The sequence below is a fragment of the Eucalyptus grandis genome, chromosome 4, assembly GCF_016545825.1.
Source record: "Eucalyptus grandis isolate ANBG69807.140 chromosome 4, ASM1654582v1, whole genome shotgun sequence".
In the NCBI taxonomy this organism is placed as follows: domain Eukaryota; kingdom Viridiplantae; phylum Streptophyta; class Magnoliopsida; order Myrtales; family Myrtaceae; genus Eucalyptus; species Eucalyptus grandis.
Window position 1 is genome coordinate 36,460,710 of NC_052615.1, and position 72,089 is coordinate 36,532,798.

At 38.6% G+C, this 72,089-nt stretch overlaps 4 protein-coding genes across 4 annotated transcripts in view; 1 reads left to right on the top strand and 3 right to left on the bottom strand.

Annotated features, from left to right (window-relative positions):
- The first annotated feature begins 3,335 nt into the window (after positions 1-3,335).
- On the top strand, positions 3,336-15,238 carry LOC104442234 (kinesin-like protein KIN-UB). The gene is given in 20 exon segments (XM_010055587.3): positions 3,336-3,818; positions 4,369-4,469; positions 4,569-4,691; positions 6,277-6,462; positions 6,598-6,819; positions 6,992-7,145; positions 7,828-7,977; positions 8,343-8,360; positions 8,363-8,430; positions 8,704-8,907; positions 9,154-9,276; positions 10,034-10,165; positions 10,274-10,405; positions 10,656-10,791; positions 10,887-10,979; positions 11,881-12,006; positions 12,144-12,269; positions 14,091-14,234; positions 14,550-14,678; positions 14,751-15,238. Coding segments are annotated over 20 exon segments (2,727 nt in total). The 5' UTR covers positions 3,336-3,619; the 3' UTR covers positions 14,912-15,238.
- A 3,714-nt stretch (positions 15,239-18,952) lies between these two features.
- Positions 18,953-20,543, bottom strand: LOC104442235 (AT-hook motif nuclear-localized protein 22). The gene has a single exon (XM_010055588.3). The coding sequence runs from the start codon at positions 20,071-20,073 to the stop codon at positions 19,156-19,158; it is 918 nt and encodes a 305-aa protein (XP_010053890.2). The 5' UTR covers positions 20,074-20,543; the 3' UTR covers positions 18,953-19,155.
- Positions 20,544-39,756: 19,213 nt separating this feature from the next.
- LOC104442236 (calmodulin-like protein 3) lies at positions 39,757-40,711 on the bottom strand. Its single transcript, XM_010055589.3, has one exon. The coding sequence runs from the start codon at positions 40,596-40,598 to the stop codon at positions 39,990-39,992; it is 609 nt and encodes a 202-aa protein (XP_010053891.1). The 5' UTR covers positions 40,599-40,711; the 3' UTR covers positions 39,757-39,989.
- Positions 40,712-71,038: 30,327 nt separating this feature from the next.
- The window catches only part of LOC104442237 (LOB domain-containing protein 30-like), a 2,731-nt gene continuing 1,680 nt past the window's right edge, over positions 71,039-72,089 (bottom strand). Inside the window, exon 2 of the mRNA XM_010055590.3 lies at positions 71,039-71,660. Coding sequence (XP_010053892.1) covers positions 71,250-71,660 — 411 coding nt within the window. The 3' untranslated portion in view covers positions 71,039-71,249. The remainder of the gene's footprint in view (positions 71,661-72,089) is intronic.

Consider the following 72,089-nt stretch of genomic DNA (forward strand, 5'->3'; position numbering starts at 1 on the left):
AGGATACACGGACAAGAGTAAGGGAAATTCTGAAACCTAATAATGATCCAGAGATTAAGGCGGAGTTGAATTTGCTAGGCATTATAAAAATGATTTCAAATGGGAAGAGTTCTTATTTGCTGCTCTGCACCAAGTAGGATTTACCTTGAGTGAACAGACTGATTTTTGTCATTTTTATGTATTGAGCGCTCTATTTTGAATAAGTCATCTATGAAGTAAGTGTCATCAAAATTGAAAACCTGAAGGGCATATCGGTTTTGATATGATTTTTCTCTATTTTTATTTCCTTTCCACTTTTGATATGATATTAACAAATGTAGGATTATTGTTTTTAGTATAGATTAATTCTAGGCTCTTTTTAATATTATTATTTAGTTATTTATGCCTTTTTATATAAAAATATTTATTTAATATTTAACGTGTTGGAACGTGTCGGAATTCTATATTTTTGAGAAACGACGTGTCGCGTGTCGTGTCGTGTCGTGTCGTGTCGCGTGTCGCGTGTCGCGTGTCGGTCTTACTACAGGGGAGGCCCTTGCTGCCGCCCACCCTGTCACTAAAAAGAGTCAATGAGGGCTCAACGAGGGCCGGGGATCTGGGTGAGGGTCCCCCTAGATTTGGGCTAGGGTCACAGGGCCCTCACCTATGGTCAATCAAAGTTGTTGGCTTTAACTGAGGCCTCAGTGGCCCCATTGGCCCTTCGATGATGGTGGCAACCGTAGCAAGGGCCTATCGCCATTGCCTTTAGCTTAATTTTTTTTTAATTATGTTTTTTGAAATATTTTTTTTATTTTTTTAATTAATATTTTGGTTAAATAAATTAGAATTTAAACCCCATCATCGCCATGTTGGGAGAAAAATATATTTAAAAAAGTCATGTTAGCATTTTCCATTAGCTTAAATGGACGGAATTAATGAGATGACTCGATTGTATCAATTTGATGATTTTTAGGATTCAATTACACTCTCGTAATAAGTTTTAAGATTTCTAATACATATCTTTATTTATTAGTACTAATTGCTTGATCAATTTTAAGGCACGTCAATTCTTGAACCAAACTAAGTAGAGTCTGTTCCCATTTCATGGAATTGAGAGTCAATTCACTCAGCATAGGAATAAGTTCGAGTTGATTTTGGGGTCAATTTGAGAATTGGCAGCGTGCTTTTATTTCTTTTTTTGGTTTCTTTTGTACCTTGCAAGATATGAGAAAAATCTTAAAATGATTTCGTATGAGAATAAAGTATCTCTACATTGCCAGATATTATGAAAAAAAATGAAATACTCAGCCAGGTTTCATCAGTTTCGATTCAATCCCGCCCTTGAAATCAGGAATCTGACCGATTCATGTGGAGACCACTCAAAATCGATTGGTTAAATCTCGTTCTCGGTTCAACACCAAGACCGATGGTCCACCCGAGTAACACTAGATCGGGTAGAGCCTTCTAGAGCTAGTGTTAAGAACTCGAAAAATCGAAGCAAAGACACATGACTCTTCATAGTCTTCACCCTCCATTGCTGCCGTTCACTCCCGCCTCACTTCTAGCTAACCAGAGGCCCCAGAAGTGGGGCAACTCAGATGCTCAAACCATTGTCGATTTCATTAAAAGAAACGTCGGCAGTACATGCCGCTGTCCGTGCATATGATGTTCCTAGGAGCAGAACCCGGCTCGAAGTACGTTGGGAAGAATTGATGAATGGGCTGACTCGTGCACAAGCAAACAAACGAAACAGCAGGAACGTCAGAAATAATTGAGAGCATCCATCACGCAAGACCTGCTTTGCCTTTTTCAATCGCTGCTCGACAGGCGAGATGGCGAGATGCCCTCGAACTATAGCGACTTGATGCCGTTAGTACATGCAAAGGCCATAGAGGCGTACAGCTTTTGATTTTTTTGGGTTGCCAACAACCAACTTTGATTTGGTGAACATGAATTTTCGACACCGACATCTTATCTTTCTTCTTTTCATCTCTCCCAACATCCAAACCTTGTACCAATGACCCGAAAGGACCTCTTGTTATTTTTTTTTCCATCTCATCAACACCGTCAAATTTATAGACTCAGATTCCCTTTGGTCACGGTTTCCTTGGTGATGGGCTTTTCATGTCTGATGCCCACGGCATGGGGCCAAAATTAAAGTTTTTTTTGGCGAAAATAACCTTAAATGACAAAAAGCTCACGAATCAAATGCGGTGTAAATAGAAATAACTCGATGGAGTAAGAATTGATAAACAAAGATTATTTCCGATTTCCACTGCATTTTGTAGTTTTGTAGGATTTGGTAAGATTGAATCTTATTTAAAGGCAACAAGTGGCTAAGAAAGAATTTTATCCGAGGTTGCCAAACTAAGAAGTAGAATCCAAATTGATGTGTTTCTTTTTGAGGCACTGGATTTTAGGAAATGAAACTAGTGTTACGACGAACCAATTTTTGGATCACACAAGGTCATTTATAATCTTCTTTTTTTTTTACTATACCAAGGTTGTTTCTATGCAGAAAGGCAAGATTTGCATGTACTTGGATTTAGATGGCAAGAAATATCCTGTCAAAAGTGGCATGATTTATGTACAACTGACTAATTGAGTTCACTTTGGTACCTTAAAACATTTTTATTCCACCGTTGCCCTTTTCCTTTACAACGCAAACTAGATAAACTCCCAAAAATTCTAGACTCTACCGCACGACTTGGCATGTTTCCTTTCATCCTGGAATGGCAATACGCGACTTCCATCTAAATTAAAGAACTTTGTACTTTGCAAATGTATGGTTCTTTTCGAAGGTGTTTTGTAATTCTTCGAAATTGGAAAACCCGTATTTTTCCCTTTTGCTTTATTTATAAGGTTCGAAACAAAACGGAAATGCATTTATTAGGAAAACGACCGGACAAGCAATTCCCACGCACACGTCGGAGAGCACCCGCAAATAATTTCCTCTTTTTCCCGCAGTAAATTCATCACGCGGAAAAGAAAATTCCACTATTTTTAAATAAAATCTTTGAAGTCTCCACCCGTGATAAAAATCGAGAGAGTCTCCTTTTCCTTTTTTTTTTTTTTAAATATTTTTATCGCGCGGAGCTCCCGCTCTCCCCACGCGCAGCACGCGCGCAGCCAGCGCGCGCGTTCGGCTTCCCCAAAGGGAAAGGGTCACGGACCGAGCGGTAATTTCGTCATTTCGTCGTTCGTACCGCTCCATGCAAAACCAGCTCCCGTCACTTCCGAAATCTACTCGTCCTAGCTTGAAGCGCCGTCCTCGGGTCGGTTCGGGTCGGGTCGGGTCGGGTCCATGCTCTCTCTATCTCTCTCTCCCCTTTTATTTGAAATCTCTCCCGCACGACCCCCAAATCTCTCTCTCTCTTCCGTTCCCAGCTCAGTGCAGACGGCAGTGCACGCAGCCAGCCGAATCGGAGCTCCAATCGGGCCTCCGCACTCCGCATTTCGCCGCCGGCGAACCTCCTCCGCCGCCGCGGCCGGCCGTCCGTCGCCGAAGTGGCCCCCGGCCTGACCGGAGCTCCTCCCCGGCCGCCCCGCTCCGACGCGTCCTCCGTCGAGCTCTATGTGAGCGCTCTCGAGGATATTGCCCTCCACGACGACCGGCGCGTTCCGTTCCGGCCGAGAGGCGATGGCATCGAGCGCGTACCGGAACGGCGGCGTCCCCCGGGGCGCGCTGAGGGCGCAGCCCTCGGGATCGAACGGGAGGCAGTCCTCCTCTTTCAAATCCAGGCTCGCTCCGTCTTCGTCTCCCGGATCCGCCGTCCGCCGCAGTAGCCCGGCCTCGCTCGGCGGCGGCGGGGGAGGCTCTTTTAAGAATCAGGACGGAGGTCGGTTTGCGTTCGATTTGTTGTTTATGCGGGCGATGTTCTGTTCTCGTTATCTTGATTTGTACATTGGTGAAGTGAATTGGGTTCCTTTTAATTGGATGTTGTTGAGAGTTTGGTGTGCATCCTCAGTGTGGAGCAGAGTTCTTTTTTGCCCGCACTGAGGATGCTACTAAAGTTTTTCCTCCCTACGAGTATGCTACTAAAGTTTAATTTCTTGGACGAAGATAAAGGCAATGCGATCAATTTACTAACTCGTATCATGTTCTGCTTGGATCGTAGAAGTGTTAGCCTTGAGTCTATCGATAATTGGTTATAATTTTGCATCTTTAGTGGTGTAGCGACCTGAACTAAGTTTCCAGATATGGTTGGAAATTAGCACGTTGGTCTCTTCAGTTGTGCTGTACCTTGTAGAGATGAATCCTGTTGTTGTGCTATTCTCTTTGACAAGGACTTAAATTCGCATTTAGGGGGTTCGGCCCGGATGAATAATACTCTGGACCAACAAAATTCTTGAATGTGAATTGAAATTCTGTACCATTGTCATGGCCAGTTCCAGGAAGAGTTCGAGTAGCTATAAGGTTGAGGCCGCGGAATGCTGAAGAGATGTCAGCAGATGCGGACTTTGCTGATTGCGTGGAGTTGCAGCCAGAGGTGATCCTAGTTTCAATCTTTAATTTAGCATTTCGGTTCCCCTTATTCATTTTTCATCTTTGCTGATTGTGCAACTGACACGTGTTTGCTTCAATTCAGCTTAAGAGGTTGAAGCTGAGGAAAAACAACTGGGATTCCGACACTTACGAATTTGATGAGGTTCTTACTGAATATGCCTCGCAGAAGCGTGTCTATGAAGTAGTTGCCAAGCCTGTTGTTGAGGTATGTGGTGCTTGGCATGATATATGTTTTGCTTAAATTGTTCCATAATCTCCGTTTGAGAAATTTGCCATAATATTAAGTCTACTAAATTGCCTGTTCAAGGGGGTTTTTGGTCTTGTTGCTTCTACTTTCTCTTCATAATTAAAATCCTGTTGGGGTTGTGGGAGGATTGCCTTGTTGAATTTGCCCTAGCTCTTGGTTTTTTCCCTGTAAAAGTTATTGATGTGAAAAATATTTATGTTTTCTTGTAAATGGAGGTGGAGTCTAAATTTTTTTTTCTTTTATATAGGATAGAATGATTTTGACTCTATGATGGAGTTGATGAGGATAGCAGAGATGGTATAATACGTTGCAACCATAATCTATATGCTGAGAAAATGTTCATCACTATTTATTCTAGATTTAAATATTGCTGCATTATTTTGTGTGCTTTTGATGTTATCTATTTGTTAGTCTAATTGTTTTTTCTTTGAAGCTAACCCACTCTTTATTTGAAAGTTTGAACTATGGAATTGTTGAGTTGTTGGTATTCGGTTTATACTGCATTTTTATTAGTAGAACTGCTCTATATATTCATGAATGATAATTTTCTGCTGTTTTTAATGCTTAATGTTATTATCTAATGCATTTTTCATTTACAACCATAGGGATGACATATTTCCAGCATTTCCTTGATGTTTGTAAAATCTTACAATCTCAGGATTGTCTCTTGCACTTGATTTTATAGACCACAGTGATCTTACTGAAAAAAGTGATTTTAACAACCTTGTTGTTCACATTTTTTAATGTTTACCTGAAATAACTATAAAGTCCCTCTATGAAGGTTTCAAGAAATTTTAAGGCTAAAAATTGGTGGGGTAAATAAAATCATTTATTTTTGAGAGTTTGGCTCTTTAATATTGGATGAATACTGCGTTTCTAGTTATTTTTGGAAGATGTGGTTTCTGAATCTTCCAATATCAAAGCGTCGAAAGAACTGCTCTGATCCTCCATCTATTTTAATTAAGAGATTCTTCTCAGCCCATTTGGATCTTCTCTTTTTACACTGTAAGCAAAACTGCGCAATTTGAGAGAGAGGAAAAAGGGGGGGGTGCTGAGGGCATATCAGGGACAAAGAAACAGGAGATGGGTTTGGCTTTCAAGTCAAAATAAATGTGAAGAATGTTTCCAAGTGTTAGAATGACATATTCTCTCTAAATCTTTGAAAAGCATACGTATCACACTTTCGAAAGTTAAGATTTTGAAACATGACTAGAGATTGTAATTTCCAAAACCAATGAGTCAAGTATCAAAATATATGGCCAATAGTGCTTAACAAAATTATGTTTTGATCTGTGGTACTAGTTGTGGTGATGTCCAAATAAACAAAACGACCTGCTAAAGGATTTACTGGATGTAGATTCTGCGAGGGAGATTTGTTTGTCCACCTGTCATTCTGATATTGTGTTTAAGCAGACTATTGGCACTGTTTACTTTGTATAACCATAGCCATGGGTTTATTTTACTGATTTTTCACTGATCAAAGAGAAAAGGTTATAGATTTTCTTTCCCTGCTCTTTATTTTCTAATGTTTGCAATTATGCAGAGTGTTTTAGATGGATACAATGGGACTGTGATGGCTTATGGTCAAACTGGAACAGGCAAGACTTTTACTCTGGGACGATTAGGGGAGGAAGATACCGCTGATCGTGGAATTATGGTCCGCTCAATGGAGGATATTCTTGTGAATGTTTCTCCAGATACTGATTCTATCTCTGTATCATATTTACAGGTTGCTATAATCTTGATTGTGTCATTGTGTGATCTGTTTAATTTCCTTCTAGATTTCAAAGTGTTTTTTGTTCATCATTCTATGTGAAATTATAATCTTGAGCGACCTGTCTAACAGTCATCAAATCATGTTTAGCTCTACATGGAGTACATACAAGATCTTCTTGATCCTTCCAATGATAATATTCACATTGTGGAAGATCCAAAAACTGGGGATGTGTCACTGCCTGGGGCCACCCATGTGGAAATCAATGACCAGCAAAGCTTTCTCGAGTTACTAAGAATAGGAGAAGCGCATCGCATTGCTGCTAATACGAAGTTGAATACTGAATCTTCACGTAGCCATGCTCTTCTGATGGTAATTATTTTAGCTTAGTGTTTGCTTCTACTAATTGAATTACGATGTCATATTTACCAGCTGTATTAATTTTCTAAGATACTTTATCTAGCAATCTTCATGATGATGCATTGATAGTTGTTTCATTTAGCTAGTTGTTATGATTAAGTGATGTCTGGTCTGATTGGTCTAGGTACATGTCAAGAGGTTGGTTACGGGAGGAGAAGATGCTCCTTCAATTGAGAATGGAAACTCTTCTCACTTTATTAAACCTTCCAAGCCACTTGTGCGGAAAAGTAAGCTGGTTATAGTAGATTTGGCAGGTTCAGAGCGTATTCACAAGTCAGGTATGTAAGCATTTTGATCTAGCCTTTTCATTGCTATATATCTGCAGAAAGGTTATTACTGCTCTCTCTCTCTCTCACCCACTGGGAATCTTCACTCTCAAAAAAACCTGTGTCACTCCCCAGGATCATGACACATCAAACAAAAGAAGTTAAGTGATTTATATTTTTGTGTGTGTGTGTGTGTGCCGGCGCATGAGTTTGACACAGTAGCAGAACTCTATGATCACTTTGATTGTAATGATTGACAATCAGATGACATCTTGAAGCTTATAATTTCAAATGAGATTAATATCAGTTCATGAAGCCTAAAGAGCTTATGAGAGAAAATAAACTGAAAAAAGATGGTGATTGCAATGCTTGTTTCCTCTCTAAGTAATTGTAAATCGTCTCTTCTATATTAGGTGATGTATTTTGTCTGATAAATTAGTTTCTAGAGTAAATCTTTTTCTCTTGACGTCTCAACACCAGTTGAAGGCTCACTCTTGAACTTTATTTCTGTACAATGGGTGAATCATGATGATCAAGTGATCTCTAGGCTGCTATTGCTTCTTTTAAGGTTGTCTTGTCTGTGTGTAGTCATGCCTATTCATCATTGCAGTATGTAGTGTATGCTTTTATCTATTAAATAGTTTATATAGATATTTCCAAATTTTTACTTGGTTTGAATAAAAATGAATTGCAGGAAGTGAGGGTCACATGTTAGAGGAAGCCAAGTCCATTAATCTATCACTGAGTGCACTAGGAAAGTGCATTAATGCCCTTGCAGAGAATAGTTCCCATGTTCCAGTTCGTGATTCCAAGCTAACGAGGTTGCTCAGAGACTCTTTTGGAGGTAAGCTGTTTTCCTGCTTTATGTTCTGGATGAATATAAGCATCTGCTGGACTTCAAGCAGATCTTGAAGGAGAGGAAGAGACTAGGCAGAATATAAAAGTGTACTTGGTGAAGTATTCATGTCCATCTGCTTAAAGCACAATTAGGCCAAATGATTGAATCTATAATTCCCAGTCTGATGGAAATTTTCATCTTGCTATGTATTCTGCTAACGGTTTTAATCTCCTTCTGTGGTTCATCTAAAGAAAGAAAGAAAGAACTGCTGTGACATAGAAGCGAAGAGATGGAAGTCCTGACATATACATATGCATTCTGTTGTCTGAGTTAAGTTATTAAAATGTTGATATGCATTATGTTGGTTTCAGGTACAGCAAGGACATCACTTGTGTGACTATTGGTCCATCTCCACGCCATAGAGGAGAGACTACAAGTACCATTTTGTTTGGCCAACGGGTGAGGTCTTACGTAACAGTTGGGCTTAATTAATAACTGATCTTTTCAGCTAGTTGTAACGCAGTTATCAATGCACTGTCTTCGGTATCAAAATCACTTGGTCATTATAACCTCACTTTGTGAGATTGGATTTGTTTTATATGAATATTTTTAGTTGACTGTTTTGTTGTGCCCCTTTTAGGGTAACTTAATATATAGACATCTATACCTTGACTAGTTGACCTGTGGGCATTTCAGTTTTCACTGTTTTTCCCCCCATTTATTCTTTCATAGGCTATGAAGGTGGAGAACATGTTGAGAATAAAGGAAGAGTTTGATTACAAAAGTCTTTCAAGAAAGCTTGAGATTCAGGTGGACAAGCTTGTCGCTGAAAATGAGCGACTTCAGAAAGATTTTGAAGATGAGGTTGAAAGAATAAATCTAGAAGCTCAGAACAGAATATCTGAAGTCGAGAGGAATTTTGCAGATGCATTAGAGGTTTGTCCAGTTATCTATATGCCATTGTGACTGTATGTCACGTTTTTTTTATTGGTGTATAAATAAACAACTAAAATGCTTAACTGCCGGTAGTATCTCCATGGACAGTTAAAGTTTTGGCATCTTATTTCAAATTTCACCAAAAATTATCAACAGATGGTTCTGCTCTTGCAAATATGAGCCTTTGCTTTGGGTTTCCTAGACTGTTTTAGGCTTATTCTCTGATTTGATGATTAACCCATGTAGAAGGAGAAGTTGAAATGTCAGATGGAATACATGGAGTCTATTAAGGAGCTGGAGGAGAAGATGGTGTCAAATCAGCGCAAACATAACCGAGATGGCTTCTTCGATGATAAACATATTGAAGAGGTATTTCTCCTGCCCCATATCTTGGCACTCGGGTTGTTAGGGTGCGCATGACAAAATTTCTGGAACAGAAATTGACAGAAATTGATTTTTCAATTTCTGAAATAGTTAAAAATTTTAGCTTTTGATTTCTTCTTCAAATCAATTTCTGAAATAAAAATCTGTTCTAGAAATTGAAAAATCAAATTGTGTGGATTTCTGTTCCAAACCTGTTCCGGGGAACAGAGAAACAGAGAAATAGAGAAGTAGAAATCTTATCATGCGCAGCCTTAGTAGTTGGAAACCCATGTCTAGTGATCTAAGCAAGCACTTCCCGACCACTACAGTTCATGCTCATTTTCTCTGCATAGACACTGGTATCTGTGAGTGCATATTACACACTGCTGCGTCACTCAATGATTATGCAATTTTTAAATTTTGAAATATTACTTTTCTCAGTCAGTGGTATCAAATGGTTTTGTTGTCTGAAACATTTTGAACTCTTGATTTCCACTATTAACTACTATCCCTTGCTTCTGTTTTAAGATCTATACTAGTCTCCTATTCAGGAAAGTTAATTGTTTTAATGAAAATTCATCCATCAACATCAATTACCTCCTAAAGGGAAGTTTCAAGTAGAAATGAGTTCTAATGTACCCTTTCTTGTTATTGCCATATGAAAATAAACTTATTCTGAACTGTGTTTCATGCTTGTGTATATGTGAGTGCATATAATCTTCATGGTGGACCATGCAATTTTTAGACAAACTCTCTTGAGCAGGGCCTGGCTTCGTCGGTTGAGGAAGCTTCTGATATCAAAAGGCAACTTAACGATGAAATTTCTCGAAGAAAGGCACTTGAGGAAGAGGTTAATAATCTCAAGAGTCGATTAGCACGGTGTTTACAACCTAAGGTATCTTCTACACATTAATTGTTATTGGGGATTGGATTTTTAGATAGCTGTCAGTTTTTGACATTTTGTAACTCATAATTGCTTTGTATTTGGATGTGATGTATCTAGGAAAATGGGGGTGGTGAAGTTTTAAGGCTTCACAAGGATCTAGAGGATGAGGTTTGCGAAAAAAAGAGACTCGAGGAAGAAGTTATAATGCTTCGAAGTCAATTACTGCAAATGACTCTTGACACCGATCAGGTACTCTTTGGTGAAAACTAAGGCATATCTTGCTATTCTTTATCTTTTGAAATTTACGATTTCAAAGGTTTTAACTTGGAGGATATATACAAGATCCCTGTTACTACAGAAGTAGAAAATAATGAGAAAATAATGACATTTCGCAGTATGTTTAGTCATTTTAAAAAGACTATATTCGCTAGCATGAAATCACTATCACAAATTAATATTCATCAGTGGGACCTTTGATCACATGTTTTTCCTTCTGCAGCCAAGATATCTTGACAGAGGTGCATATAGAGATTCTTTTAATGGTTTAAATCCTCTAACATCGCAAGATCAGAATCCCCATTATAGAAGCAACGGAAATAGGCAGAAGGCATCAGCTGCCACACTATCTGAGCAAGGTAAGGGACAAACTTTGAGAAGCTGAACATTTAGTCTATGAAAGTAAAATTGTATATTTATTTCTAACTCATCAACTCAACAACCAAATCTACAGTGGGGTTGCAGAAGATATTGTCTCTCCTAGAGTCAGATGATGCCAATGTACGGATTCATGCTGTGAAGGTGGTGGCCAACCTTGCTGCTGAAGGTGCATTTCCATCTCTCTTGAACCTTCTTATCAGATGTGAATTGAATGTCATCCCTTTTTCTGGGAGCATGTCTGTATCTTCATAATAAAATTTCTCAATCAAGATGTCTGGGATGGATATGTGGCCTTTGTTTGTTTAGGTTGGTGTTGTTCAAGTTTCAGTTCATTGACTGTGAGTGCTGTGGCTGCTCTAACAGCCTGGTTCTGATCTTTACTCAGTTGAATTTTTTCATTTATGTGGTTGCTCTTTTGGGTTTCTAATTGAAGAACATGTGCTGCTCCTATATAGTTTCACTTACCAAAATCTTTCTAAGGCCTTTTCGAGGACAACAATCTGTTGCTCTGTTTCCTCTCTGACTACAAAAATTGTCCCTCTTATGTTGGAGAAATTTTGTGTAATTTCACCTTTTTGAGTAGTTGGACCAGATGTCAAAAGTCAGCCTCTCAGATGCTTTAGAGCATATGTACTCCTGTCAAATTCTCCTCATAAATTCAATTGCCAGCTGTTTATCAAGAAGTTGAGTTGTTTAAAATGGCTTCTTGGGAAAGGAGATATAGGCTACTGTGGCAATGGGATGACATATAAGGAAGTAAATTCACAGTCTAAACAGGAGGCTAACAGCGAAGTGATAGGGAGAGAACTGCCTATAATTTTTACGACTTTGATGTCTGACTGTCTTCCATGTTGTTGAAATGTGAACGAAATATTAGAGAACTGACTCTTTTTCATAAGTGCAACAACATGCTTTGGTGCTTGTGACAATCTTTTGATCTCCGATTCTTGGGTGGGATAGTCCTGTTGGAATTTTAATGTCTATTTTCTTTCATTTCATTGTGTTTAGACTCATAAAAGTACCTTGTTTTTACACTTAATCAATGTTCTTGTGTATGCACTCTACAGAAGTAAATCAAGAAAGGATCGTGGAAGCTGGTGGTCTTACTTCATTGCTCATGCTCTTGAGACGGTATGAGGATGAAACTGTCCGCAGGGTAGCAGCGGGTGCTATAGCCAATCTTGCTATGAATGGTAACAGCTGAATCTTCTTCTTCTTCTTCCTCCTACTCCTTAAAATCGTTGCTGTTTTAGGTTCTATAGGGAGTGTTTGTTCAGGGTTCTGCTTGACTTCCATTATATTCCTTTTTGTTGCTTTGGCATTTGTGCAGAAGCCAATCAAGAACTCATAATGGTTCAAGGGGGAATCAGTTTGTTATCTATGACAGCATCTAATGCAGAGGATCCACAAACGCTGCGGATGGTTGCTGGGGCTATTGCAAATTTGTGTGGCAATGGTACATTTATCTCTCTAGTCTGATCCCTCTGCTTTGAATCCTCACTCTCTTTGTATTGAATATGAGAGCTCCAGAATGATGATGCATGAAGTTCAGTGCTTGATATGGGAAGCCTTTATTTTATGGCCATCATTTGGGAACCCATTATTAGCTCTCGCAGCTTTGCTCTGAGAATTATCATAGTTCTGTACTGGCTTCCTACTTATCATTTAAAACTTGACGTCATGTGGGATTGCATAATTTTATGCAAGCTAACACTGTCATCCTAGTTCATCTTTGATATACCATGTTGATAATTTGATGATGACAGCAGCGGTATGGGGAGTTAGTTTCAGCTTATTGGATGCTATTGATATTCCTACCTTCTAAACTTCACTGATAATTATTAGTTTCATTTAACATCATTGAGGACAAAGGAGAATCAGCACAGTTTATTTAACTTTGAGATGTAGGAGTTAAGAAAACACTAAACTGACATGTGTTCCATGAGTAGTTGCTAACAGCTCTTGTCTTTGTAAATCATCCTGCACTTTCCTTTATTATTTCCAAAATCCACTTTTAATTAATATTGAATTCCCTCTATTTTAGAAGCAAGTATTACAGTGCCTATAGTGCTTCTCAAAGTGATTTATAAATATAATATGCAGATGTTGAAGAGAAGTATGGCCATTGTCAAGTTTGGTTGCATTTATTCTTAACCCATAAAGATGCAAGAACTGCAGCCTGTCTTTGTTTATAAAAATAATTTTTTTGCTAGGCGTATGAACCTGCTTTTCTATTTTTATTATCCTCCTTTTACCGTAAAAAGGTAATTAATAGTAGACCGTTGATGTTTTATTATTTCAAAAGCAAAACAAAATTATGCAGATTTTACTTTAGTCAGGGAAAAACTTATACAGTTGAAGCAAATCTGTTAAACAGCAACCCTTAAATCCCTGGTGTTTGTCCCAGCCCCCCCAGTAACGTTTGAACTCAACCCGAGCACCTGCTGCTGAATGGTTGACTAAAGCTTGATCGTGCTTCATGCGTAAGCCCAAGCTTGACTGGATGTGATGATCCAAAGGCAACCAGTGCTCAATTGGGAAGTCAGGTCATTTTGGGCTTTGAGTTTAAATCAGAGAATGAATTAAGGTTTTCAACCCTTTTAATGTGCAAGCTTTGATATCCTTCATACATAAATATCCATAGTTGGAAAGTGCCCTAAAAATGTAAAAGCAAGCAACTACTCGATTAAGATGATGTTTTGACTGAGTCAAATATACTTTAGCTTCGCTTAAATTTAAATTCGAACTTAGACTCAAGCTGTTAATTTCAATAACAAATGGAAGCTCAAGAGGATAGAAAATCTTAACAAGTAGCTATGAAGAGTTTTAGCCATTTACACCCTTGGTGAATCATGTTATTGGAAATAAGCACATGTATATGCTGGTCATTCATAGAGAAATGATGGGACCTTAACCACCTGGCACGATGGCTATCATATGTACATTTATGCCATCGTTTTCTTGCCAGGGCTGTTGAAACAGGCTTGTGGCCAAGTTAAGAAACTTGGGAAATTTGAGTGCTGAATATCGGGAGTAGAGTCCATTAGATTCATTATCTTTCTTGTTTTATCCCCCTTGGGCCTTGTTACAACCAGCAATGACCAGACTTTAAGTCGCTTATGTTGTCTGTTTGGGTATTCTACAGTACAGTACATGATACGGTTCAATTTATTGAGAATGCACTAGAAGAAGGTGTTTGCGTTGCAATTCTGTTTCTTCAATCTTTCCTGATTACATATTTAGTTGACATATTAAGAACAGTATGTTCCTTGACCAGACAAACTCCAGCAGAAGCTGAGGACTGAAGGTGGTATACGGGCTTTGCTGGGGACTGTCAGATGTGGACATCCTGATGTATTATCTCAAGTAGCTCGTGGCATTGCCAACTTCGCAAAATGCGAGTCCCGTTTGGCTACTCAAGGTACACCACAGATCTTGGGGCATGATAGTAGGTACAGTTATGGATATTGAGGACTTCTAATAGACAGTCAATGCTAGTTGACTAACTCCATGAGTCACAATTTGCTAAAGTTCAATGTTGTTTATCAAATATGTGCTTTTGCAACCTATTGTATCTCCTGGATTACACCAGAGGAAGAATAGTAGCTTCTGAGGGCTGGGGCATGTTGGTTATAGTGAAATAGTTTTAAGTTTCTTATTGTTGTAAAGAATAGATATGATCTGACACAGCTTTTGCATAGAGTAGCTGATGACGTTGTTTCATTGCCAACCACAGGGATAAGGACTGGTAGATCATTTTTGATCGAAGATGGTGCACTTCCATGGATTGTGCACAATGCTAATGATGAAGCAGCTCCAATTAGGCGCCACATAGAGCTTGCTCTATGCCACTTGGCACAACATGGTAAGGAACTACTTTTACCTCCTGGTAAGTTGCAACTATGAACTTTAAATTGATGATTAGAACAAACTGCAGAAGTGAATGCGAAGGATATGGTTAGTGGTGGTGCCTTGTGGGAACTAGTTCGTATCTCACGTGACTGTTCGCGTGAAGACATAAGAAATCTTGCCTGCAAGACTTTGAACTCAAGCCAGATCTTCCGGGCAGAGTTAAGGCGGCTGCGGGTGGAATACTGATCTGGTATATGATGTTTTACTTGGGCGGTGATATAGAGATGGTTCTTGTTCAAATTAGGGGAAATTGGGTGACTTCAAATGTGCTAGCAGTTTTGGTTTTAGAAAGCCGGGTACCCTCTTCTGTTGGTTCAACCATCTTGTTGTCTAGCAGATAAAGTTGTTAGGTCAGAGGCTTTGTATTCTTTTCGGGCTCGGGGATTGAAGAGAAGTCAATTTCTTTTGACAGTGTATTTGTGTAAGGAGGCACTTGACATGTCATCCCCTGTATATATAAACACTTGTTGTACCTGTCATGAGCAATGAATATCAGCATTCTTTAATGTTCAATCTTTTTCTGATGGAGAAACCCACAACAAGGACTGAGGGTTTGTGCTTGCGACTTGCTCTGTTGATACAGTATCCAAGTGTTATTTATACGCAGGGTCAACAGGATCATGGCTTGTCATCACAGAATCGCTTCATTAACCCTCATGCATGTCGCTCTCAGTCATTTTTCTCACAATCTATATTCGATTTTTTCTTTCCGGTTCTTTGTTTTTGTTAAACTAGTGATTTTTCTATAAAAGTTGCAATAAGTCTTTTTCGAACATTCTTTTTCCTGTAATTATGTTTTCTTTGTTAGTTCCTTGTTAATAATTTCTGTGGGAACATACAAGGGATGCTTAAGACAATGGATATTTTCGTATTATCTTCATTGATCAAAGCTTGCGGATGAGTGCAAATGTTAGGGTTTAATATGAACCTTTTGACCATGTGTTTTTTCCTTCCCCGCTTAACTGGGCTACTGAAGTTGTTGACCTAGGTGTGCGGAAGAAGTATCACTTTGAATTAGGTAAAAGTGCACATACCAGACAGTCGAGACTGACGTAGTTCACCGACCAAAAAAAAAGACTGACGTAGTTTCGAATTTGATGAGACGATGTCGCACTTGGGAATGCAGCACTAGCAGCATGGATGAGATGAGCAGATCATCAGAAACCCAGGGAAGAGATGGACTCGTGCGGGGTATTCCTATGCGATAAGATGCATCTGGTACGGACGTGTATCTGATGTTCGCCTCTTTCGTTTTATTCATCGGCAATGTCATCAGTAAAGACACAGCCGGCGATAAGCCTCTCCTAGCCCTAATCAAGCCCCTAGAGTGGCTTCCTCTATTGTTGCCATTGTTCAAGCAACAGTGACTGCATTACAAATCTCTCCCTCTGATACCATCCCTCACGAAACTACTTTAGTCAGGCTAAGTCCATCCCGCGCATTGCGAATTTTGAGTTCACCTATCAAGAGGGAGTGCTCTTGCTAATTTGACTTAGTCTCGGTCCATCATGATTTATGCATCTTTTGGAAAATTTTCTGGTGACTTGTGCTTCGGTATATCATTATCGTTGAGCCAGGTTAAGTCTCTTCTAATTGCATTAAATCCTTTCTGGCTTACTAAATTACGTATGAGAAAGTAAAATGGAGTGAATTGGAGGTTAGAGAGTGATTTTAGTTGTTACATATGACGACTACGGGAAATTTAAAACCCTCAAATTTGATTTTTTGATTGTAAACTAAACCTGCTCCCGCAGTATATGCTGACGAAACTTGAGTAGCCTAGATATAGCTGGGTTAGTTCGATTGTAGAACCATATTCACTTGGGGAAAAATAATTCAGATCGAACCGGCATATTTGACGATGAAGACGACATGACTATGTGGATGCTAATGATGCACTTTGCATGGGCGTAAACACATGCTCATTGCATGAATTCGACATGATTTTGAAAAACTTAAAGTCGAGTCATTCTTCAATCACTAGCCTACTCTTACAAGCTTTCACCACTGTTACGAAACTTTTCTGAGCTCACCGGCAAACGAGACATATATGGACCATGGACATATTATATTTCTCATTGCTTAATTAGAGTCGAAAACTTCGTTTAGTTACATTCTTGTTTTAATCATTTTTTTGTCTTTTTATTACTAGGGTTTTTGCTTAATGACATGATGAATATCTTTCAGGCCATGCAATGAATGAATCCTTTTCTGAATTTATGGTGCGAATCTCAGCTCACACTTGCATTTCAAATAGCCTTTTCCTCATTACTCGATTAATTTCACAATTAAACAACTGAGCTGATGTAGTTATCTCAATTGTTCTGTTTATAATGTCATACTTTATTGAGATTTCATATTCTATTGAGATTTCATATTCTACTTCACATCGATTTTGACGAGTCCTTCAAAATTTTAAGAAATCTCATAGGATGTAGGAAGTCTCGTTATATCACATGGTTTTGAGAATATGAATCCTCTTAATTTTTTTTCCTGTCATGAATTAGCTCCTAGGCTTTAACCCATGAATTCACCATAGATACTGGGTGTATTGTTGTATTACTTATGCAGTTATTAAAGTGAACCATGCTCCTTAGTCACCATATAATGGGATTATTACCTATGCTATTACCACTGCGATAGTAATAACCTACTACATAGTGAAAATATAGGTAATGAATTCGACTTATCCCTAAAGAGTGCCAATTGAGGATTATACCTCTATATAGCATCTCCTAAAGTGACAGGAAATTCTTCATCATGTTAAATCATTATGAGGGAAAGATGAGTTATCAAGATTAATTTTGCGCTGGCAAATCACGATTTTAAGATAATTGAGTCAATCAATTAAGATGATCTCAATGATAGATAATTTTCAATGAAAGAAGTCTTATAAATGTAAAATTAGTTGTAGAGAGAGCAGGTGCCTATCTCATGCGATGTGAATAACTTAGAACATTAAGAAAAATACTCTAGAAAGAAAGACTCTAAAGAAAAAGATCATGATATTGTTATCCAGTCATATCAGTATTGCTTGTTAGAAAATCATGCTAAGAACCAAAATTTCCCAATAAACCAAATTAAAAATTTCTAGTTAGTGTTTTATATGCGTAAAGAGAAAAACCCTAGAAACCAAGAAGCAATGAGAAGAACAACAGAAACAATTAGATTGACCGTAAAAACATGACGAGGTTAAGGATTAAACCCACGATATCAACAAGAGAAGGAAAAAGAAACCACCCTCAACGTGTCGTATAGGAAGCAACAAGACAAAAGCTGCATTCAATAAGATAAACTGACCTCTCTCGCCCAGTGATTCCCTCCCGAACTTCACTCCTCTGACCGATGCCACACACCACACTGGATTGTCCTTGAGAGAGAGAGAGAGAGAGAGAAGATGGTGACTGGTGAGCTAAAAGGCTTGATGAGGTTGGATCAGTGTGTGTCTTGGTCATTGTCTCTTCTTTAATTGGAACTGCAGTGGAACGGATGCAGCCTCGGAAAGGAAACCCTTTTGTTTTTCTCTCTCGCAGAGCCAGCGCACGTGTGACCCATTCGTTTCTGCTACCATTTGAGACCACCCCACCCCCCATTCTCCATAGACTTGCAGGAAAAGTAGGAGAAAAACGAAAAAGAAGGGGGAAAAGAAGAGAGACCAACTTCACCCTTCATATGAGATAAGCTCATCCCAGATTCAGGACCGCACGCTAAAAATAGGGGCTTCGCTTGCTTTGAGTAGGAACATGCATGCCCTTAAAAAGAAAAAAAAACTGGATAGCAATGATGAGGACATGTATAGAAATGCCATCATCATGACAGGTTCACAGAGAGAGAGAGAGAGAGAGAGAGAGAGAGAGAGAGAGAGGACACACCTAGGGGCTTATGGTTTGGTTAAAATGATGATACGGGGAAAAAGATGGTACTTGTGCGTGTGCAGTCATGTGTTTGCTCTCATGAGTGCCCACATTTGGTACTTATAACTATCCCCAACTTTGGGTTCCTCCTCATTTTAGTTTTTGGTTCTATAATGACCTTTTTTGGGGTCCAAAATCTTCCTTCTTTATCACAGGAAAGAATGAGAGAGAGAGAGAGAGAGAGAGAGAGAGAGATATTTATAGCTACATTTTGCCATTTCTTCATTTTGAAGTCATCTGGATGAAAGAGAGCTGCCTTGATCAAAATCAAAATCCAACAGAAAAGAATTTTCTTTGAATTTACACATCCTTCTTCAAACAATTATAGGAGGTGAAACACCATATGACTAATGTCAAGACCAACACATATTAGTAAGTAACAAGAAGAAAAAGTAGAAAGGAAAGGCCACTACAAAGAAAGTCAAATTTAAAAGAAAGAAAAAGAAAATAGAAGGTAGATCCGAAGGACACATTAAAAGAAAATTTGGGTGAATCTATTTCATTCTTTGGGTTAATTCAATAGGGAGGAGGGCGAGCAGCTCCCCAGTATGTCTCACCGGGCAAATTGCATGAATTCAATAGATTCGGTGCAAAACCATGCAATAACGCTCCATTCGCGTCTACAGGCATTAGCTGCTGCTGCTGCTGTTGCTGCTGTCCCATTCCAGGTGATCCCAACTGACCACCACTCGGCACCGGCGCCGCCGCCCCTGCCTCCTCCTCCTCGAGCGGGAGCCTCTCGTAAGCAGCGTTCCCGAACGAAGCTGCCATTATCACCACCGGCCCTGACGCCATGAGGGGCCCCGCCACGTTCCCCCCAACCACCTGCCCCTGCCCGCCGGCCAGGTACACAGTCAACCCAGAAAGTGCCGGCGGGGCTGGGGGTGGCAGGATTGACCCCGACAGCGAAAGGATCTCGAACCGCCCATGCAGTGTCACGACCGCTCCTGGGGAGGCTGGCTGCCGGAGGGCGACGTTGGTGACCGTGCCGCTCCCGCTCAGGATGCAGACCCCGCGCTGCCGTCGCCGCGCGAAGGTCGACATGCTTTCCACGATATCAGCCCCGCTTGCGACCTCCACGACGTGGGAGCGGAGGGCGTTGGGGCTGTCCCGGGTTATGATGATGGGAGGCTTTGGCTTGTTCTTGGAACCTGCTGGCCGTCCCCTTGGCCTCCTCGTGACCTCTTTACCTCCTCTTCCTCCAGATTCTTTCCCATCGGTAGTGGGGGAAGTGGTGGCGGCAGAGGTGGAGGAGTAGTCGTCACGTTCCCGTTTCTGGCCGTGGCCGAAGCCGCTGTTGTTGCTGAGGTTGTCGTCCTCGGAGTTCTGCTGCTGCTGGTGGGATTGGAATTGGTGATGAGGAGTAAAGCTGTGGAGGTCTCGGCTGAGGAAAGGAAGTGGAAGAGGACGTCCATGAGCCGTCACTGGATCCATATCTTCTTTCTGGCTTTGCTTGCGGTATCTCTTTTGCGTGTGCTTAAAATACCACTTGGTGAATTATTACCCTTTTCCACGCAAGAAATTTAGAACCCAGAACTGCCTTGTTTCTTTCCTTATCGTCAATTCTTGCTTGGGAGCTGCTTGGTGGGGATGAGCTTCCCTAGAGAGAGAGAGAGAGAGAGAGAGAGAGAGAGAGAGAGAAAGAGAGAGAAAGAGAGAGAGAGAGATTTCTTGAGGATGAATCACGCTAGACCCACCAAATCTTGAGCTGAATTGAAGTGCCCTTTCGAGGGAGACTGTAGAGAGGTGGTGATGGGGTTTGTTCTGCTTAGGTTTCTCAAGTGTCTTCCATGAAGCTGAGAGAGGAGGAGGTTGTCTTGCTGGTAAGGGTTTGGGGCTAGGAAAAGAGAGAGAGAGAGAGAGAGAGAGGATGAGAAACGAGGAGGGAGGGAGCTTTAGGTTGGGTTAGGGTTAGGTCAATCTCTCTCTCACAGCTGAAGCTCTTTGGTTTAATGAATTTTTTTCGGGTCGGGGGTTTCGGACAGATCAGAGTGCGCATGGGCGGTGGGGGCGGGGCCCGCACCCTTCCTTCTCTCTCCATTTTGCAAGTGGGGTCCACGTCATTATTGCCCTTCCTCAACTCCAGAATTTGTTAAGGTGATGGCGATTCGGTTAACCACTGTGCACAGCACGGATGATCCGGTGATTGGTTATGAGATTGAGATGAGAATTTGTTACTTATGTTAAAGAGCACAAGAGTATAAATTCAAGCCAGTCAACATATTCGATTGAATCAATTTTCACTAAAGAAATTTAAGTTAATGAGTTATAAACTATTCCACACCACATTAATTCTTCTATGTATGATTTTTCTAATACAATTCATACATACATCTTAATAAGGTATCAAATCTCATATTGAATGAAAGAGATCTTGAAAACTAAAGGCAGGGTGCCAGTGATGAGTTGACGTGATGGAGAGCGAGCCAAATGTTGTATGGTAAGGTAAATGGCAAAATGATAGAGATTCTAATATGGTATATGAATAATTTTGTGGTGTTGGCATCATTCCAAGCACATAGGATCTCAATCTGTTACTAAGTATGTTTAGATGTTGTTTGATATCACTCTTCCACGATTGCTCTAGTTATGGAATTACAACTGAGTGTCATCCCAATGCGAGACTAGATACTCCTTGGAAGGAGTATGAGTTGCTTTAATATGAGTCACAAACAAGATCCGTGCCATTCGATGTACAACTAGAAAACATTTTTGGTTTCCATTGTTTTCAAGTAATTTTTGATTGATTATGTATTAATCAAATGTTCAATTGGTCGGTTGTATAAATCTCTTCATTTCGTTAAAAGTGCCTTAGAATGGTAGCACCTTCTAAGTAGTAGCAACTTACTACATTATTCGAAGAACCGATGTCATCCAATTTCAAGGTGTTGTACTTTAAAAGGGCTTTGCTAGCATAACAGTTCTTGGACCATTATAAGAATGATAGCTCGTTGTGAATGACAAATTCTTAAAAGAGTGGATCTCACAATAATCTATAATTATTTTTTATTTGATTTTTTGTGATCTAGAATAGACTGTTATTCTCACGATAAATTAAAAACTATCACACAATTATTTCTTTAGTTTAATGGGTTATCATAAACAGAAAATTACTAGAGTTTATGGTGTGGTTACCACACATTAAAAGCACAATATATACAAAACTACATCAAATGGACTTGATGGGGTTTACCAAATTTGGGAGCACTAATTGCAAAAGTCAATTGTGTGGAAATTGGAACAAATGCGTCCGCCCTGGTCCCTCAAGAAAACACTTGCCAATATATTTATAGTTTTCCATTCAGTACGCCTCTTTGCCATGTATCATTATATGAATAATTTAATCAAAACTTAATAATCTTCTTTAAAGGTCAAGCTTTTTGACCCGAGTTAAAGGTGACTATGGGCGAATGGAGTTTCGAGACTCCAACCCTGGCGGATTGGCCGTAATTTGTTAAAGATTTGAAGAAATTGAGGGGTCTGCAAGTTCGTTCCATTCAATGTCAAGTCAAATAAAAAATAAGAATGGTGAGGTTCACAACAAGTAGAAAGACCTATCACCTTTTCTTTTCTTCATTTACCCTTTCATTAAAGATACAATATGGGAAAAGAGGAATTACGTGATCACAAGCTTTGGACTCCACATCTTTCACTTGATCATGACCAGTAAGTTACAATCATGTAAAACTTAACCCCGGACAGATAAAAATGATGTTTTACAATAAGCTTATTGTGGTAATTTTCTAACATATTCCACGTTTATGCGTGCGGCTTGTGCAGTCAAGTCCTTGAACTTGTAGAAATTTCCCAATTAGCTCTTTGACTTGTGATTTAAGCTGATGTATGGATGGAAAGCTTATCAAAATTTTGATGTTGAGAAGACAGTGGAGAAATTCCCTTAGGTACTGCATCTTTAAATCATCGTTTCTGCAGTTTGGCCGAGTTCGAGGACCGTGTCGAGAGAGAGAGAGAGATGGTGAATTTGCTGATCCAATGTGTAAGTTTGCTCCATGTACACATCAGGACATGAGACCTTCTCATGTTTTATGGGGACACCGCTGATCTGAGTTGCTCGAGGAGGAGGTGGGAGGTGAGCCGAAGCGTGCTATCTTCGAACAGAAGTCGTGGCTGCAGCCTGCAGGAAGAGAGAGAGAGAGAGAGAGAGAGAGAGAGAGAGACATGGGAAAATGGAGAGAGAAGCGTGGGGCCAACGCTTAGCTCAGGGACAATGTGGATCAGAAGAGTCAGAGCGTGTCTTAAGGGCGACTCTTGATTCTAGGAAACTCAAAAACACCTCCAAGGCTCCAACCTCTAGACACCAAAAAGGTTCCTTTTCCTCCTTTAAAAAAAAAAAAAAAAAAAAAAAAAAAAATAATAATAATAATAATAACTTTGTTATGGGAATCGTGTTGATTCGTATCATTTGTAAATCATGCAATAATTCCTTAACTAGAAGATGAGATGGGCATCGACGATGTTTGATTCCACATTGTCTTACGAAATGATGCACTTGAACTATAATTATTTGGATTGCTGATGCTAAAATGTAAAATTTGCAATCCTATCCATACATCACCAGTTTGAGGCTCTTATAAGTAGCAGCACCTAAGCGAGCAAAAGTTAATTTGCTTTAGGTTTCGACTTTGTGATGTATAGTTGAAAATATAAGAGAAGTCAATTGAGCCAATTGCACCTGATGGGGACAAATAGTAGTCACGGTAAAGACTTCTTTTAATGCACATGTCAAGCATACATAACTTGAATTAACTTATTTTTCAAAAAAATGATTATATATAACACGAGAACTCTTTGTAAATTTTCAAGTTAGTTGTTTAATAAGTATGTCTAAACCATTCGTTAATAAAATCCATACAAGAATTCTCATATCCCTCTTTTTCTCTCTCCAACATAATGGGCTTGCCTTGGTGTTTGACGTTGACGATGGTGATGAAAGTGAATGAGGGTCCCCTGATTTTGCTTAGGATATTCCTTGTTTCTTTCTACCTTTCTTCATTATCCTTTTTATATTTATACCCCCTTCTTTCTTGACCTCATCTTGATAAATCTGTATGAAATTGCTCCATAATCTGGTGGGGTTTAAGGATTGGACAAGTTTGAATGACATAATATCCCAGGATTTCTGCACCACAATCTTGCTGAGCGTGTAAAGGACGAGCAATAGGAGTTCTTGTCGAGCTTTTCTTTTTTAAAATTGGATTCTATTCATATCGAGCTTGGCTTATCTCAAAGTAGTTCGATTATATTAAAGTCTACTAGAGCCTAAAGAAAAGTATAAACTGCATAATTGATGGATAAGCCCATCTCTATCGGATTTGAGTAGAAGAGAGAGGTATGAAATTGACTCACGTTCCTTAATCTAATAGATTGGGTTTCGGTTCAAGAAAGTTGTGTTCGATCGCATCACCACAGTGTTTCCAACATGAACTTATCGAAAAGGCATTGCATTAGTCAATCATGAGGGTTTTCCAAGAGCTTCAAGCCAATGTTCTACATATGTTGCTCGTTGAATTTAATCATCGAGTGACAAGTGTTATGAATTTTCTTATCTTCTCAAAAATGAATGACATGTTTGAGATATTAGTAGTCTTGTGATATAAATAAAGTGGGTGGGTTGTGCAGCCAACAATATTATGCATGTCGATCTTGAAGTATATAAGAATTTCACGAAAAGTACAAAAGAAGTCATAAACTTATTACAATTATGCAAATTTAGTCATAAATTTTCTAATTGTATCAATTAATTCATTCTAGTTAATTTTAGATGGAAATTGTAGATGTGAACACTGGTTGTCCTATGTGATATGGGTGGTACTAAAGCATATATTTTTTAATATTTTTTGAATATTTTCTTTTCTTTACTTTTTACTTTCATTTTGGCTAGTGATGGTCGGGACTTTCGATCGGCGAGGGGCCCTTCACTTAGATCTGATGAGGGCTTGTTGGCCCTTGCCCACTGGCTGTTGAGCTTGGTGGCCTAAATGAAAGGAAAAAAAATGAAAGACAAAATAATAAAAATTTAATTTTTTTTAAATTGTAAAAATTATCCATGTTAGCTCGACTAAGCCATGTAGGACAGCTAGCATTCACGTTAGTGACTTCAGTCAATGTTAAATAGAAGGACTCAATTGGTAAATTGTAAAAATATTTATAACTAATTGATACAATTGAAATGATTTATGATTGAATTAACACAATAACAATGGGTTTATAACTTTTTTGATACTTTTCCCTGAGAATTTCTTACAATTAATCTTTCATTTGGGCTGTGCTAATTAACGAAATGTGAGACTCATTGAAAGAAAACGTGTTACCTCAGTCAATTTGGATGCATAGTGAAATGAATCTGACCTCATTCTCTAAATGAAAACGAGAGGGTTTAAGATAACAAGTAAAAATCTTAATCTAATAATTTCCGTGAAATAGAAGAAAAAAATCTAAATTCATAAAGACCTTATATTTTCACTTATCAAACGAATTATTTCCCCTGTTCCAAAAAAAAAAAAAAACGAGTTATTTCCAGAAAATAGAGAAATAAATAAAATTAAAAATAAACAACTTTATACCAAACAAAGCCCAAGACTTTATATTTCCTTTTTTTTTTTTCCATGACCGGCCACTGAATTATTATTCTCGTTGGAGCAGCCAAGCTCCTAATTAGGTAACGATACAGCCAATGAACTACAATATATGTTGAGCACTAATCATAGAGCCAGACCCAAAATGCTGCATTGACTTCCTTACGCAATATAAAAACAAACCGATACTATTTAGCGAAAGCGATTAAAGAGCCACTTGATGATCTTCCTAATGCAAATTTCGTATGGAGAATCCTATGACTTTAATATTACCCTCCTACTGCAACGGACAAAAACATGAAACTTCGTTTGTCTTTGTCGGATAATATACATAAGTTAACCGAAAATTTGATGTATAGAGACAATTAAAACCACTACAAGATATTTCTTTTCCCTTCAAATAAAGAAAATTATCTGACTTAACTATGAATCGCCCACTCAAATCGGATTGACGGATAATAATAAATGTGATTTTGACATGTGACTGTCCTACCTAATCCCAAATCATCTCGATATTGGTCCTTTCTTTTTGCACAAATTAATTGCGTCTTTACAACATGTAAATGCAAATATTCAAGATTTAGAGTCACATAATCTGGATCGCCACCAATGATACAGATTCCATAGAGCCACCATTGATAAAAATGGGTTTGTTTAATCAAAATATTACGCAGCCTATCCAAATACCATATAAAGATTCTTATTTCTTTACACCGATCACGAATATTCTAGCTTTGTTTGTTACGCAAAAAATAAATGCTTTGAATTTTCTTTGCTAAAAATAATCCGCTTATGTTGCTTACAAAAATAAATAAATGAAAATATTTTTATATTCCATGAAATTATATAGACCTAAGTTGTTGTTGATAATGAAAATATTTTACAATAAGTAATTATTTCAAACGATATAATCAATCATTTTCAAAAAATATTTTTCAAATTATTTATTTTTGCGAAATAAAAAGGAGCATAAATATGTACCCTTTTCGGGGCAACAACGAGCGGCATTAGTAGGTCAAAGTTTTTCTTTTTGGCTGCTATATCGTTTAATGGTTGGATGGCCAAAGTGCTGTGGTTGCTTGATGTTCAGTTTCTTAACCTACATGCTCGTGGCCTGCAAGGCAAGAGCTTCCATGGAGTGATTTGCAAGGCCCTTGGGACATCTATCTCCCAAGGATCCTGTTTGTTTTCTCTTTCTTCTCAGTAGCTACGCATGCGAAAATTCGAACAGGAAGAATACGGTTTAAGGCATAGAGATTTACATGATTGAATAGATACAATCATCGTTCATGAGAGGAATTGGTGGAGTTTCCTTTTTCTTTTTGCGCTGCATGTAGTTAAGATATCACTAGAAAGCATATAACTTTAGTGGATTCCATCAAATTTGACGGTGCCGATTCTTACCAAGACTAGCCTATTACTTAACTCAAAAGGCCAAGACAAGAGGGAGGCCAAAGGCTAAAGATTCACTCAAAAGCAAATCGAATAGCCGCAGAGACAAGGGATACACGGCTCATCCAGAGCACACAAAATTCCTCTCCAAAACCATGGAGAGAAAAATGGAGGAAATAGAGACAACTCATGTCTCCTTTCAGATTTCAAAAGGCCACCTTTAGCAAAAGTTGACGGCCCGAAAAGGACAAAGGGTACATGGGTTTATTAATTTAATCATTCTCTAATGCAATCTACATCAGCACTCTCATCATGCGCATCCAAATGACAGGGAGATTTTACAATTTCCTCTTGGTTCTTTCCTTTCGCTTCCTTTCTTTTGCTTTCTCTCCTTATTCCCTCTTGACCCGATTAGCCAAACAAAGTGTGATGATCACTGTGTATGTTTATACGAGTAGTCAAAGATTAGGCAGGAGAAAGGCAAGATGCGGAACCGTGGATGAGACGGACATTTTGAAAATAGCTTAGAACTTGATTACAATTCATATCTGGAAAAGTTTAAGGCTCGATTGCATTATGTACATAAATTGGAGACTTCAATTTTTTTTTAACTTAAATAAAATTGGAATCTTTTTACTTTTCTAAAAACACAGCGATTAAATCCAAACCCGATAAAAGCCATATTCAACGAATTGGTTCCCCAAAGGAAAGTTTCCAACTCTAGCATGGAAGTATCTAAATTTTGTCAAGGACCCATTCACTTGATGATTTTGGATTTTCGAGACTGGTGAAAAATATATTGTTCTACAAATAATCTTGAGAAAAAGCGGAAAAAAAATGAATCAACCTATCTGTAAAGTAAATTACAATTACTAAAAATGAAATTGACACATATATGCCACATGTTTGGCTTATGTTTGCCCCATTTAATTGCACCTAAGTTTTTGCACCCTTTCTGCTGCAGTCCCTGCTGCAATAAATCGCTCTCTCTCTCTCTCTCTCTCTGTGGCCAAGTCGTGCGTGCATGGGCGTGGCTGTGCGCTGGGTGTCTGGTTGAACCCAAAAGCTGGCGTCGTCTACCGCCAAATGAAGACACTGCACGGTTTGACCGCGTCGTGAAGAGTGCCCGTGCGTTGTGCCTTGTTTGCGTCATAATATTCCGCACTTTGTGGCTGTGGCTGTGAGCGTGAGCGTGAGAGAGAGAGAGAGAGAGAGAGAGACAGGCGTGGGAGGCGCTGACAGGGGTGACAAAAGGCTGGAATCCGCAGAGGGAGGGCACGAGAGGGATCTTCAGATGAATATATGCGGACATGGAGTGGGCCAAAACAAGGGTCCAATAAGATCATTGAATACAAAACTGAATGACCAAGAAGATAAAACTGGGGAAGATAAGTTGTGAGTGAGCGAAAAGACGAGATACACCAACCCCTCGACGCCCCCTTATCTTCCATCCACCTTTCCCCTACCTTAAACTTCGCTGAAACCCAAGAACCCTTTGATGCCCATTGTCGGAGGAGGTAGATGCCGTTCTGGGCTATATACCTTATTCGACTTCACTCTTGTATCGGATGTATTCTATTTCAATTGTTGTATTGTACTTTCAACATCCCGTGATTTTACCGAATTATCATATGTGTATAATTTATAAATTGTTGTCTTCATGCTAAATTAGGCATTTCGTGACCCATAATGAATTTCATACACCGGTTGACAAATATTTAGAACATAAATTGATGAATTAATTATAATTGGTGGCAAAATACTACAAAGGCGTGTCGTAGAGATATTTAGTAAACAATGCACTTCTTCTGTTACTTCTTGGCGTTCCCCTTCTGTAGGTTGGGCATTTACTTATTTCTTAAGTTGTCAATTATAATTTTATCAATTGCCAGCTTTTATCTACGATTTGACTCATTTATTAAGTTATCAATTATATTTTCATCAGTTGCCAGCTTTTTTCTATGATTTGTGTTACTCACAAGATTTGCAAAATTAAGTCTTATTTGAGTAAGTTACTGATGCTTATTTGGTTTTCAATTATCAATATCTCTTATTTTTAATAAAAAAAATTCACTAATTTTTATTCACCTTTCTTAACAACAACGCTTTAATTTGCCAACTATTATAAGAAATTACTGATATTAATTGGAATGACTTACCATTTTTTTTATTAAGTAACTCAATGTGATAGAATTTAAAAAAAAAAAACAAATAAATGTTGTGACTGACTCAAGCTAGAGTTAGTCAACCACAACTACTAGATAACTTTAATAATTGAAAATTCTAATAAATCACGTAAATTAAAGTTAGCAATTTAAGAAAGAGTTTTGGTAAATTTATGGCATTATTTGGACAAGCAAATAAAAGTTGGTAAAAGATGCGAAAAATTGATAACTAAAAGTAAGGGGGTAATCTAATTGGAGGAAAGTGATAACTCGCTCTAACGATGGTTAGTAATGTCTAAAATGAGTCAGTAAATTTAAGTTGTTGCTGAGAATTACAAATAAAATTTTGAAAGTGGTAAGAAAAGGTGGCATATTAAAGAAAAAAATAGATAAGCATCAGTGCAAATTTCAAATGAGAGTTGATAATGCAATTACTATTTGGTATTTTTATAGGAAAGAAGTTGGCGAGTCGTGCTAATTTACTAGATGAGTTAGTAAATGTAAGGTTGCTAACCAAGGCAAATATAAGTTGTTAACTTAATAGAAAAGTTACTCAACTAAAAAAAAAAAAACTAAACATTAATAGTAACTCAAATGAAAGTTGTTAACATAAATCTAATTTGTAATTTAATCAAACGAACAATCGTTAGAGAATCACTCTAATTTTGGTTCATAATTCTGTGTAGGGATTAGTAAATTCGAAGCGTTAGTATCTTATGCAAATAAAAGTTGGTAAGTTAGTACAAGAATTAGTAATTTTTAAGCTACAAAAAAGTCAATAATCTTATAAAAAATTTGGAAAGTTACCCAAGTGTTGCACAAAAAAAATGCCACCGTTCATTTTTTTACTAATTTTTTTTTTCAGTTGCTAAAAAATATTAATATTTGCCAGTAAGAGAAAAAAACTCTAATTTTGGGCATCGAACAATATAATTTCTGCATTTGCTTGTAGAACTTGCTCAACATTCAAAGGTGAGAAGAGTAGTTAGGTTTCGCTGCTCTCGTCCCAAAAAAAAAAATAAAAAATGAAGAAAGGGTGTTTAGCTAATGCCAATCTACAGCTTTAATGCTACTGCCACTAGATTCTATAGGTGGATTTAGCAAGCAAAAATAATACATTTTGGCGACTAAACACATAATTATTTCTTTTCTTCCGTTCTCTTTCTTCTCCCTTTGCTTGGTCCTCTACATTTACAAGCATGCACGTCAAGTTCCGTCATCTGCTGCCGTCCAAGCTCCATCGAGAAGCATTGCTGCTGCCGCAACTTTCCCTTTCTTTGTGGGGTCAAGAGTTGTGTTTTTGGTGGCCGGAGAGATGGTGAGGGTTGTCACTTGTTAGGGTAGAAACATAGCAGTGTCGCAAGGCAGCAGCGTTGACAGCGTTGACAGTGCTACCAAAACTGCAGATAAACCTCTCTGAAAAACAAGATCAACTGTAACAACATATGTCTGATTAGATTATTGGAACTTCCAAAGTTATGTTAAAACAAAATCAGCCCAGCGATATTTGTTCTTTATCCCAATCTTGAAATTGTTTTCAAGTTATAAAACTTTTTTTAGTCTTCACACAGCAAGGTAAGTAAAAAATGCAATACTTCGTGGTGGATTCAGCCATGTAATTCAAATGGCTCGAAGCTAGAGTGAAGAATTTATAGTATCTGGACAATTGCTGATCAACAGTATATATCCATTTTATCCCCCCACCACTATTAAGTACGTCACCCTGGTCAACTTGGTTACTTTGCGTAAGTATCAGCATATTAAGGACATTGTAATTATACAAACATCGATCCCAGAAAAGATTAAGGGTTGCACCAAATTTCAGCTCGCCAGTCAACCTCTAGACATCGTATTCTTCACGGCGTTCCCTTATAAAAATTTCAGTTCTCATCTTCTAGTATGAAGAAATTCAGGAAACCAAGAAAGACATAGTCTTCCCTGTCTTCCCTTTAGAAGAAGGAAGATATGCAGCACGGCTAAACAAAACCCTAGAGGAAAGTGTTGGAAACCCTTGTTCCGGTCAATTGCCGTCTTAATAAAATAATGAAGACCCTTTAATCTCTTCCTCCATTAAACAAATCGAAACACCACTAAAGCTAATCGTTAGAGGCCATGGACCACACGTAATTCATGTGGAGAGCACTCGTGACTTCGAATCTAGCACACAATGATGTTGCATGTTCTCGCTTTCTCACTAGCTGCTTTTGAGTTCAAGTGGGTTTTCGAGATTGTCATGCTCGATGACTGGCCAATTGGAAGCTTTCAAACTCGAGTTAATTAATTGGGGAAGATATAAAGGTTAAAGCATCGAGGCCCCGGGGGGGGGGATTATTATATTAGTGGGGCTTAGTTCAATTAATCGAGCCGACCAAACTGAGGTTGTCATGTGATGGATGGTGATTGTTTTGGAATCATTCTTGGTCATCCTCATCAGCCTCGATCGCGCCCTTTCGCGTTTCTCAAATGTCAACGACTCATTTAGGTTGGAATCTGTTGATGCTTCCTGTCAAGAACCTAATTTGTGCTAAATTCTTTTCATTGGTTGAGCTCTATCTACTAGTAGCGTGTTATGCTCGGTGCAACTTCAATCTTCTTAGTCTCATTTTCCAGGAAAACTTCAAGATGAAATTTGCTTTTTCAGATGATTGCATCGAAGTGATAGATTGGAATTTGAAAGAAACAGAGCTATATTTTCCCAGATTTGCAAATATCTAAAAGATTCTTGGATATCTGTTGGTGATATATATGGTTTGATAATACGTTTCTACCCTTCGTTCTTTCCAATCTTGGAGTGATTCCATGGAAGTGAACATGCTTAAAGTCGTCTTTGATGTTTGCAGTCGAAAATGTCAAAAAAATGATTACGTAGTTTGTGGTTCTACGATGGCCTAAGTACTTTATAATAATCGATCGCACTTGACTTTAAGATGGGATTTGCGTGGTCATCGCTATGTGGAAGCAGCCGGAGGTGTAAAACGCTAGGGTTTCGTGAAGTGAAGGCGCACGATATGATGGATAGCATGGTGGGCTCATGGCTTCTCGCATCATCCAGGCAATACGTGTGAGCCCTCACTTGTTAGGCCGATGGCGACGGATGGTGTATACGTAATGCCCATGTCTCGCTTGAAGTAGAGTGACAGAGTTGATGCATGAACGGGACATTCACCCTTAAAGTCACCATCTTAGTACTCCTTTTAATGAAGCCTTGACCAATGGGGTTGCAAGCCGAGGGATTACAGATTGATGCTGAAGGCAAAAGGTCTCAAGTTCGATTCTTCATATTCCTCTTTCAGTCATTTACGAGTTCCTCAATCTAAAACATTCGTGTCTTATTCATTCTTTCACCTCACGTGTTAGGGTTCACATGCTTCAAGTATTCTTCATCCTTTTAGCTTCCCTTGAAGCTAGGCTAGTCTTTAGTATATATACGCATCGATGTATATAAGCTATATGGACCGCGTAGCCATTTTTTCTAAAAAGGTTATCCATCATGTATAGCCAACGTTGATTCACTGCTAAAATGTTGTAGTTAAAGGTTTTAGAATGATGAATTCGTTGCTTCAGTAAATAATCATATCTCGCACCTTTGCGCGAGCAAACTGCACATTCGGGATACATATCCAAATCGGATCACTTTAATTGTGATCAGCATACCAATTGATTCATCATTAGAAGGACGAATGGGCCAATATTTACCGACATATTATTGAGCCAAAGGAAACTTATCGGTGGAGAAGTATGAATACCAGAAAATTGCTGGAAATATTTTTGACATTATAATCTTAGAGATTTCCTAATTATTGATTCTCCGAAATGTAATTCTTTACAGGTAACTAATGAAGGAAAGCATGCATGTTATTACTGTTTCAGGTTTGCCTCTGGTCAAGTTGTCGACACTGCATACATGCGTAGATCACCATATTTAAGACTAATAAAAGAATTAATGCCACCATCGGTAAAAGGAAAACTTTGGACCTTTGAATTCAAAGTCTAAAAGGAGAATTCCATACATTAATCCGCAAAGTGGGTGGGTCTTTTGACTTGTGCACACCAAGCCCAAGTGAATTATTTTTCTTGCTTTATCTGTTGCAAATTAGATCAAGGGAGCTATGTGGATTTTTTTTTTTTTTTTTTTTTGTCGACGTGACCCCTGTAGATTGCTTTGAGTTGGTTTAATGTACAGAGAAAAATGTAAACTTTGGTATGTCACACAATGAAAGACTACAGGGCTTTATATGGGGTGAGTATGGTTCCGGGTTAGAATCATGAATCAAACCAATGGGAACCGGTTTAGTTTTAGGTTTCTATGCACCTCGGTTTGGTTTCCGGTTCTATATTTTAACGAATTGTCGATTCCCGATTTTTGGGGAAACCAAATCAAGAACCGGGAATCACCCTAGGAGAATCGAGGATGAGAAGATTATATTTTTATATTGTAATTCTGTCTATATCTAATGAGTGAATACTTTATTTAATCTCTTATCTCTCTCTGTTTTTTTTTTTTTTTTTTTTTTTTTCCTTTAGGTATGGATTGTCTTAATGAGGAGATTATTATCAATATATAGAGTTTACAAATCGAAGTGGAATGAATGCACAAGGTGAGGCTTTCTAATAAATATTCTAGTTTAATTAATAGTAATTTTAATTTAAAAATATTATTAATTGACTAACTATGTTTGTTGTTTCTTTTGATTTCATGTGGTTAGAATTTGAAACAATTTTTCATGGATGATTAAGGACCGAAGCTCTATAATTTAGGTTTATGTTATGTGTTTTGAACTTTTTATTTTTTTATTTATTTTACTTTTTCATTTTTTTTATGGATTGTTTCTATTGACAAATGAAAACCTTTCATTTTTATTATTGTGTTCATTTTCTTTTTGTTTATCTAAAAATAAAAACAAAAAAAAGGAACCACTTAGGTCGTGGAGCCGATCCTAAAACATGTGATAAGATAAGTTGGTTCAGGCTCTATGATATGCAAAGTAAGTTTTAGCTTCCAAAAAATGAAGAACTTGTTTTGGTCAGTACATTCCAAGTTTCAAGTGAAACTTGTAAAGAACCCGAAACTGATCATTCCCTAATTTTATATAAGTTGTGTTCCCAATTAAACCCTTCACGTCTTTAGCCATTTTTGTTTTGTGCATCTTCTACTTTATGAACGCCCAGATTTAGATCATTGTCCACATTTATGCTGTTTTCTAGGACACAGTATTGAGCACAAATGATATAGATATAGTGATCTACTATTCAAAAGTTTTCGGGTGTTTCATCGTGTTACCTTACAATGAAAACAAGATGTTTTCCTCTTTAGTCATTTTTAAGTCACTCGCTACATCATTGTTGGCATATTCTTCTTCGGATCTAATTCTTGAAAATGATACCTCTTACTCTACTCCTGCCCCTCAATCTCTAGAGTTGTCTTGTACTAATCATGAGGCGGGCACTCCTGGTGATCCGACTCCGAATGCTCTTGAGCCATTTCTGCCATTCGAGAATCCTTTGGAGCTTGTCCCTCGTTCTCCTACTCGTCTTTGAACCCATGCAAATCAACCTTCTATTCGGTTATGTGATTTCCATTCTTATACTACACTAACTTCTCTCCATGGAGAGACTCACGTATATAGAGAGGCCAATATAAACTTTCTTTGGTAGCAACCTAGGTAAGATGAATCACAAGTTCTGATACTAAGTGAGAATGTTTTAGGACTATTACCAATAATTATAAAATTTGAAGTTTTTGAATTGAACTTTGTAACATGTTACTGAAGTAGGTGCCGCCCTAGCTCATTTCACGTGTGTAGCCTCCTGTATATCAATTTCATGTATCGTTCTTAATCCAACTTATGCATGAGAACATATATAAAAAATATAGCACATCTTTTGTCCATGGGTTATGCAAGGGCCTCATATTTATGCAATCTCTCTTCTCCTATTAGTTTAAATTTTTGAGTTTCACTTTCTAATAAAGTACGGAAATTGAACTTGAGATCTCACTATTCTTGCAACATGCTAATTTTTTTTTTTTGGTTGGTAAAACTTCATTCATTACTCATTAGAAAATTCACCATTGCGGTGTCCCATGTCTTTACATAACAAAGAAAAAAGAGAATGAAGAATAATAGGCAGCCAATTAATAGGCAAAGACTCGTTCTGGTGGGCCTTTACTACTCAATCCACAGCTTGATTTGCTTCTCTCATACAAAAGATAACTGAGGCACCCTCTAAGCAATCCAAGAGATGTGTACAATCCCTCACTAAAGATTGGCATTTTACCCTACCGTGGAAATCGTGTTCTACACAAGTGGTGCCCTAGGGAGCACAATATTATTTTTTAAAGAGGAAATCCGTCCCCTTTACATATTGAGCATAGAAAATCGTACTTAGCCTTCCTCAAATTAATTATTGTTATGTAGCTAGACATTATCGACATCATAATGTACGGTCTCTTTTATTTAGCATCTACGCAGTGGTTCCTGCCTCTGTGGGAGTGCCAAACAATCAAACACGCAAATCTTCAAGAACAAGATATTGCTGCTAACAATTTAAAAATTGTTCGGCCATAATTGGCGAACATTTTGTTTTCACAGCTTATTATATTTAGTGGATGCTAACTATCTCCGGAGGAATCACCTTCTAAGTCTGTATAATGTTCCTTATTTAAATATGTTTAAAGGTATAACTCGCTGGATTCTTGTTCCTTAAACATTCCACAAGTCATCGAGGTTTAAACAATGCTTTGTTCTCCCACATGGTTTCTGGCTTCTACCAACTATAATCTTTTGACTTTCGTGATTCTTTTTATAACTAATTTATACTTGAAAAAAGAGATTGAAAAAAGAGAGGGTTTGGTAAGAGGAAGCAAGCAAACATAATGATTACTTACCTACTATGTCTGTAGTATTTTTTTTTTTTTTTTTTTTTGAGGAAGTACGAAGGTTTCGTATATTGCAAAATAATCTGTCACGCTCAAGCAGCTTGGGATGTGAGAAGCTAGCTGGACATATAAAATAAGCTTTCGAAGCATATCATTTCCTTAGCCCTTTTGGGCACTTAAATTATAAAATTTCTTCTCTTAGTGGTTTTGGTGAATGAAATTTATGTAGGATTCCTTAGGTAAGGCCCATTGGGTTAGGCCCAGATCTTACACACCTCTGGAGAATGGAGATAAGCATGTTTTTCCTGGATCTTGAAGTTCAGTATTGGCGCAAATTGTACCTCTTTTTCGGGCTCTCTATCACACGAAAAACCCGGTCGCATGAACGAAAACCTAAATCGATAAGTTGCCCAACTGAGACTGAGAGTAACGATGCAGCTTCATTGTAGGCCTTTGAGGAACAAGGCTTTGAGTCGATTCAGATAAGGCGGACCTATAATGATGGGACATTGGATTAGGGTTTGGGTGGTTTATGGCCTTGGTTCTTCTTCCTCTCTAGCAGCCCTAAAATGGTGATCTAGTCCTAAATGTGTAACACAAGTCGTGCCATTGCACGGACACCCCCACATCCTCTAACACACTATTACTAACTATGTTTCGCTTAGAATTTGAGAATGTGATTGTAATGTGACTTCTCAGGGATAGTCCTCCTTTATGCTCTCCGACGATTAAGTAATTGTCACTTCCAATGCTTCCTCATGGATGAGAGACTCTTGTACGTAAGCAGTGAAAAGAATGGAAAAAACAAAAGAGATTTAAATCAAAAGCTGATTACTGAGTGCGACATTCACAGCAGGTATCAATGAACTGCAACTTTCGATGGGCTATGTTTCCCCTACTTTCAATGGTGGAAACTCTCCAACCTAAAAAGTTTTGAACTTATTATATTTGTGTTAATTCAAAAATAAACCTTTTAATTATACTTCCAAATTCTTAAATATTTTGACAATTTGTCAATATAATCTATTTGGTCAATTTTGATCGGAAATCATTGATATGAACGTTGGTTATTTTATATGGTATGACTGATATTAATGTGGACAAATTTTATAACTTTTTATTATTTTTCTTTTCTCTTTTTGAAATGGAGCCTTGCCAAGAAGAGAAGAGAAAAAAGAGAAAAATAAGAAGAAGAGAATAAATAAATAAATAATTCAAAATGATATTAAAATATTATTAAAAATTATTCTTGCTAGCATTGGCTACGCTATATAAGAGGCTGTCGTCTATGTCAACGATTTCTAATCAAAATTGATCGGATAGACAAAACTAGCATAAATACAAAAAGTTTAAGCCCTAATTGGTTAGAAAAAGTTTATAATTGAATTAGCACAATTACAAAAGATTTATGATTTTTTTGGTAATTTTCTCCCAAGTTTGTTTTTCCCCGAGTTTTTGAAATAGAAATTAACCCTATTGGCCTTCTAGAACAATTCTAGGATTAACTCGGGATTTGTTGTCCTTTTTTTTTTTTTTTTTGTTTCATTTCATTCCGGTTCCAAGATCAACTCAAGAACCGACCAGAGTGCTCTTTTTTTTTTTTTTTTTTTTGTGGGTTTCATTTCATTATATAAAATATGCATGTGTCAAACATGAATACAATCGTTTCTATGTGCTTGAGAATATTTCAACAAATTTTTTTGTTTTATAAAATGAGTATAACAATTTACTTAGGATTAGGAGTAAAGAATCTGTATAACCAGGGGCAACTCTTCATTAACCGATGAGATATTTTACGTATCCGAACGTGATTTACAAACTTTAATTAGCAAAAACCATAAAAAAAAGGGAACAATTACGACTGCCTTCCAAACTTTTATGTACTAGGGAATTTGCGAAATGAACAGGTTATTCTTTTTTTTAGAGATATTATAACAAACGAAAAAGTAACTTACACATGAAAACGGTCTAATACGATTACGAACTAGAAAGGTAACTTACAACACCTGAAGATACGTGACAAAATTCAACATAAGGCACGAACAAATTTTATCGAATGTGAATCCGAGAATGTAATGTTTTTCAAATACGAGGTCCTTTATGAATAATTTAGGGGATTCTCGTAAATTATCAGGCCCTATCTTTCATTACCGTTAGAAAGTCTACCTTAAATACCTAAGTTTTTAAATAGAGGGAGTGCAAATTGCTCCTAATGACACATGGAATGTGACAAATGAAAGTTTGAGAGCACTTGAAATATATTAGGGTGAAACCTGACTCTCATACCAAATTAAAAGGTTAATTTAAAGATTACGGTCTATAGGTGAAAGGAGATTACATACAGATAAGAGCATATTGACCTTAAAATTGTAACCAAGTGATGCAGAAATACTCAAACAATAGCATTACACATAATTATTTTTACAAAGATCGTAAGTATAGTAAACTTCTCAATTGATTGGTCCTAACTTTGCTTCGTACTAATTTGTGACGCGCTTCAAATGATGATAAGTTTTCTGAAGTTCCCGTAAGTTTTGCTTCAGTGACCGTGACTTTCCTTTCCTGTTCGTAATTTTTCTATTAATGTAAAGTTTTCTTGTGAAGTCAAATCCTTCGTAACGTTCACCTAACTTTTGTATAGTTTTCTTCCAGGGATAGCAAAGGTCTTTTAAGTTATCGTAAATTTTGTGCTCCAGTTATCATAACTTTCTTCTGCCATTCTCGATCGTCCTTAATATTGCTAGTTAATATTGCTAGCAGCTTTCTTTATTTACTCATAAATTTTGAGGTCGACTCGATCCTGACGTTCCATGCAACTTTACTTTGTACTTCGTAACGTTTTTGAAATGATAGTAAGATTTCTTAAAATTTCATAAATTTAATTATAATATCATTTTCCTACCTAATTGTCCTCACTAATAGTATGTTACTATCATGTTCTAACTCTTCGTTATAGGACATAATTCCCTTTGTAATTTCCTTTGGAATTCATAATATTCATCACCGATAGTAATTTACCCATTGCATATCTTTAAGTGACTTTTCTCTATAGGATATAATTTCTTTTGTCGTTGTAAGTTCTATGCATCCCATGATTTATAATTCTCTACTAAACACAATAATCTAGGTAAGTTTGTAGAAAATTTTTAGGCTCTATGGTTTGGTAATTTTCTTTACTCATCACAACTTCTTTTACTAATGTAAGTTTGATCCCTCTACCCCAACATTGGATACCGGTCCCAGAAAAAAAACACTAATGGATAATACAATTACCCTTTATTTTCGATCTATCTCTTTTTTTCCACCTAACGACAACACAGGAAGACGGGAAGATGATAAGAGAATATATTCTAGCGCGCCGCATTCTTCAATTCAATTTCTTCCTCAAAAAGAAACTTCGAATAGGCCTAAATGTCGTGTTGCTGGGTTCTGATTTGTCAGTAATGTCATTTTTTGGCAGAAGATAAGAATAATTTCAATAATTGAGAGGATTTGAATTATTAAATAATAAAAGAATGGGGATAAAGGGGTTAAGAAAATGGACCCGATCATATAATGTCCTCTCAGCGAGAAAGATACATAGCTTATAATGTGTTTATTTTGAGAAAAATTAATACGTTCTTGTCAAAATGATCGTTTGTTTCACTTGATGTAATTAGTTAATAAATGATTACATCAATTATATACTAGATGTTCTCATATAAGTGCCACATGATAAAAGATTAAATTTCTCTTTTGTTTGTATCATCTATGTGAAAAAAGAATTGAATCCTCTTAAAATATTGGAAGATGTATTTATTTACAATGTTAATGTCATCATATCGAGAGGACACGTAGACGTTGGCACGGTGGAACTGATAAGAACGAGGCACAACTCCCAAGTAAGCATGGAAGTTTCGTTTTTGGCATTTTTCAAAAAGGGGCTTCTCGGTGTTCTAATGAAGCACAACGGTAAGTACTACCATCATGATCCTAATCCTGCGAATTACTAAATAATCAGACAATAAATAAAAATAATGCCGAAAAAAGTCACGAAAGTAGAAAAGCCCTCCGAAACGGGTCTAAATGATGGATTTTGAGAGCCGAAACAACTTTTTTCCACAATTAATCATAGCTGTAATTACACATATATGCAATTAGTAATCAACTAACAGAACAATAGTAAAATTTTGCATTTTAATATAGTCTGGCTGTAAAATTGCATTTTACGTGGACCTACCAAAAAAATAACAGAAACAACTGCTCCACTTGCTCTGATACCAAAATAGTCTCCAAAGTTTCAGCCCGTAAAACGAAAACCTCCAATTCAATTCAAGAAAATCAAGAAAAACACCCTCTCATCATCGACCTGAACTCCTCAAAATTCACAAAACCGTCGCCGTCCGTATCGACCCCTCTAATCATGCGCCTGCAATCCTCGATGCTAGCTTCACATCGCACACCTTGCAAAACCCTCTGCAGCTCCTTGGCCGATATCAAACCGTCCTTGTTGGCGTCAAAGATCAGGAAGGCATCCATCAGGTCGTCATCCCCGCTCAATACCGCGACCAAGAACTCGTCCAGGTCGACGCGCCCGTCGCCGTCGCGGTCAATTTCCTTGACCATCACCCGTGCCTCCTCGTCCGCCGCCGCCGCCCCGACGTGCCCGAGGCCTGAGAGGACTCGGCTGAGCTCCGTTGGCGAGATCTTGCCATCACCGTCAGCATCAATGAGCTCGAAGACTTGTCTCAGTTGGGCGGAGACCTCGCTTGCTGCGAATGAAGAGGGAGTTGATGAGTGGAACTTCGAAGATGATGGTGACGGTGGTGTCTTGGGATTTCTTGATCTCTTGTGCCGAGTGGATGCCTTGTTTGGGAGCTTCAGTTCTTGAAGGAAAGACCCGCACTTTTGCTGGAGAGAGCTAAGCCAAATTCTTAAAGAATCGGTCATGGTTTTGAAGTTCTCTTTACTAGTCTAGATTTTCTTGGAGAGAGGTGTTGTGGAGATGGAGAGATGAGAGGTCAGCGGATGGAAATTATAAAGGTTGAAAGGATCGATGTATGAGTCCCATCGAGGAAAGGAGAGATAAGTAAGAGGGAAGAATGGGTTAGATACAGAAATAATTAGTGATTTATTAATTCCATACTGAAACTTTTTATAAAAATAGCTAATAAAATATTTCAATGTGAAGTTATTTGGTAGAGATTTCTAGTAGACAAATTAGTGACACCTCATCCTAAAACACGGAAATCACCCACTGTTAATTTTAGTTAAGCTTATGCCAATATGGAATCTCACCACCCATTGCATGGTGTTAGATGGTGTACATAACTTGTGATAGATTAATCAGAAACATAAACCTAACCACCCATCAATGTATGGTATTTTTCAGTATTTCCTCTCTTGAACTTTTTTCTCTTTTTTCTCGACATTTGCTTTGCATGAAATAAGTAATTTAAAAAATATTTTTTCTAAAAAATAATTGAAAGTATCACTTTTTAATATAAATGAATGATACAAATATTTTGACCATCCGCGAAAATATGTAAACATAAATCCTAGTTGATAACGAAAACAATTTTCATTAATTAATTATTTCAAGTGATTAATTTTAGGAAATTATTCTTCAAATTATTTACTTTCTACGAAACAAAAAGAGTTTAAATTATCTCTTGTTTTCTCTTATGTTATTTTTTCTTCTGTTTTAGACAAAGGAAAGCGATTTACCATTAGAACTCTCTTCACTCTCTCTCTGTTTCTACCCTCTCAATCAAAGTAGCACGAAACGTTGGTCCACAATTCTCATTTTGCAATCAAGAGAATTAAAAAAAAATAAAAAATCGACTGAGTCAGACATGGTTGTTATGTATTTGAACTTAGAATGTCTCACTAGGCAATGTTTACAGAAGGTAGGATGGACATGCTGCCAAGATCCTCGATATGAATTCCTTGGATGTTGACAAAGTCCAACAAGCATTGTCAAAGATCGAACTATGAATCTATTCTTTACCTCAGGAAACTTAACATCTTTTTTCTCTTTTCTTAGAGGAGAACTCATCTAGAGAGACAACGAAACATCTCACTAAACCATGTCGGATTCGCTTCCACTCAGGTCATAATTAGTGATTTAATAAGTGAAAAAGAGAGCGATTTGGTCTTAGACACTGACCCAGCCCTCCTTGTCCTTATCTTGGGCCATCACTGACTCAATCCCTTCTTGAAATGGCCAAAAGAATCTGGTGGACGCCAGCTAAACGGCGCAGCAATCGAAGTGCCGGCAAAGTTTGGGCTCTTCTGCGACTGGTGGAGGGATTCGATTTGACCAAGTTATAGGTTGAACGTATCTGAACCACAATCATGCGATTGGAGCTTATGGTGTTGTGGACAGCCGGTGTACCGCGTCATATGCTTTCGTGCCATTTATATATGGGACTCGCCACTTGCAAGCCCCCTCAATCACCTTTCCAGAAGCGCACGTATAAAATGGACAAAAAGCTATTTGAAAGGGGCATGCGATTTTTTGGACTTCTGTCTCGTCACGCCCGTTACTAAGATCCAACAGTTTCCTTTATCGTGCTTCAAAAAATATAAAAATGTCAGGCACCCAATTTTTGCAATTTTGAAAATATTAATAGACAAGTTAATGTCAGATTCAATCATCAATTCGAAATTCTGTGATTCCAACACGATTTTCAATTGAGAAAATTACCAAAAAAGTCATAAATATATTGCAATTATGCCAATTCAATCATAAACTTATTTTTTTGACCAATTAAGTCTTAAACATTTTACAATTATTCCCGATCAGTCTATCCGACAAGAGGGGCCTCACTTTTGCCGGGTCTAGTGAGGGGAGCCTACCAGTCAGCGAGCTCATGCTCGACAACAGCGGGGCGAAACCTTGCCGGATTTGGTGAGGCAATTTGGCGGGCTCGCCTCAGTCCGGTGACCGGCCGCCTTGGTTAGTCGCTGGAGCCAAAGGAAGGAGGAGGGAAGGAGGGAGGAAGAAGGACGAGGGAGAAGGGGAAAAAAAGAGAAAAAGAGAAAAATTAATAAAATATTTCAAAAAATAAAATTTTATTAAAAAAAGATTGCCGGTGCCGGTTGGCTGTCACGTCAGCATTGGCCGGCCAATTTTGGCCAGATGGATTGATTGGGAATAATTGTAAAATGTTTAGGATTTAATTAGTCAAAAAAATAAGTTTAGGACTCAATCGGTACAATTATAATAGGTTTATTACTTTTTTTGATAATTTTCCTATTTTATATTTTCCCTCGTCAGAAGTTTCAGGTGTCTTTAATACACACGGACGTGTGAAAATGTATGTCCTTCACCAAAAGTGACTTTTTCATGGAAATTGAATTGTATCTTCTTCGAAATTGGCTAAAAATGAGAACTTTTGGGCAGATCGAAAATTTGACAATCATAATTTTTTCAGGAAAAGAAAAGGGATAGATTGTAAATGGATGGGCCGTCCATCGGAGTTTGCCGGTGTCTCTTCAATGCCTAAGCCAAGCCTAAATGATCATGAAACAGAAATGGTAATCAAGTCCTGCAAAATGATGGGCCGGCTTGGCCAAAAATATTATGGACTAATCGATAGGGTCTTTACTGAGTGCTATATGGATTTCTAACTTCTAGTGAAGAAAGTTGTTCTTGCGCTCCGCATTCCTTTTACTTCCAAATTTGGATACTATGCTTGACTCCTTCAATACCATGAGCTTTATGACAAATAAATAAAGAAGTACTATGAATTTTAAGGGTTAATACCACAAAAAACCTCAAATTGGTATACATATAACAAATTTACCGAAAACTAATTTTTTGATCATAAAAAATCTCAAACTGATACACTTTTGATAATTTTATCCAAAATTGGTACAATTGTGAAAAATTTACCCTTTATTAGTTTTGTTTAAATTTTACTATTAAATTAATGAATTGGATAACACGTGACAGTTGACTAATGTACTAATTTAGAATTTGGAATTTTACTCTTTGTTTGTCACAGTTGTACTAATTTTGTGATTTTTGTAGTATTAACTCAATTTAATGGAGGATATAAAAATATACTAGTTTGGAGTCTTTCGCAAAAAAAAAAAAAAAAAAAAAAATTAGTGAATTTGTCACAAGTATACCAGTTAAGGGTTTTTTTTTTGTGGTTTTTAAGGTAAATTTATCACAGATATATCAATTTGGGATTTTTCATGATCAAAAAATAAGTTTAGGGTAAATTTGTCATATGTATATCAATTTGGAGTTTTTATGATATTAATCAAAGTTTTAATTAGTTTAATCGTTACAAATTAGCAATTATGGATTCGGATTCTAGCATTTCACATGGCCCTTCATACCAAGAATTTCCTTGAAAAATTTTAATATAGGGCTTGCATCGTTTGAAAACAAATACAATGAATTGAATGTTGCAACCCAGCAATTATGGGAATCTTTTGCGTTACCCGTAATTCTTCTCTCCGAGTATTTTCCGGGAACATGTTTTATTTTTTTTTTCTTTCAATGTTGCGATAATGTTGGTGATTACATACAAAATATTTTGGGGAAAACACCCTTTGTATTTTGAAGATGACAACCTATTTTGTATACACTAATATGTGTATTTGAGCGTGCAGAAAAAATCTTCTCTACATATACAAATTCATACACATTATGTTAACAACCGGACACCTGTGCTAGTGGAAAACTTCCGTACTCTGTAAATGGAGAACAAAAAGAGTTTGAGTTGGATGAACCTTTGGATTTTGGTGAAAACGAGAGACGTGTACTTGTGGAGGTGCTTGGATGGACCATATAGTAAGAGAACAGCTTGGATATCACGAATACATCGATAAGCTTGGAAAGGCCTAAGCAAAGAAGGTAAATAGACTGAGATTAGGTGAAATTACCAAATATGGATGGATCGCATTGTAAAGGAAGTTCACACTACAAACGGAGTGGACAACACTCAATGTACTTGGAAACGAAGATTACGCTCTACATGAATTTAATTCAATTGCAAAATGGTACTCTAGTGCCAATTTCAGGCCTTAGAATCCATAGGAGATACTATGGAGAAGTCATGGTATGATTTCTGGCTTAGTAGAAAAAGTGTCAAGCAAGTTCACGTAGGCAGTTTGGTCTATTTTAGGTAAGGTTCACTAATTAGATTCAGGTGAATGTTCTGAGCTATGAATAGCCTATATGGCGACTACTTTGAACCATTTGAAATCTCTAATATGAGGAAACTTGAAGGGCTATCTATATGCGTCACAGTGAGAATCAAAGAAAGTGGCCGAGGGGACAAAAAATGATCTGAAACTTGTTCTCATTTCGTGTGCTTATTTATTTATAAAAATCCGGTGAAGTCAATATTCTCTAAGAGAACATGGAAGGGCGATATACGTAGAAGTTAGAGTTGAAGGTGGCCGGAGGGATTAAAAAATGCTATGAAATTTGTTCTTACTTCTCGTGCTTATTCATCCGTGAAAAACCCGATGAAATTTGAGTGTATTACCTCAGAGACCTTTGGTATAATCATTATAAAAGAGTGCTTTAAACTTAAAGTACGTTTTCTTGTAGAATGAACTACAATCTCTTGGTATAGATGCAACTACTCTGTAAACACTGTCAAAGGCATTAAGAGTTGCACGGTGGATTCTAGTCTTATTATCGAGCTGTTAAAGTTGAGATAGTGGAGTAGGTGGAACAATCGAACTAAATTGCTTCGTAGTCTCTTCTATCCTTAATCCCTACTTATTTTTCGTTGATAGAAGACATTTCCTCCCCAGAGCATATTTCCTCTACACGCACTGTTTCATTCTCCTCCACACGTTGGTTTTGATGGGTATGACTATACCTTCCTGATTTTGATGGATTTTTTCATATTCGGGAATTTATTGATTGGCTTCCAAAGCTATATAAGTTCGTTCACTGTTCGGATATCACAAAGCATGGCAAGGTAAAGCTTGTAAAGCATGAGTTGACGGATAGAGCATTTTAACGGTGGGAAAGATTGAAAGAAGATTGTTGGAGGGAATGCAAAGTGCTCATGAGAACTTGGTTGACAATGTGAAAGGTTCCGAAACAGTGAATTTTTGCAGATGAACTGTGAATAAGTTCTTTCTCTCAGATCTTGCCCTCCGCCCTCCAGATTTGGTCTTCTCTCGTGGGTCTCTCTCCCACCAGCCTCAAATTTGGCCTTCCTCTTCTCCTATTCGACTTACTCTCTCCCTTCCCTCTCGGGTTTGCTAGCTCTCGAGCCTCCCCTAGTGTCTCGCTGCCCTCAGTCTCTCTTTCTTTGTGCATCCTTCCTCCACCTAACGCCTATTTAAGTGGAGGGGGTTCGTTGATGGAGCTTCAGCCGTCGGTCTTTGGCGTGTTGATTGGCCTTAGTGCGGTTGAACCGACGTTCCCTCAACCACCCACTTGCTCTGCTCTTCACCGCCTACTCTACTGCATTGAAGGCGTGCTCTCTCCATCGTCAGTCTACGCGCGTGGGTTGCAGGGAAGAGGAAGGAAGGAGGAAGGAGGGGAAGAGAGAGGCCGGGCCGGGCCAAGTTGAGGAAAAATGGCTAGGCCATGGGCTCGCGTAGGGGGAATAAAAAGAAGAAAGGGGGACTAGGCACAAAGGTCCAAATCCTTGTGGCCCCTATTTATTTATCTATTTATTTATTTATTTTTATGATTATCCAAAAAATAGGGTAAGAAAAATAAATAAAACAAAACTTAGTAGATGCAAATAATGTTCATACCTAGGTAAGGTGAAAATAATTTTTGTTAGGATCAAATTGATCCCCAATTTCCTGTGCAATTTAATCCTAAGTATTTAGTTAAAATTTATGTGTCAACAGTTGCCTCTATTTGAAGGTGAACTCGCAGAGGTTGTATGCAAAGACGAACTGATACCTAAATTTTGTCTATACATATGCAGTAGATTATATCTTGTTTGGGACCAAGTGTTTTATGCCAAAAAGAAAAAGAAAAAGCAATATAACATTATACATACTACGAAAGATAAAAAGATACCTGTAATTACTTATCGGAAATGAGTGATATGGAGTGTGAACCCCGAGTTTGGCAAATATCGGGGTATCATCTTACCTGATGACGCGATGAAGTTATTTTTCTAAGACCCGAACCTTTCTTCAACCGCCTTGACGGGAAATTGCTTTTCTAAAACCTAAACCATTCTTCAATTGCCTATTAGAACAATAAGTTGTTTGTTTATGATCCAAACCTTTATTTGATCGCTTTGACGAGAAATTGCTTTTCCAAAACTTGAACCTTTCTTCGATCACTTGTCAAAGCAACAATTTGTTTATTGACTTCGAGCTATGGAAGCACGTCGGGTCAATGAAGATGGACTCCGAGCTGCCAAAGCACGTTGAATTGGTGAGAGGACTTCGGGCTATGGAAGCACGCCAAATTGATTTAGGGAGCATCGGGCTATGGAAGCACACCTTGTCGATGTAAGGGGACTCCGGGCTATTGAAGCATGCTAGGTTGATATAGGGGACTTCGGGCTACAGAAGAACACCAAGTCGATAAAGGGGGACTTCGGGCTACGGAAGTGCACCGGCTCAATGAAGAGAGTACTCCGAGCTACGGAAGCATGCCTGGTCGATAAAGGGGGATTCTGGGCTACGGAAAGCCCGCCAAGTCAATGAAGAGGGGACTCTGAGCTATGGAAGTACATGCTGGGTCGATAAAGGAGTGTTGACACCTAAATTTTGACGATTTAGTTTATTTATTTATTACATAGGAAATTAGGGGTTAATTTTATTAATTGCATAGCATATAGATTTATATTTGCATTTATTTTGTTATTGGCATTTTATTGGACTAGTGCGAATGGGTTCAAATTAGTTGGACTAAGCCCACAAAGCGAGTGGTTGGCCCAAGCCCATGTTTTTTAATTATCTCGTGAAAATAAAAATTTTGAAATTTTTCCGGGATATGAATATTTTGGATAAGAGTGCATGTGTGAAAAAATATTGCGATTTATCTTTGCGAGATTTGGATTTCGAGAAAATATTCATCGTAATCTTAAATTTTTATCAATAGTGATCGGTTGGTGAAAATGTATCGCGGATGTAGATTTGAAAGGGAAATTGAAAGCTTATCTCTTACCCCCTATAAAAGCAACCGTGTACGATGACCAAAGGGGGCTTCTTTGAAAAAAAAACAGGAAAAAAGGTCAAGAGAGGTTTAGCTTTTGCAAAAGGGAAAAGAGCAGAAAAAGGGAAAAACTGCAGAAAAAAGAAAAAGTTAGAACGTGAGAGAGAGAGAGAGAGAGAGAGAGAAAGAGGAGAAAAGTAAAAAGCAGAGGTGATTTGACCCTCACCATCTCCCCAAGCTCGTTGCTCACCCTCTGTTTTGCTCCGCGAAGCCCGACGTCCTCCTCCACCTCGCTGTTCCGTTCGCCACCGGTCTCGCCGCTCCGTCCGCTCCTCGACGCCCGCACTTGAGATCTGCTCGCGACCCAGCACTCGACGTTCCCTGCTCCCGTCGTGACCGGCGCTACCTGAGCCTCCCTCGCCACACGAAGCCCGCCGTCGCTACCGTCGGCTATCGTCCCTCGAGACCTCCGCCCACGACGCCCAAGTTCAGCTCCAAGGCCCGTCCGCCACGCTCACCGAGCCTCCGCCGCATCTCCGCCACCGCCCGATCTGCCGATCGACCCGCGACGCCCTTGGACGCTGAGTTTCTTCACGCCCGCCGACGCCGCGACTCATCTGCTCTCGCGGCCCCGCCAATCAACGCCGCAGCCCGACGACTCACGATCAACACCCACGGAGACCCGCAACGCCGCTGCCCCCGGACCTTCGCCGAGCCCCGACCGCGACACCCTTGCTGGACCGACGGTGACCACCACACGGGCACAAGCTGCTTGGGAAGAAAAAAAGAAAAAATCATTTAGGTAGTTTTTCTTTTATTACTTTATTATTATTATTATTATTTTAAGGTTATTCTCACTTATCTATTTGTTTTCTTTAGTAGGATTATTCCTAAATATATGATTGATGTTCCAACATGAAAGTACCCTCAAGCAAGGGATTGATAGTCCGATTTTCGCGCTGAAATCTGACTCGCAATCCCTTATAAAAATCGACAATCCAATCTCAAGCCATTTAAAATTAAAATTGGTCAACCCGATCTCATGCGCGAGATACGGTTCGCCAATTTTTAGATATCAATATTATCTTGCTTGATTTGATATCGTGTGTTTGGATCAATTTTATTTTCATAAGAGAAAAATAAAAAAAAATTCAAATTAGGATTAAGTATGTTTTAGAATATTCTTAGTCTTAGGGTTAAAATCGCAATCGATTTCGAATTTTTTAAATAAGAAAATCAAAAAGAAAAATCCGTAAGGACTAGGTTTGTTTTTGTTATCTTGCATATTAGGATTGCAATCTTATTATGAATTTTTTAAATAAAAATCCAAAAAAAAAAGTGCATTCATTTAGGTTGTTAGTTTTTTTTTTTTGAATTGCATGTTAATTAGGTACTAATTTTAATTTCGAGATTAAAGAAAAACATAAAAAAATCATTGTGCATATTAGATTAGAATTGCATGTTTCATTTTAGATCATCTTTTTTAGATAAATGGCATTTTAGATTTAGATAATGTCTTAGTTTAAATTAGGATTTAATATGACTTAATCCTAGTTTAAATTAGATAGAATCTTAATCTAGCTATAGATCATTTGAAATTTCATAAAATTTGTCTTAGGATAAATTAGTTGCAATTTCTAAGATAGATTGCATTTTTTTAATAAAAAATGTCATATGCATATGTCATGTAGAATTAGAGCATTCTTTGCACGTCATTGAATGCTAAGATTGCATATTATAGGTTTAGATAATTTCTCCTAAATAGATTGTATGCTTATTAGGAAAATAAAAATCATGTGCACGTGATATAGAATTAGTTTCATACAATGCATGTCATTTAGTGATTTTTGTTAGGTGCATTTAATTAGAAATTGCCCGTCATTAGAATTAGGTCATTTAGTTAATATTGTATTGCATATTTAAATGTTGCATTTCTTTAATTTCGAATCCCATAGAAAATACAAAAAAAATTATTTAGAATAAATCATCTCATGCTTAGAATAGACTACATGCTTATTTATGTTATATCGCTTAGGTCATATAGCTAAGTCATGTTGCTATATCATATCATTTCATATTAAATTAGTGGCATGTATTGCATAAAGCATGATTCTCATTAATTAAGTGAAAACAAAAAAAACAAAAATTGCGTGTTAATTAGAAACCATATCTAGGGTTGTTGATGTGGATTTTAATTTGACATTGCAGATGCTCGTTGCTATGAGGTAAGTCCTGCAATTTATTCATTTGCTTGCTTGAGTGTTAAATTAATGGTTTGCGCACCTGCATGGTTACCTCACATGTTAATGAATTAAAATCAATTCAAGTTGCTTGCCAAACAATTTTTTTTCAAAATTAAAAGAATGGTACCGAAAAGGGCATTAGAGAAATCTAGTGTAACCAAGTCCCCGTACCCATAATTTGTGATTCGTAGGAGTAAAGTAAATCTCCCATTACTTTACTTGGGTTTCTAGTCGACCCACCAAAAATAGATTAATGGCGACTCCTAATTGAAAACTAATTGTATGTTAATAACTTGAACCTAAGTCGTGAATTGGTATGGGCTTGGGAGAGCCCAAGTTAAGTCTAGGCTTAACAATCCATTAGCCAAACCCTAGGTGGTTCACACCCCGAAAAATGGGCCGCGACAAGGAGGATTTTGGGTTACGGAAGCCCGCCAAATCGATGTAAGTGGACTCCAGGTTACGGAAGCACGTTGAGTCGATGTAGGGGAACTCCTAGCTATCACAACATGTTGGGTCGGTGTATGTGGACTTCGGGTTACGGAAGCACGCAGGTCGATGTAAAGGGACTCTAGGTTATCACAACATGCCAGATTGGTGAAGAGGGGACTCCAGGCTATGGAAGCACGCCGGGTCGATATAAGGGGACTCCAAGTTACAGAAGCACGCCGGGTCAATGTAGGGAGACTCCGAGTTACGAAAGCACGCCAAGTCAATGAAGAAGGGGACTTTGAGTTATGGAAGCATGTCGGGTCGATAAAGGGGGACTCCGGGCTACGGAAGCACGTCGGGTCGATATAGGTGGACTCTAGGCTATAGAAGCACGTCGGGTTGATGTAGGTGGACTTCGGGTTATGGAAGCACGCCGTGTTTTTTCCCTAGTGATATTTTTTGAAAATTACTTGACGTTCACAAGTATTGAAAGAGTACTTGAGACTACTTGTCTCTAGCACTTGGGAAGATCTCTCACCTCTTGGTATATAGAATATTGAGGATGTGCCTCGGATGTTCATGAAGGTCTCTCACCTAGATGACCATAGGCACTCAAAAGGGTTGGAACACCTGGGTAGCTGCAGGTACACAAAGCAGTGGAATACTTGGATAATCACAAGTATTTAATGATACGATATGAGGACAACTCAGGCAGGCTAAGTGTCATGGTGATAAGAGAGAATACTTTGGTAATAGCAGGCACACAAAATAGTGGAATACTTGAACATCTACCAGTATTCAATGATATAATTTGAGGACAACTCGGGCGGGTCGAGTGTCATAGAAAGGGAGTACCTGAACGGTGGCAAGTACTTGAGGACAATGGGATATTTGAGCAGTCACCAGTATCCCTACTCTAAGGACAACTTGAACAAGTTGAGTGTCGATAAGAGAGAGTACAGGTTGAGTGTCAATAAGAGAGAGTACCTGAATAGTGTCAGGTACTTGAAGACAATGAGATGCCTAAATGGTCGGTATTTATATCCTAAGAACAATTCGAATAAGTTGAGTGTTGATGAGAGAGAATACCTAGACTGTAGCAAGTACATAAGGATAATGAGATACTTAGACAGTCATAAGTATCCATACTCCAAGGACAACTGGAACAAGTCGAGTGTTGATAAGAGAGTACTTGGACTATGGCAGGTACTTAAAGATAATGGGATATCGGAACAATTGCAAGTATTTAAACTCTAAAGACAACTCGAATAGGTCGAGTATCGATAAGACAAAGTACTTGAATAGTGGCAGGTCTTCAAGGGCAATGAGACATTCGATCAAACACGAGGTTTTTGGAAATAAGGATAGAGATATGCTTACTGGGCGATATTTCTGATCTTTGAGAGTGTGTCTCTGTTAAACAACACACAATATGCACATAGGATTGCACATGTTGTAAATTCATGAATTTAAATGTGGTTCATGCATGACAATTTTGTCAGTTTTGCATAATCTAAGTTCCACTGGGGAAAATTGCTTAAAGACAATCTTCAATCAGAATGTGGACGTCTTGAACATGATAGATGAGGGACTTTTAGTCTGAAAGGACTTTCCACTCAAACTCATGGAAAATGCAATATATAATGACTATTAATACAAGATTTATAAGGACTACACCATCTCATGTCATCATGGCAGCAGGGGTCAGAGTATCTTTGCAAGTGGTACGACTTTACCAATCTGAGAGGTCTTTGTCGAGACCGTAATGTAGGCTTAGTCAACGGCTTATCAAAGGGGACCATCGAAGTCAAGGCTTATGAAAGAAATGTAGCACGATCATTTTCGGATTTACAAGTCAAGAACCCTGTGAAAAAAGATAGAAATAATGTTGGCGATACTTCTTCGAGCTATGCTTATAAACATGTGAAGTCCTACGTTAATTGAAGTGTTCTAATCTAAAGAGACTTTTACAAAGGGACGTGACGTAAGGGTGGAAGTTGGTGATTGTATTGGTATTGTTAGTGGTCTTTCTTCTCACTATCGGATATTATCTTTATGGAGGCTCCATTAATTGAATCAGGATAGCAGTTTTGCTTGGATGGAATTCATTTTTTGTCTGAGGGTGTTGGCCTTACTTTTTATTAGGCACATTACTTTTTCATGCCCTTAGTTTTTTATTAAATTTCTCATCCATGGGCATTTGCCTTACTTTTACTAGGCACACTACTTTTTCATGTCCCTTTTTTTTTCATTTTTGTTGTTTGAGGATTAGTCCAAGCAAGTTCAAATAAAACACTCTTGTGAGGCTCTTGGGTCTTCATCTTCAATCAGCATTCCGGATCATGCTGCTTGGTAGTGACTCCTGCTTTGCTTTAATGTGAGGGTAAAATTACAAACTCAATTGGGTTATACAACGGATACAAGTGTATAGGGTAAATGAAGAATCGCTCTTCGTAATTCTAGGGCACTTAAATTATCATGAGTGTTCATATGCAATAAAGACACCTAAAGGTTGATGCAAGTGCGAGTAAGAAAGTTTCTATCCTCTTTCTCACCTTATGATGCTGCCTTGCCTCCGATCTGCCCCAGTGTGAGGTGGTTCTTACAGTGGTATGAAAGAAACTTCACAAGTGTATGAAGCTCAAAAGGGGTAAGCAATGGATAACCTTTAGTGTTTAGGGTGAAGAAATGAAATGCCCCTCATCACTTTGATTATCGTACTATTTGCGAGAGAATCCTTTACCCCATAGACATGGAACCTTCTATGCTCATCTCACAAGTGTATGAACAAGGGACTGTGTATGGGATATGACTTGCCTTTTATCAATTTAATGCACCTCATTTGGCATGCTCAATTGTTCCCATGTCATTCATTCAACCATCTACTTTGATAATCCTCAATGGAATTAGTGAGTTAGACAGACAAAATTATCATGCAAAATCCTTTTGGAAAAGGCATGGAGTTTTTTAAATATGAGGGATTTTGTATTCCTAAAACAAATAATTGATTTTACTCAAAAAATTTCATTAAAAGCATTTAACAAAATTGCCCCTGCAGATGTGTTAAATACTTGAATACAAAGGGGATTATTCAAAAAATGAATGTTCACGGATTGCCCCTATTCAAAAAGGGAAATGACAAATAATTAATTGAGGCTGATTTTTTATATGATGGATGCGTCTACTTTTGCATCTGCATACGAGAAGATGAAGAAATTGATTAATAAGTAGGACTGAAAGCAAAAATGCAAATTGAGGGTAGAAGTACGGCGCAAGTGCCATAACTTGGCACCGATGGACACTTAAGTGCCATAACTTTAAAATGGTACACTTGAGTGCCAGTTTTGAAATTAAATGGGGCACTTAAGTGCCACTTCTGGCGAAGATCCGGCCAAATGGCTTACGTGGCGACTTTCGGTGAGCTTGGTCCAAAACGGCGTCATTTTGCACGCCGATGTGGCGGAGAAAATGCAAAAATGACGTCGTTTTGTGTCTACGTGTAAATAATAATATAAAAATTAATTTAATTTAAATTATTCAAAAAAATTTAAAATAATTAAGAAAGATTAAAAAGGGGGGGAGGTCGAACGGGGTGGCTCCCTCACCGCTGCTGCCTCCCCACCATCGCCGGGAAGGGTCGGCGACGGAGGGGGAGGGTCGGCCGGGGTCGTTGGCCCTCGGCCGACCGACAGCGAGGGCTGCGAGCTCACCGGATCGTTGTGAAGGCCGCGACCCTCGCCCCACCGCCGGTCGGCCGGCCTCGCCGGTCCCCGGCCAGGGCCCAGTGACCTCGGCCAACCCTCCCCACTCCGTCGCCGACCCTTCCCGGCGGCGGCGGGAGGCGGCGAGGGCCCGCGACCCCCTCGCCGAATATGGGCAAGGGATCTAGGCACGGGCCACGACCTCGCCCATATCCGGCGAGGGCTTGCGGGCCCTCGTTGCTAGGAAGGGCTGGCGACGGAGTGGGGAGGGTTGGTCGGGCCCGGCCGGGGGCCGGTGAGGTCGGCCGACGACCCCGGCCGACCCTCCCCCTTCCGTCGCCGGCTGCGAGCCTCGCCGGATCGCTGCGAGGGCCGTGACCCTCGCCCCACCATCGGTCGCCGGCCTCGTCGGCCCCGGCCAGTGGCCCGCCGACCCGGCCGACCCTCCCTACTGTCGCCGACCCTTCCGGCGGCGGGGAGGCGGCGAGGGCCGCGACCCTCGCCGGATCCGGGCGAGGGTCGCGGCTCGTGCCTAGATCTAGAGTGAGGGTCGCGGCCCTCGCCCATCCGGCGAGGCTCGCGGGCCCTCATTGCTAGGAAGGGCCAGCGACGGAGTGGGGAGGGTCGGCCGGGCCTTGGCCGGGGCCCAGCGAGGCCGGCCGACCGGCGGCAAGGGCTGTGAGCCTCGCCCGCATTTGGGGCGAGGGTCGCGGCCCCGCCGCGATCCGGCGAGGGCTCGTAGCCCTCGCCGTGGGTCGGCCGGGGTCGGCGACCCCGGCCGACCCTCCCCCTTTGTCGCCGGTGGCAAGGGAGCCACCCCGTTCGACCCCCGCCCCCCTTTTAATCTTTAATTTTTTTAAATTTTTCTAAATTTTTTAAATTTTCCTTTTTTTTTTTAATTTTTTTTGAATATGTTAAATCTAATTTAATTAATTTATATATTATTATTTACACGTAAACATAAAACGACGTCGTTTTTGCGTTTTCTCCGCCACGTCGGCGTGCAAAATGACGCCGTTTTGGACCAAATTCGCCGGAAAATTGCCACGTCAGCCATTTGACTGGATTTTCATCGGAGTGGCACTTAAGTGTCCCATTTTACTCCAATATTGGCACTTAAGTGTCCCTCCGTGCCAAGTTATGGCACTCCGTGTTTCCCAACCTCCAAATTGGGGCTTGCAATCTTTTTGTGATTTGCTTTGGTGATGTTTGAGACACTATTTCGCTTGGGAGAGTTGGTCAAAGTCGACATGTCTCTCTTTGATTTTTTTATCTGTACCTATGATCCTATAACTAATAGGAATGTGTTAGTGTATGGATTTTCAGGAGTTGAAAAACTAGGAGCGATACGGCATTTTCCTTATTTGGTTTGTAAATGACTCATCGGTTTGTAAACAACTAAATAAACCTATGATCCTAAATCTTGAAGCAGGTGTGAAGTCTTGTGCTTTTGGTTTCGTTAAGTCAAGTACCCTACCGTTTTTGCAAAACCAAGAGAAGCAATTATTTTTTATTAGTTTTTTTTTTTTACATGGCAACCTTGTTGCCGTTTCTGGGGATCAAACCTCGACCGTGTCTAGACTAATTCATTCCCCATACCACCGGGCTAAGGTGCTGGTAATGTCCATATGTCACTTCTTTTTCATTTAACCGAACCAGCTCTGGGACGACATATCTTTTCACACTAAGTTAGGTGAATTCAATATGGGTCACTCCCATATGCTTGCTTGGCCAGTATTGATTTTCTCAAATTAACTCATTAAGTTTGTTTCTTGAATCTAGATGATTTCTGTCAAATAGAGAAACTATGTCAAAAGCAAAGTTAGAGGGGAGAATATTGGAAATAATACCAAATTACCCTTCCTCAAAGTTTGTATTTGGACTTCTTAAAATGTCTCGTATGCTGGTGACAGTCATTTTGTCTTCTCATGGTTCAACATCCCTTTTGATTGGCCTTTCTTATTGTGGTCGTGTATGTGTAGCCGATGGTCGTTGATTCATCTTCAACGCCTTATTTTTGTGGAACTTTTTCTTCCGCCTTTGATCATATGAACATTAGCAACATTGGGCAAAGTCATGTACCTCAAGTTTTCATGGAATCTGAGATGGATAGTCAAAACCTTTAGTTTTTTGATGGCAATAACTTCTCTGGAGAGTATGCGTCTGGAATAAGAAGTAAGGTTTCCAAATTCTTAAGTCATCATTTGGAACAGGGAGCTAGAGATTGCCTCAACTATCTAGATTTTCTCCTTGTTGACAATAGCCAATTCAAAGGAAGAGAAGGAATTCCTTCATTCTGTTTCTTGGCTTGTCGAAGTTGAATGTCTCATCAATGAAACTCCAATGTCCAATCTCTTAGGTTACGTTGTGCAAAGGAGACATTTCTTGGACTTGAGGTAAAGTCGTGTAGGTGAGAGGTCGAGCGTACAGAGCCTCAGGGACAACTCACAAAATGGGGGAGGCCGAAAGCATAATAGAGGAGAATTCCCAGGTTACCCTGCCCTAAGCTACCACAATATGCATGCTTTGAGTTCAACCGTGTGCCTATGCCTATTATGTCCCATTTTTCGTCTCCTATAAATAGAAGAGAGAGAACGTCATTCCCAAAATCACGTTTAGAGAACAAGACGTACCATTTTTTGAAAGAGTATTTTAGAATCTGACAAGTCCACGTGACATGCCATTTTCAAATGCCCCCTATCATGCCAAGTCAAAGGGATGATGTTCTGAGACATAAAATAAGTAAGTCAGAAAAATAAACAGGATTAAATTTGACATCTTACTTTGAAAATAGTTTTTGAAAATGAAATATTTTTTTGTTTTATGAGGAGGAAGTGTGAGGAAGCCCGGCCCTAAGATTCTCTTTGAATGATATTTTCTTTTCATGATTAGATAGCATCACCAGGCTGGTTTGGAATATAATCTCATACTCTCAAAACGAAACATTAGAAACATTAGAATTGTACATTCATTGAGTGAAAACAAATTAAATTGGGATAAGAACGCTTCAAGTGCCAAAAGTTGGCACAAAGGGACACTTAAGTGCCAAAAGTTACGAAAGGTACACTTGAGTGTCACATTCGAAGAAAAACGGATCACTTAAGTGCCACTCCGGCCAAAGTCCGGCCAAAAGGCTGACGTGGCATTTTTCCGACGAATTTCCGGCGAAGTGAACCCAAAACGACGCCGTTTTGCATGCTGACATGGCAAATAATGCAAAAACGGCGTCGCTTTGGCCGATGACAAAAAAAATAATATAACAATTCATAAATTTAATTTAAAATTCGATTTAGTTAAAATATTAAAAAAATAATTTAAAATTACATTTAGTTAAAATATTATAAAATTAAATTTAGTTAAAATATTAAAAAATAATAATTTTAAAATTACATTTAGTTAAAATATTTTTAAAAATAATTTTAAAATAAAATTTAGTTAACATATTAAAAATAATAATTTTAAAAACTAAAAATTAAAAAAATAATTTTAAAATTAGATTTAGTTAAAAATTTTAAAAAAATAATTTTAAAATAAAATTTAGTTAACATCTTAATAATTTAAAAAATTAAAAATTAAAATAAATTTAAAAAAATTAAAATTAAATTTAGTTAAAAAATTAAAAAAAATTAAAATTAAAATTAGTTAAAATATTAAAAAATAATTTCAAAAATAAAAAATTTAAAAAAAATTTAAAAAAAAATTTAAAATTAGATTTAGTTAAAAATTTCAAAAAAATTAATTTTAAAATTAATTTATTAAAATATTAAAAATAATAACTTTAAAAAATAAAATTAAAAATTAAAAATAATAAAAATAATAAAAAAAATTTAAAATTAGATTTAGTTAAAATATTAAAAAATAATAATTTTAAAATTAAATTTAATTAAAATATTAAAAAATAATAATTTTAAAATTAAAAAATTAAAAGAAGGGCGGTGGCTGAGGCTATCCTCAGCCATCGCCCGCCCCCTTTTTATTAATTTATAAACTTTTGATAATTTTTTTTTTTTATCTTTTAAAATTTAAAATTATTTTTTAATATTTTAACTAAATTTAATTTTAATTTTTTTAATTTTTAAGTAAATCTAATTTTAAAATTTTTATTTTTTAATATTTTAACTAAATTTCATTTTAAAATTATTTTTTTAATATTTTAACTAAATCTAATTTTAAAATTATTTTTTAGTATTTTAACTAAATCTAATTTTAAAATTATTATTTAAAAAAATTAAAATTTTTTAATTTTAAAATTATTATTTAAAAAAAAATTAAAATTTTTAGTTTTAAAATTATTATTTTTTAATATTTTAACTAAATTTAAATTTAATTTTTTTTAATATTTTAAGTAAATGTAATTTTAAATTTATTATTTTTTTAATATTTTAACTATTAAAGTTATTATTTTTTAATATTTTAACTAAATCTATTTTTAAATTTAATTTATTTAATTTTTATATTATTTTTTTATCACATGAGCCAAAACGACGTCGTTTTGCATTATTTTCATTATCGGCGTGCAAAACGGCGTCGTTTTGAGTTCGGTTCGCCGGAAAAATGCCACGTCGGCATTTTGGTCGGATTTTCGTCGGATTGGCACTCAAGTGATCCATTTGCTCCGATTTTGGCACTTAAGTGTATCTTTCGTAACTTTTGGCACTTAAGTGTCCCTTTGTGCCAACTTTTGATACTCCAGGGGTCCTTGTCCCAATTAAATTAATGGAATGGAAAGTGTAACAACAACATACTAGACATGATAGAAAATACGAGGTTATAAAAACAACCAAAACCCATGAAAACCCCTATGAAATGTATCATTTTGATAGTTGATAGTGTTGGCCATGAAATCAAGCGACTTTGAGTTCTTCGTCCCCAGTAGACTATTCGCATGAGAGGACTATTTCATTGAAGTTATGGAAATGCAATCCATGCAACCAAAAGCAATGCTTGCAAGGTAGGGTTTTTATGAATAGCTTTATCATTTCTTCCTCTGCTAGTTGAGGGTTAGTTTGCATCATGAAAGCATCTCACCTTTTTGCATATACTCGGAAATCCTCCATTGGTCTTCTTTTGATGCGAACCAAATCTTCGCGGGCAATTCAATTCCAATCTTGCTTTGGTATTGATGCAGGAATGTGGAAGATAGCTCACTTTAATCCCTTATAAGGTAAATTCTTGCTATGAAGAACCATTGCAACGTGAGTCCCATGAGACTCTCTTGGAAGGTTTGAGTTATGAATGGCGCTTGGTTGTAGTGTCTACTCATTTCAGCCTGGAAATATTGCAAGTGGGTCATAGGACAAGTGGTGCCATTATATTTATGGAGATTAGGTTGTGACATCTACAATCTGACCCCGATTTTCAGAATGGAATTATATTGGCGTCCAATCTTCAAACAGGATTATAATAAAGATTAGTAGACCCCAAAAATGCTGAAAATGCCACCTTAAGATGGAAACTTGATTTTTCATTGGCAGGATGCAAAAGTTCGGAAAGGGGAAACAGGCCATAGGCAAGGGTCCAAGTGGGCCCAAGCCTATGTTGGGCAACCCAATGGGCCCAAGCCCACGATTAGGCATCCCATGGACTGAAGCCCATCATGGACGGCCCAAATGGGCCTAAGGCTAAGTGGGTTGCCCAAGGCCCACACGCCCAAGAGGTGGGTTGCCATGGTAGGGCTGTGGGTCCTCCAAGTCCATCAAGCCTTTAATGTAAGATCTTGACTTTTAATGTACCTCATGTGCATGAACAGTACCCAATCTTGGTGAAATGACCAAATTATCATCTCATTCAACTAAGGACAAAATGGCAAGATGGGAAAGGAGCTAAGAAGAGCACCCATGTGGTGAAGATGAGGGAGGTGATGTCATCCCCTAGCATAGTCTAAGCCTACCTATCCTATCTTCTAGCCTAACTATGAGTGATTCATTAAATGACATTAGTGAGACTTAGGCAAGAAGTAAAGTGAAAAGTGATCCAACCCTTGATCTTGGATGGGACATGGCAAGATGTAATCTTGGCCATCCAATAGCCCAAGCATGGGCTACTCTTCCTCTCTCCCCAAATTTGTCCATACCTCTCCCTTACTCTCATTTTCTCACTTTTGCTCTCAAGTTCATCTTTCTCTCCCTCCTTGCCATAACTAAACCACCTATTGTCCATTTGCATCTCATTTTCAAGCCACCCTCTTAATTTTTCCTCATATTTCCCTCACAAGCAACTGACCACCACCCACTGCTGCCGTGCATCCGCCTGGGACGCCATCTAGCCCACTCACGGGAGCTTTGGAGGCATGATCGGCAGCCTAAATAGCTGCCTGATCTTACCACTCCTCCCCCGACGCTTTTTAAAGCTAGGAATTGGGCGTGAGTGGCTCTCTAGCCCTTGAATAGGGTCGTTGTTGCATTTTGGAGTTAGTTTAGGGCTAGATTAAGGTTAAATGATATTTTGTTAATATGATAAGTGGGTTTTGTATGATAGGTTGTCATAGGGTCCCGATAGGTTATCTCAATAGCTTATCATGTTTTCGTCAATATCTTATCATGTTCTAGCCAATAACTTATCATGTTTTCATCGATAGCTTATCATGTTCTAGCCGATAGCTTATCATGTTTTCATGAATAGCTTATTATGTTCTAGCTGATAGCTTATTATGTTTTTGTCGATAGCTTATCATAATTTAAGTCGATAAATTATAGCGGTTTATCGATAAGTAGTTATGTGATAAGCTATTAAAGTGTTATATGTGAAGTGTGATGTGTTATGTTAACAAGAGTTGAATTATTGGATAGTTTATAATGATATGTGATAAGTGAATTTAACGATTTATGTTCAATTGCAATGACTTTATCCTACTTTGATAAGTGACTTATATGCTATGGACTTGTGAAGTTAGGTTGTACTTTTATATGATATAATATGAGGCACGCGGGTGACATGATGGCATATGGCATAGGTTGTTGCATATTGCATGGGCATCACAGTGGTTAATGAGAAAGATATGAAATGAATTGTGTGATCACCTAAAGACCTTGATGCATTTACGTGGGGTATAGAATCCGTCATGATGCGTTTATGCGGGATGATACCTGATTAATTTTGGATGCCCCCAAGTCAACAGGATACCGTTTGTGGATGGATTTCGGAACAAAGCTCCTTACATGAGTACCATCTTGATGCGTTTAAGTGGGACGATGCCGTGCTTGATGGGGCGAGATGATACTCAGTTACATCGAATGACTACAAACCTTTGGGTTGGCCTTAGGTCCTGAGTGGCCATAATAATCCGGGCATAGTTGTGTGAAAAGTGCACGAGATGTATTTGTAATCATGTTCGGGTTATTGCATGGCATGGACGCATGACTATACTATATGACACATTTGTATGATTGATCAGGAACATGTAAAGTGTTATAGGAATTGCTTATGTATTGTTGATGATGGCATTGAATAAGTGGATATGCTTTCATGTAAATAGTTAAGGCAAAACAAGAGAAACTTTGCTATTGATATGCTATCGCTAGAGGAATTGCATGTTTAGGGCATTTCTGAGATGAACGGCTTCCCTACACGAGGTCTAGGAAGCTCACTCATTAAGTTTAATCTCATCGTTGTTTGTTGAATGTTTACAGGCCCTAAGAATGATTGAGCCTTTCCGCCAAATCCGATTCAGACTCCCTGTAGAGCATAGCTAGGAGTTCACTGAGTATTTGATAGGGGAGACCGATGCGCGTTACACCGCTACGTCACGACCGTCTGGGTCGATGAAGGATCTCCTAATTTAGTGGCTCATCATTTTGTAACTTGGTATTTTTAGGTAAGAGATGAGAGGCACAGTCCCATTCGTGGTTTTGATGGACCTCTAAGTGTCGGAGGATTAGGGGGTGGCATCAGCTGGGATGCCATGAATCCGGATGATCCCGAGCTTGATCCCGATATGATCGTCGAGTCGGAACCCTGGATTCTGGAGCCCGTGGATAGTTAGGTGGTAATGGGGTTAGTAATACTTTTTGAACTGCTCCCGTAGTACTAGAGGTGCTAGGTTTACCCCAAACCCCTGTTTGGTGAAGGTCATGGCCGCACTTGTAGACTAATCGAATGTGGCGAGCAACTAAGCTTAGTTTGGTGTGTTTAAGCTGTTTTGATTATAGCTTGTATAATATGACAATCTTTTGATGCATATGTATATATATGAATGTGGTTAAAACTATCATTATTTATTAATTGGGTGAATTGTTTTTGCTTTCACTTGCATATTTAATTGAATAAAGTGATTGGATCGGCAATACTTTTTGGGACGTTGCAATCGAGTGACCTAAAGGAAATGAATGACGACAAGCGCAAGTTGTCGCGCATCTCGAGCAGGTCGAGGTATGGCATAGGTACTCACATTCCTCTAGGAATCGTAATCCTATGGAGGTAAGATGGACCCGTTGTATCTTGGTTAGGTGACTAGTCCTCTTGTTGCATCGACATTCCATTCACCATGGTGATGAATTCTGCTACTTTCATAGGGATGCTAGATTCTTCAAAGATCATTTCATTGCTTTCTTCGGGGTCGAAATTTCCAATCAAGGATGAAGCGTTTATGTCATCCTTATGGTCAGATGATAAATTTAGCAACCCATTGGGAGATAAGCCCTGAAGAGCAAATCTTCTCCCTTCTAACACGCTTTGAACCCTATGTGTGGGTGGGAGGCAGTTATTTGATGGACGGCTGACCTCATTTGTATAACACTGGTAGTTTTTGGGAATATACCGTGGACGATGTTTGAAGCCTTGGCGTGACAGCTCATAAGCTGCTAGATTTTGCCTATATTTAATGGAAAGCATTGGCTTGAATTGCTTAAGCTTTCTTTTCTTGACACCTAGTCCCGACATCTGGTCTTGACATCTTGAGTAAAGCCATTTGTTTTGCTAGCTTAAGCCTGTCTAGGAGACTGGGAGATGGGGGAATTTTGCTCCTTAGGTTGATGAGAGTTGGCACTCTTTCAACCCCGACTCTTGCGGTAAGACTGGGAAGCTACACAACCGTGCTTCGGTTTGAAATAGGTTTTATAGTGTTGACCTCATTCGCGAGCTCCTTTCATTTTTTAGTAGGAAGCTTCTCAATAATAGGATACTACTCGGTAGTCCATTTATCATGGAAGGCTACATCAATATTTTCTCTGATCGATCCTCCTTCTATTGGCTACGGGTTAAATTGGGCAATCGAGCTCCTCCCTGATGAGGCATGTGTCCTTAAGAACTTATTATCTTTCGTCTCTACAAATGTCGGCTCTTCGTGAGACGATGTGATGTCGATGTTGATGTCAACATTATATTCTTGGCGGAAAGCATTAGTCAATTCCCCCAAGTCTTAAGGAGACTAATCCTCTTTACAATGTACCACAGCAAGGTGGGGCTAGTCAAATTTGATTGGTATGATTGAATCATCTTTCAGATTAGGTAGGCTTGTAAGTAGGCCTCTAGGCAAGAGGCATTGGCGTACCCCTCGCATTTGGACGCTTTGAGCTCTTCTAGAATTTTAACAGTGACATAATTAGATAGATCAATGGGATCTTGACCTTGTAGCTAGCTTAGCTTCTTCATGATCCTTGCAAAGTGTCTGTCTTGTTGGTCATCCTTTGGCAAGTTCGCAAGTGTCACAAGTATGTTTAGAGCAGTTACGAGGTTGGGTTTGGCCTGAGTGGACTCCATTTGCTTCAAGAGTTATCGAAGGACAATGGACATTTGTCCTATGCCATCTTCAATATTAGCGAGGTGATTTTGTACATCACTCTGATTAGCCACAATTGCTTGAGGCCATTTGTAAGTGACTGATGGCGATGATTCGCAAGCGGTCACCAGCCGGCGACTTGACCCGACCCGCGCGAGACCCGGCACGCGCGCACGTGCTCGGCCGACGTCGCGTGATGTCATCTCACGCACGTGCACGGCACGTGCCATCGGTTCGCGCGAACCGGGCCCACCGGCTTGATCGGCCCGACCGGCCCGACCGGTCCGACCGGTCCGACGACCGACGACCGTTGACCTCCGTTGACCGTTGACCGACGACCGTTGACCGTTGACTTTGACCGTAGACCGTTGACCCGAAAAAAAAAAAAAAAAAAAAAGAAAAAAAGGAAAAGAATGTGTCTCTTTTTCAATTAAGTCTATGTGGATTATTTGTGATCCATTATTTATTCTGCATTTGTTGCAGGAACATTTCTGCATTGTTGCAAGAAAAAATGCCTTCCCTCAGGTTGCGCACACCTATTCGCGCAATTACCGATGAACAAAAGGAAAGGCTGTCTAAGTTGATAGCTGAGCGGCGATCATCGATGGGAGAAAGGTGACTTAATTGATCACGTCCTTGAAGTCAACGGGAAAATTCAACGAGGTCATATGGAATGGTCGTCCTATGTCACGGTCGAGAGATGGTGCGATTTTTCATAAACACTCTTCCACCCGAATGGCAAGATGTGTTAAATCGCATATGGGATGTCAACGGAGCTGCTTCCTATAAGAAAATTGTGATGGATTTTGTAAATGAATATTATTGTATTGTTTCAAGGGAAAAGATCAAGAAATTGAACAACAGAGGATCTTTCCTAGTTCGTGTCTTTGACTTGGTGTTAGTTGTATTGGCTGATATATGTTAAGTGTGATTTGTGGACATATTATGTAATGATTACTACCTAATTGTGTTAATTGAAAGCATTATTGTTTTTATTGGATGTTCTATTATATATTGCTTTCTGTTATTGCTGGTTCTTTGTGAGTAATTAGTCGTGGCTAGTTTTAGAAGTTTTTGTAGCTTCATAAAATTGATTTTTATAAGACAATTATATTGATGATAGTTTTAAGTTAGGATTTTGGAGGATGATTGGAAACATAGTGACCTTTTGATTCTGAAACCTTACTTGAAATTATTCATTAATATGATGGGTCTATGTAAATAGGGATGCATAAATGATATGTATTAATAATTCGTGCATATTTGTCTGATTTGTTCAGATCAATGGCTTCGGCCACAAAGAGCATAGTTGCCGAGCTGAACAAAGGTGAAAAGCTCAATGGAGACAACTATGAAATTTGGCAAATGAAAATCCAATATGTGTTGGAAGAGCAAGAAGCACTTGAGGCTCTTGTCATGACCATGGTAGAACCTGAAGAGGGAACCACTACACAGCACAAAAGAGACAAAGAAGCTTTTTCGTGTGGAAAAGAATGAACTCTCTAGCTCGCATCACGTTGCTGAGCAGCATGGAAAATGACGTCATGCGAGAGTTTCGGCGTTTTGACAATGCTAAGGAAATGTGGGAGGCATTGGCAGCTAGATTTGGTCATACTTCGGTGACTAGGCGAGGCGGCTCACTATCGAGTTCGACTCTTATAAGAAGCCTCATGGTCAGACCATGAAGCAACATCTTAGAAAGATGTCAAACATGATAAGCGAGCCGAGAGATGCTGGCCATGTCCTCACAGATGAGCAGCAAGTGCAAGCAGTGATTCGTTCCTTGCCTCAGAGTTGGGAGCATATGAAGGTGCACCTGACTCATAATGAAAATATCAAAACCTTTGAGGATGCAATGCGTCATCTTGAGCTGGAAGAGGACCGCTTGTTGGCGGCTAAGCCGGATGCTGAACTTTATCATGCTAGTTCTAGCTCAAATGGAGCTTCGAGCTCTAAGCGCAAGCGCCCTAATTAGTTTGATAATGGAAAAGGCAAGGAAGAAGCAGGTCCTTCAGGGAAGAAACCCAAGTTTAACCAACATGAAAGAGGGAAGCATCCCCGCATGAAAAAGCTTGCAAGGGTGAAATGCTACAACTGTGACAAGAAGGGTCACTATGCTCGCGACTGTCGTGAGCCAAAGAAGGAGCGACGGACCATGTAGCGAAGGATAGAGGATCCTTCGTGGAATTCCGACGAGTACCAACTGGAACTAAGTGGATCTATGTGGGAAACAACTCCGAGCTGAAGTGAAAGGAATTGGCACATGCCAACCGAATATGCGTGGTGGACGCACTTTGTTCCTTCATGATGTGCTTTGTATGCTCCGGAGATTCGTCGGAATTTAGTGTCTGTATTAGTGTTGGTTAAATTAGGTTTTAATATGAACTTCTGTAATAGAGGTGTGAATTTGTTTTTGGATACAAATTACTATGGTTGTGGTTATTTTCTGAATGGTTTTATTGTATTAGATATTGATTATGTTAATACTAATGTCTGTTATTCCCTTCTCACGTCTTCTAATAAATATGATAATGATGTGAATGTGTGGCATGCTAGACTTGGTCACATTGGCCAACAGCATATGAATAGACCAGCCAAAGAGAGCTTGTTAGGCAATATTGAAAAAGTCGATTTGCCCATATGTAAGCATTGCCTAGAAGGGAAAACGACAAAGAAACCATTTGGAAAAGGAAAAAGAGCTGAATTTCCTCTGCATTTAATCCATACTGATATCTGTGGTCCAATGAATGTGAAAGGAAGGCATATGGCTGTTTATTTCATCACTTTTATAGATGATTACACTCGATTTGGATATGTCTATTTGATTTCTCATAAATCTGAAGTAATAAGTTGTTTCAAAAGGTTTATGAACCTGGTAGAGAATCAATTAGACAAGAAAATAAAAGTATTGAGATCCAATCGAGGTCGAGAATATTTATCTGATGAGTTCAGAAAATTGTGTGATGAAAAAGGAATAGAAAGATAGTTGTCTATTCCATATACTCCTCAACAAAATGGTGTTGCAGAGAGAAGAAACATAACCCTACTAGAAATGGTTAGGTCCATGATGGCGCATGCTAACTTACCCATTACCTTTTGGAGTGATGCTTTGTTAATTGCTGCCTATATACTTAACCGTGTGCCTTCCAAATCAGTTACTTCCACTCCATATGAGTTATGGATGGGTAGAAAACCGGACTTAAGTTTTCTTAAGCCATGGGGTTGTGCTGCCTATACACATGAGTCCTCTCACAAGTTTGGGAAACTGGGTCCCAGAGGAAATAAGAGTATTTTTATAAGGTACTCTGAACACTCGAAAGGATATGTGTTCATAGGTGAGTAGGAAAGTGGGAGTATAACTGAGTTTGAATCATGAGATGTCACATTCCTAGAGGATGAATTTCCTAAGAAGGGCGAAATAGGGGAAGATTGTTCCATATTTGAAACCTTGGATCAAGATAATGACCTTAGTGGACTTCGTCCAAGTGGGAGTAATATGAGAAGTGATGAATTAAATTCAACTCATTCTCAATTGCAACCACGTGATGAGACGACATCATCATTACCTAATCCAAGTGGGAGCATGATGGGGGATGATGTGCAAAGTGTACAATCTGCCATACGGCGAACAAGTCGTCAAAGTATTCCCCGTCGACGTTTTGACATTGAAGGAAACTTTTATGGTTGCTCCACAAGATGAGGATGAGCCAAGAAATATTAATGAGGCTCTGAATTGCCCTAGTAAGGAAAAAATGGATTAATGCAATGGAAGAGGAAATTGAGTCAATGAAATCAAACCAAGTCCTGGGAACTAGTTGATCCGCAAAAGGACACGAGCTATTGGGAACAAATGGGTTCTCAAAATAAAGCGAAAGGCTGATGGCTCGATTGAAAAGCATAAGGCTCGCCTTGTGGCGAATGGGTATAATCAATAGGAATGAATTGATTATGAAGATACGTTTTCTCCTGTAGTGAGATTTACCTCAATTCGCATTATTCTGGCAATAGTGGCTAGTCTGAATCTTGAATTACATCAAATGGATGTAAAGACTGCTTTCCTCAATGGAGAATTAGAGGAAGAGATATATATATGGAACAACCTATTGGTTTCATAGTGAAAGGCCAAGAAGAAAAAATATGTCGACTTTTGAGGTCGATATATGGTCTTAAGCAGTCATCAAGACAATGGTATATACGTTTTCATAATGCCATAATGGCATATGATTTTACGATGATTGATGAGGATCATTGTGTATATATCAAAAGATCCAAGGATCAATTTGTGATTATATCATTATATGTTGATGATATACTAATTGCTGGAAGCAATATGGAGTTTGTTAAGACTGTCAAGAGTTGGTTGTCTTCCAACTTTGAGATGAAGGATATGGGTGAGGCTGCGTACATTCTTGGAGTTAAGATTTCAAGAGATCGTTCGAAGAGATCGTTGTCTCTTTCGCAAGAAACTTATATAAACAAAGTTCTAGAACGGTTTCGTATGCAAGATTGTAAACACATAGACACTCCTATTGCAAAAGGTGAAGGATTGAGCCATAGGCGTGTCCAAGGACTCCACAAGAGAAGGAACAAATGAAACATGTTCCTTATGCAAGTGCTGTTGGGAGCTTGATGTACGCTATGATGTGTATAGGACCCGACATATGTTTTGCAGTTGGAATGGTGAGTAGATACCAATCCAATCCAGGTCCAGCACATTGGAAAGCCGTTAAGAGAATGCGAGGTATCGAAGGGAACTGCTGATTACAAGTTGAATTACCAAGGAAAGGATCGCGACTTGAAGGCTATTCAGATGCTGATTGGGAAGGAGATTTAGATGAAAGAAAATCTACCTTAGGATTTGCTTTCTTACGAGCAATGGCGCCATATCATGGAGTAGTAAGAAGCAAACATGCATAGCCTTATCCACGATGGAAGCTAAGTTCGTGGCATTATCAGACAGTACAAGAAGCAGTTTGGCTTAAGAGATTCTTGGATCATTTAGGTGTTATTGAGAAAGCTGCAAATCAATTATTGGTTAACTGTGATAGCCAAGCAGCTATAGCATACACCAAAGATCCAAAGTATCATGGCAAGACCAAACATATAGATACAAAGTATAACTTTGTCAAGGATATGGTTGCACGAAAGGATGTGAACTTACAGTACATATCTACGCATAGAATGGTAGCAGATCCTATGACAAAGCCAATACCTAGAGATGTGTTTTGTGGTCATGTAAAATCTCTAGGATTGCATAGAGTCTAATGTACTGGATTGTAATTTCCCTGAGTTGTTCACATTTATGAACTAGTGTTGTTTCATTATTAATGCCTATGAATCTTTGTTTGATCTTTATGCATCTCAATATTCAGTGTATTATTTTAAGTTGAGAAGTATGTCGGACAGATAAAAGATTAGCCCATTCACACGGGTAATCGCCACATTTCTTGTGTGATAAATAGAGATGAGACTGATTTTAAGCTTATTATCTAGGTGATAATCGAGAGCTCAAGCTTAAAATACGTATGTCGCCTTAACTAAGTGTTAAGATGATGACATAATACTTACGATGTCCGAAAGTAAAATACCCCACATATTTTACTTTATTTGTCTATGATGCCAGATGTGAGTTCTGATGAATTTTGTGATTGAGTAGATATGTGAACTCAAGTTAGACATTAGGTATGTCTGAATTATCATCTGTACGGTATTGAAAAGTGCAGACATACGCTCCATGGGAAATGAGTTAATTTTTGTAATACGTATTTCATACTACGTATGCATGAGACGACCAATAAGAGTGGCAAAAAGTTTGATCTCAACTTTTATGACGTGTGAGACTCTTGAGGAAAAGAGTTCCTCAATTTTTAGTCCCCTCAGGACTCTTACTTATTCTCAAGATTTCTATTTAGTGTTTGCTATCTTAGGGTGTTGCCAATGGTCATGAGATGATTCGATCTAATAGGGCATTTCTAGAAAAGCAAGCTGGACTGAAATTGAGAGTTTGAAGGAAAGAGGAAGATCGATTTTGGAGAACCACATTGTAGTTTTTGTATTCATTGGTTGACCAATTATGATTGTTTTTGTGATAATTATAATTGTGAATACAATATATATCATTGTTTAAAAGAGATCAAGAGAGATATAAATGTTCTAGGGTACTGCATACTAAATCTACTCGGAGTGTGACGCCCATTATGAGCTGCTATATATTCCTAACAGATGTATAGTAACGAGCTCTCAAAGTATGCTGGTCGCACGGATTATTCACCGGTATGAATGTTGAAGAGAGGTAAAGAGAATACTGTTTGGCCCACCATGTGCGAGTGGGAGATGATGGTTTTAATTGGGGATGGGCTTAAGGCCCGTCTGCCCATGCTGGGCCCAAAAGGCCCGGCCCACGGGAATAGGGCCCGTGGAGGGGGAAGGTATAAATGGGAGGAGAGAGAGAGAGAGAAGAAAACGTTTTGCAATTCAACGTACGTCTTTTCTCTCCTCATGCTCTCTCTCCCAAAAAGGAAGAACAGTAAGCATACGGCGTGCTTTCCTTCCCTTCAAGGCTTCATCGGATCGAACAGGACCGTTTTCTCTTCCTCTTGTCGGCGTTGGTGCTTAATCTGTGGCTAACAAAGTACGCTCAAATCCGTGGTGTGCTTTACGATCGATGATGCGTGTTTTTCCCGGGCTTCGTCTTCCGCATTGATTTAGGGGTTCGATTCGGTGTCGAATCCGGTTTTTCAGGGATCAGTTATTCCCAACAAAAAGAAAAAAATGCTACGGTTCCCTACGGTCCGAACCCGGTGCCGCATTAGGTTAGGGAGCTGGGCGATAATAGCTCCTTACATCTAGTGATCTGGCGAAAGAGAGAGTTGTTGAAGAAAACATTCAAGAGAATAAATATGCCTCCAATTACAGTTTATCAAAATAGGAGACGGCACTTCCATGCCCTCCAATCTATAGAAAGAAAACTTTTGGATGATACTATGTATACAAAACTTGAAATTTATAACTAACATGCCATGTGATGGAAATTCTAAGCGGGAATTTAATTAAGTGGATCGTAGTCAGCACTCATTTTACCTTGTGGTTTAGAACACTCATTTCGTAAATCAGTTCTGATATATTTAGCATCATTCAAAACGTTTTCTTGCTTGTTATGCTTCTCTGGTGCAACATGGGGCTAATGCAACACAATCGATTTTGATTTCAATACACTCCTAATTAACTCTTCTAAAAGAATAGGCACAGAATTAAGCAAAATACCAAAAGGTTATAAAAAAGAAAAACTAGTATCATCACTTACTGAAGTGATTGCTACGACAAGAACAAGATGGGAAAAAAGCGTTGTTGCTTGTATGAGCTATGCAATGCTTTGAACAAACGTCCGATCCATCATCAAGGTTTGTCTTTTTTAGAGGGGCACGGCGTCGGTGAAGTATCAGGCATTCGGGGAGGGCATTGTGTGCTGAGAAATTCACTTGTCAATGCTCGAAGATCACCCTCTCCTTCGACCATGGTGGTTGGTAATGAGCAGCCGCCACTGAATTGACGTGGATCAATTGTCCTTCGCAGTAGCGTGCCAGCAGCCCATGAGGATGGATGCACCGTCGGATCAAAAAGTGACGATACATCATATTGCGCGGGCATGGATGGCGAGGCCGACGGAATTGGAAGGTCAGCTATAGAGAGAGAATGTGGCGCCACCGGCAACTGCATTGGAAGAAGGGGTGGCAGAGGTTGCGTCGGTAGCTCTAGTGGTCCAAGATGGGCTTGTAGATATGAGAGCTCAGCTTGTAGGTTTACCACCTGGGTACATAGGAAGATCATATGCTTAGAGTTAATTAGACAGGCCTTGGGTAAGGAAATTTCTAGGTTTGTCAATTACCATTAAGTCAGTAATGACAAAATCTGGTTGTAAGATAAAATTGCCGGATAGAACAATTTATCCTATTCTGAAATTTGTAATCTCATGTTCGAACCAGAAACTAAACATTTTCCCTCTCTAATAAACACAAGAAAATTTGTATAAATTTGTTCTAGAGACCATGTGGGGGACACAGCCATAAAAAATCATGTTACCATTAGGAATTAGTGTGAATCTCACAAATTCTTGAAATTGAATTGTTTTGCTTGATCTAGTGGACTCAACTTGGTGGTACTTGCTCAATAAACACTTTAGTTAATAACACACCTATCTTTACCAAATTACTTGATAAACCAAATTCTATTTAGTTG

Bases quoted from the DNA above. Each gene is read 5' to 3' on its own strand.
- LOC104442236 (XM_010055589.3), bottom strand. From the start codon at position 40,598: ATGACCGATTCTTTAAGAATTTGGCTTAGCTCTCTCCAGCAAAAGTGC.
- LOC104442235 (XM_010055588.3), bottom strand. From the start codon at position 20,073: ATGGATCCAGTGACGGCTCATGGACGTCCTCTTCCACTTCCTTTCCTC.